Genomic DNA, 72089 nt, shown 5'->3' on the forward strand with positions numbered 1-72089 from the left:
AGTCAGAAATCACTGAAACTGGCACCCCGTGTCGCGCCACTACCTCCCTGATATAAATGTCGGCCAACTTTTCAGCCGAAATTCTCTCCTGAATCGGAACAAAATGGGCGCTCTTGGTCAACCGATCAACGATGACCCAAATCGAATCCACTCCTCGCGCGGTCCTGGGAAGCTTCGTAATGAAATCCATAGTGATATCCTCCCATTTCCACAGCGGGATATCCAACGGCTGGACCTTGCCGTGAGGTATCTGGTGCTCAGCCTTGACCTTCCTGCAGGTCAGGCACCTTTCCACAAACCAAGTTATGTCTCTCTTCATACAAGGCCACCAATAATCAAGACGAAGATCTATGTACATCTTTGTCGCCCCGGGATGGATAGAGAACCTGGATTTGTGTGCCTCCTCCATCAATACCTGGCGCACCCCTCCAAGATATGGGACCCACACCCTACGGTGAAGAGTCAACAACCCACGACTGTCATAATCGAAGGAGGGAACTTGACCCACGATACGCTCGCTCTTCCGATGTTCCTCCTTCATGGCCTCCTGCTGGGCCTCCCGAATCTGCTCCAACAACGGAGTCACAACTGTCATCCTCATACAGATATCCCTGATCGGCGCTGCCTTGCGGCTAAGCGCGTCGGCCACGACATTGGCCTTTCCCGGGTGGTAGAGGATCTCACAATCATAATCCTTTACCGCATCAAGCCACCGACGCTGCCTCATATTTAGATTTGGCTGATCCATAAGATACCTCAGGCTCTTGTGGTCCGTGTATATGGTACAACGAACCCCATAGAGGTAATGACGCCAAATCTTGAGGGCGAAAACAATAGCCCCCAACTCCAAATCATGCGTCGGATAGTTCACCTCGTGAGGCTTCAGCTGCCTCGAAGCATAAAAGATCACATTCCCTCTCTGCATCAATACCGCATCCAAACCCGAGATGGACGCATCATAATATACTACAAAATCCTCCATTCCCTCCGGCAGGGCTAAGATTGGCGCCTCGCACAATCTTTGTCTCAACGTCTCAAATGCGGCCTGCTGCTCAGGCCCCCAACGAAAGACCACGACTTTCCTTGTCAACCGGGTCAGGGGCACGACTATTTTGGAGAAGTCCTGAATGAATCTCCGATAGTAGCCTGCTAGTCCCAAAAAGCTCCGAATCTCAGATGAAGACCTCGGAACCTCCCATCTCATCACGGCCTCCACCTTGGCCGGGCAACCGAAATCCCGTTCTGGTTAACAAGGTGCCCAAGAAACTGCACCTCACGCAACCGGAACTTGCACTTGGAGAAGTTAGCATACAAGCTCTCCCTCCTCAAAGTATCTAGAACCTCTCGCAAGTTATCCTCATGCTGCTCTCGCGTCTTGGAATAAACCAAGATGTCATCGATGAAAACTATCACAGACCGATCCAACATCGGTCTGCACACACGGTTCATGATATCCATGAACGCGGCAGGAGCATTGGTGAGCCCGAAAGGCATCACCAGGAACTCATAGTGGCCATAACACGTCCGAAAAGCAATCTTCTGCACATCCTCCTCTCTGACCCTCATCTGGTGATAACCTGAACGCAAATCAATCTTGGAGAACCAAGATGCTCCCTGTAGCTAGTTGAAGAGGTCATCAATCATCGGGAGTGGGTAACGGTTCTTCACCGTTACCTTATTCAGCTCCCAATAATCTATACACATCCGATGCGACGCGTCCTTCTTTTTCACAAACAGAATCGGGACTCCCCAAGGCGAACTGCTCGGTCTAATGAATCCCTTGTCTAACAGCTCCTGCAGCTGTGTAGACAACTCCTGCATCTCAGGAGGAGCCAACCGATACGGTGCCTTCTCTATCGGAGCCTCACCAGGGACTAGGTCGATCCTAAACTCTACTTGCCTCTCCGGAGGTATCCCGGGCAACTCCTCGGGGAATACATCTCCGAACTCTCGTACCACTGGCACATCGCCCACTGTCGCCTTACCCGCCTCCCGGGTATCCATAACATAGGCGACAAATCCTGTGCAACCCTGCTGAAGATAGCGCCTAGCTCTCGCTGCTGAACATAAGGCTGGTCCTCGCCGTGACATCTCGCCCTGAATCACCAGCTCTGAAGGGTTTTGAGCAATTCTAACAATCCTAAGTGTACATGCAACCCTAGAAAACCTTGGATCTATGTTTGTCTAAAATACATGCAAAATACTTTTTCCAAGGTTCATAAACCTATCTAGCATACATGGGGAACTTTATAATATAAAATATAGCTAGAATTACATACCTTGTAGTTGTTATGATTCCTTGAAACCTTGAGAGCCTAGCACCCCAAGTGTGATGCCTCAAATGTTTCACACAACACCAAATGCTTTGGAATAACTTTGAGAGATATGTAGAACACTTGAAAATCGGTCTAGCCCTCTTGCAACTTCTTGTGTAACCGATTTTGGTGTATGACATGTTCTTTATATAGTGTGTCACATCTAGGGTTACACCATGTAAACCCTAATGTGACATGACTCTTCATTTCCATGACCCATGGGTTTGTAACTCCCATGGAGCCTCCATCGAGCATCCAATAGGTTTAACCCAACTTGATAATCCATGGAGCCTTTTACCCCACTATACAAGTTATGGATGATTTACATAATCAACCCATATATTTAATTAGTTATCATTTGATCACTTAATTAATTCCAAATTCATTCTTGATCAATACTAATTAAATAATACTATTAATATATTAGAACTTATAATATATTAATAACCACAAGTGTTATTTCTCTCATTTAGTCTATCCAAATGCATGATGCCATGCAACTCAAATGGACCATGCCGGGTCGGGTCAAGTACATACCAGAAATAGTTATGGACTTAGACACCTTATCCAACAAGCTCTCCCCCACTCGGGGTCCTGATCCGCACCAACTGCTGCGCACAGTCAATCACCGCCCCATTGGGGTTTAGCCAATCCATACCTATAATAACCTTGTTCCCCCACAAAGGTATAGGAACCAAGTCTACCAGGTAACGCTCCTCGAACAATCTCAAAACACAATCCCTGAAAACTTCTTGCTAAGCGCAAGAGAGACACATGATCGGGTAGCACCCGAATCAAACAACACCTGAACTGGGATATCGTTCACATGGAACGATCCTAAACAGAGCATACATATAACATATCAAAATCACAGCGACATAAAGTAAAAGCATAAGGAAGAAATCATACCCGTCACCACATCGGGTGCGGCGCGTGCCCCCTCGGCTGTCAACTGAAACGCTCGGCTCCTCACCACTGGAGCCTCTGACTTGACCTTCCGGCCATCCATAACCCGTGCAGTCGCCGGAGTTGGCGCCACTGCCGGCGTCGCTGCTGCTGTCGTCAATCTGGGGCAGTTGGCCTTTTTATGGCCCCTCTGATTGCAATGAAAGCAAATCAGGTCTGACGTCTGAACCGTGGGAGCAGGGGCAGTACAATCCCTGCCAAAATGCCCAGTTTTGCCGCACTTATAGCAGCCTGATCCCGACCCAGTGCGGCAAACTCCCTCATGTGCCCGACCGCATTTCCCACAGCAGTCCCGGCCCTGCTGGCCCTTCGAACTAGCGTCAAATCCCTTGGGTTTCTTCCCTGAAACCCCTGCAACCTGCCCTGTCTCTGCTTTCCTCTTCCTGAGGTGATGCAGATCAATCTCCCTCTCCCTCGCCCTGGCAATCATGGAATCCAAGGTCGGGCAAGCGGAGTAGCTGACGTGCTCCCGAATGTCAGCTCTCAACATATCATGATAGCGGGTATTCCGCATCTCCTCATCCCCCGCATACTGAGGTACCCACAAGGCCCTCTCCCGGAACTTGGCGGTGATCTCCGCCACAATCTCTGTAGTCTGTCTCATATCGAGAAACTCCCTGGCCAGTTGCTGAAGCTCCACAGCTAGCGCTAACTCAGCCATGAATCTGGTCACGAAATCTAACCAAGTCATAGCCTCAATGGCTGGGGCCCCCAACGAATCAGCAACTAACTCCCACCAATCTCTGGCTCGATCCCTCAGACAACCTGCAGCAAAGCGAACCTTCAACCCCTCCTGGCAGAAGCTCGTCAGCTGTGCAGACTCAATGTCTAAAATCCATCTCCTGGCCACAATGGGGTCCTTCACCGCGTGGAAATCCGGCGCACCACTTCCCCTGAAGTCCTTGAAGGATAGTGTACGTGTACCCGACTGGATGGACGCCGAGTCCCTCCTGAATGCTTGGAGGCGATCCTCCATCAGCTCAATAATCCCTTCCTTGATCGACCCAAAAATTATAGGGGTCGACTCAAGGATACCTCTAGTGATCTCTGACGCGATGAACCCGCGTAACCCGTTATCAACCTGCTCGGATCCCGCACCTGAGCCTGATCCTGATCCTAACCTAGATTCTGAACCTCCTGCTCCATGTCGCGTGGTCACCATACTGAAAATAAACACGTAAACGTCAGGATCATACATACTCTCGAGAGGTCTCGCACACTCTCCAAGTTCCCTGGTTCTATCTTGGCCCTCCTTGACTCGAGTACGAATCCTCTGCTTTCAGTAGTACGGGCCCATACTACCTTCCACATCTATCCGTACTTTCCTCAAGGATTGTTTCAACTTCACCAAGTCCCTTTACCAATATCCCTTTCCACTAATCTCATCCTAGGCTTTCCTAGGGCACCCTCCGACCTACTCTCCGCCATCAGCTGCACTAGGAGTCCCTACCTCCTTCCCCGAAATAGCTTGCGAATACTGTTACATATCCGCTCACTATTTAGTTAAAGTTAGCCAGGACCCCTATAGCATAAAGCAAGCAGCATTCGTGCATTGAGTAACCGCATCAAGCATAACCTAATCAGGCTATCCTACTGCTGACTAAACTTTTCTAGCATACAGCTCATACAACAGGCATTCAAGGCATCCTCCTAGATCCTTAGCCCTAATCTAACATTCAGTTCTCAGAATCATGAATCAGGCATACAAGGCATCCTCCTAGATCCTTAGCCCTAATCTAGCATGCAGTTCTCAGAATCGTAAATCATATAACATAACATAACAAGTATGGGTATCTTGGGGAAATCTTACTTGAGCTCGGCCAGTCGCACTCATCACACACCTTGTTCTTTCTCAAAATTCTTTAACTTAGATTTTTGAAAACTGTTTTCTTTGCGAAAAATCTTTTAATCCCTCGGTTTGAGTCCAGACACCCCCGAGGGTGTGTCCGAATCCCTCAAACCAAGGCTCTGATACCAACTTGTAACATCCAAAATTTCGAGACCAAAATTTTTGTTTTTAATTAAGTAATTCATAAGACAATTTACCAAAACATTGTAATATTACATCAAGTCATAAAAACCATAATGTCGTGTCCCAAACCATAACATCAGAAGTATTGAAAATCAGAGTACAATCCCAGAAACTCAATGCGGAAACCATGTGTGTGTGATGCGCTGCTACACTGCCGACTCCTTCCCCTTAGACGAAGAGGTACCTGAAACCAAAACTAAAACTGTAAGCACAAAGCTTAGTGAGTTTCCCCATCATACTCATACCAAATAATACATAATCCTCGGTATCTTTCAACCGGTAACTGTCAGGCATAACCGGGAGTTGGACTCCCCCTCGGTATCTTTCAACCGGTAACTGGGAACTACCCTCCCCTTCAGTATCTTTCAACCGGTAACTGGGAACTAACCTCCCCTTCGGTATCTTTCAACCGGTAACAGGGGACTATTTCACCCCTCCTACTGCTAACACATAATGAGCATAGTAAGCATATCAATCATAATCATATCAATCACAGTAAGCATATCACATATCAATCCCAGATAATTATCACAAAGACAATCATCTAACCAATACTCTTACTTGTGGGCCGGCATTGTGGCCGTAGACCCACCCCTACTAGGAGAAGACTCACCTCGAAGTCGTGTAGTGTTCAAACTGTCCTCGGCATGAAAATCGTCTCTCCGCGACTCCTCAATCCCTACACAACAACCCATCCAAGTTATCAACTTGTACTTGCAACCCTAACTAGGGTTAACTCAAATCCGGTCAAAGTCAACTTTGGTCAAAGTCAACATCCAGTTGACTTGACTCGCCGAGTTGTTCTACCAACTCGTTGAGTCCATACTTCCCTAACCCAAACCAATCCCCGTCTGTACTCGTTGAGTCTAGCAAGAACTCGACGAGTTCTTCTTCAATCATACCATTGGGACCATCTTCATCCGACTTGCCGAGTTTGACTTTAACCTCGTCGACTTCATCACCCTCATAAGAATGTGTCCAGTCTATGACTTGCCGAGTTGTATGAACAACTCGTCAAGTATATCTTCAAAGATTGGAAGATTGCGTTAGACTCGTCGAGTCTATTCAAACACTCGTCGAGTCCCATGATTCCCAGGTCTATAATCTCGTCCATCTTTGTTGAGTCCTTCTCTAGACTCAACCAGACCCCCAAAACAGCAAAGGTTGGAGAACCACTACTCGACTCGTCGACTCCCAAGAACAACTCACCGAGTCCACTAAAGTCTATGTCCATAAACTCGATTTCTGTCAAGCTCATCTCATCCAAAAGGTAGATCTGGCCTCCTAGGGCCGATATAGCACGTAAAGCTACGAACTTTACGTCCATGCATGGGTCTTTTAGCCCTAAACGGCTACAAATGATGTCTAAAAGATGCATGGGGCTCTCATGGCCATAAAGTTGGCACCTTTATGCCATGAGACCCCTCCAATGACCCATATCTGAAGTCAATACCCCCCATAACACTTCACAACCCGAAAATGGCTTAGAAAGCCCTAAATATACCCAAAATTCAAGCCCTAAAGATACATAAACACATGGAAGATCAAGGCAGGAGCTTTTTACCTTAAATGAGCTGGAAATGGAACACAATGTCTAAATCTCCAATCTCCAACTTGAACTCCCAAGCTCCTTTCCTCTACTCAAGCTTCACAATCCACCAAAATGCACCAAAATAGCCTTAGAATACTCAAACAAGGCTAGGGTTTCAATATGATGTCTTCAGGGAGTAAATGGGACGATGGAGGCTGAGATAAGTTGTTTAAATAGGGTGCAAACCCTCAAATTTAGGATTTCACTCAAACAGCACAAACTCCCCGAGTCGGTCTCCCGACTCGTCGAGTAGGTCACTTAAATTCCCCGCGGATCACGACTCTACTCGACGAGTTGGGCCACCAACTCGTCGAGTCCTAGAGAAAATACATGCAATTCTTGAATTAAATATGTACCAGGAATCAGGTGTTATAGATAGTGATGTGTTAGCAGACACTGAAGTGTCTGAGGGCGAGAATGGTTAAAAAATCTTTACATTTGATTAGTAAAATAAGGTTTGTATTTGTTGTAATCATATCATATTATATGTATATATATTAATATTGTGTTATAATTTTTCAGGATGTCATTTTTATGGATTGCATTGCTCCATCCCATGGTTGTTGTGATGGGCCATAGAGGTGACGGTGGTGACGAGCCACCACATCCGTTCGGTGGAGGTTTTGGTGATCACCAGATCGATGGTAATAAGATTTATTCTAATTCATTGTATTTCATATTGTATGTATATAAAACATTATTTTGACAAATATTTTTTTATCCTACGGTGCCTCCAAAACGAAGAGGCATGGCAATAAACAAAAAATGTACAAGTTATTTGTAGCTAACGGCAGACGGCCTCTGAAGATAGTATTTGACATAAATACTTACATGTCGATTGGGGAAGTATACGAATGTTTCATTCGGGAGGTTGGGAGCTATATGTGGCGTGACATCGGTTTCGATAAGGACACATGGACAGACGTTTCTGAAGCCGAAAGGGTTGGCATGTTCCAATATCTTTCGGTAAATTATTTATAAAGTTATATATTTAATATGTTTAATTTTGATTTATTTTTAATTCTCTATTTTTTTGTAGACATGGTTTGATTTTTCAGCGATTACAAATAATCCCATGGCACTAGTTTATTGGGCGTCACTGAACAATCGGGTATGTGCACGGTATAGAGGCCGCAAAAATGTTGCAAAAACTCGTTTGACTGGTTTTGAGGGGGGCTTGGAGGCAGCAAGGGCTCAAGTCCCTGCGGGTATGGATCCACAGCATTGGAATGTTGCTATAGACCACTTCTTAACAAAAAAGCATAAAAAACGATCCGCTAGAAACAAAGAATGCCGGAAGAAGCAAGTAATTAAGAATCGTGGAGAGACGTGCAGCTACGGTATTGCTTGTTTTCAGAACGTAAGTTACAATAATTCTTATTTAGTTATAACATATTTTTTAATGTTTATTCAAGTATAAGATATTTTGTAATGTTAAATAGAATTTGAATAGACTTGAAGCATTTGGTCGTGGGAAAGTGAATAAAAAAGGGGAATTTGTTGATCCTTTTGTTGAAGACCAATATGTAAGTTATTTTTACTTAAAAATGAAGTAGATTGTTTTTTTTTTTTGTGTTAGTTTTAACATATATTGACAATATTTGTGAAATACAGAATGCCATAGTTGCTGAGGTTGCTCCACATACTCATCACATAGCCGACTCTGGTGGTGATCCAGACACCATTCATTGGATCACAATATTTGAGAATGTGTTGTGTACTCGAAGGGGCATGTGAGAAGCATTGGGCCTAAATCTTCTTCAACAACAGGTACAAGTTCTCAATCCCAATGGCAGTCACAGTCATAAGAACCACAACCAACACAGGTACTTGTTAATTTCTTAAAGAATTTGGTAGCTTTGCTATATTGTTAAGAAGTTGATGCATTTATAGTAATTTTTGGTAGTTTGGTTGTTTGTTAAATTGTTAGAAACTTAATTGATTTGGCGGTTTAATAGTTTTTCTTTAAATTGTTACCGACTTAATTCATTTGGTGGTTTGATGGTTTGATAGTTTGTTAAATTGTTAATGACTTAATGTGCTTGTGACTTAATTGCACGATGTTGATGTGAATGCTTTTCTTCAAAACCCGCAATTTGTGACGGCCATTGGAGACATTATCCGTTTGTTTAAAAACCAAGTCAACAACGATGGTGAAGACGCAGACACATAATATTTCTTGTTTTATGTTATGGATGATGTTATTTGAGATTTATTAGATACTTTATGTATGATATATTAGATGTTTATTTGGGATTTATTAGATAATTTATGGATGATATATTAGATGTTTATTTGGGATTTATTAGATAGTTTATGTAATGTGGTATATTTGATGTTTTTTGTAATGTGGTATGTATTCTTATTAAAGTTGCATTTTATAATATATACAAACTAATATCATAAATAAATTGTTTTTAAAAAAAATAAAAAATAAAACAACAATAGCAATGACACCTTTAGGGAGGCCATTGACTAATTGCGACGACAATTGATTCCGGGAAGTGTAGCCGGAAAAACTCCGACCGGTGACCGGAAAGGTAATAGAGTCGACGACAATAGGGACAACATTGACCATTTAGCGACGACGAGCATTACAGACCAGGGGCGGAACATGAGTCTTAGAAGGAGAGGGGCCGAAATCAAAACTTCATAACATAACCATACAAACAAGTATAATTGGTTCATTATTATATGATATATCAAAATTGTATATTAAAAATGGGTATGTTTTCATCCAAAACAATCTCTAATAACTTTTATCATCCAAAACAATTATAGTGATTTTTTAGGATCAATAGCTTGGTATAAGCTTTCTTTAACAAACCAATCAAGATTGGATCGTTTTTCATGTTGATATATACTACATAACTAGTTAATTGAAATTAACAAACAACAAAGTAAAATAATAATTAATAAATACTAACAAATACTACTTTTTTTTTACAAAATATATAGTTTATACTAATAAATTTAAATAATTAATTAATTGATAAATATAATTTTCACTATATAATTTTTTATATTGATTACCTATTTTACACTTTTACATGTACTTGTTTTTTATTTTAATAATTAATTGACATTCTAAAATGGATATTATAAATACATCATGATTGTGATAATTTTCATTTGTACTCATTCGTTATAAATTACATATAATACATTTTAAGGGAAAATGACTTATCAAGGTAATTAACTTTTCGGTATGTTCACATCTGGGTAACTATCTTTTTTTTTGTACACATCTAGGTAACAAACTTGTTGGAAGTGTTCACATATGACCATTATGACCTGTTGTAGCAGGTTACATCCTAGATGTGAACACTTTGACAAGTTCCTTACCTAGATGTGTACAAAAAAAATAATTACCCAAATATGAACAAAATGAAAAGTAAGAGTAAATTACACGAATGGTCTCTGTGGTTTGGAGGAATTTGTGTTTTTGGTCCATAACTTATTTTTTTAACGCGGATGGTCCCTACTATTTATTTTTGTTGCGCGTTTGGTCCCTGTCTTACCTAAAAAGACTATTGTGCCCTTATTAATTTATTTTTTAATTAATTTTCTTATTTATGTATTTATTTTTTGTATATTTAAAAAAAATTAATAGACCCCACATATATGTATCTCCTCGGATGATCCCTACTGTTTATTTTTTAATTAATTTATTTTTTTTAACTCGGATGATCCCTACTGTTTATTTTTGTTATGCGTTTGGTCTCTGTCTTACCTAAATAGACTAATGTGCCCTTATTAATTAATTTTTTTAATTAATTTTCTTATTTATGTATTTATTCTTTATATATTTAAAAAAATTAATAGACCCTACATATTTGCATCTCCTCACCATCACATCTCTCATCCTCCTCAACTTCTATTTATTTTCCATCTTTAGTGATATCGACGTCTTCACCATCCCTTCTTTTTTCGGTCCTTCAACTCCGTCGAATTAACACCACAGGCCAGTAAACCCACTAAAGATGAAGAGACAATGGGTTATGGTGTTGGTTCGCCAGAGTTGAAGGACCAAAAAAAGAAGCATGGTGAAGACGTCAATGTCACTAAAGATGGAAAAGAAATAGAAGTTGATGAGGATGAGAGATAGGATGGTGACCGGTGAGACCCAAATTAAATTTCTCAAATGTGGTTTCAGGTTTACGGTGAGGAGATACAGATATGTAGGGTCTATTAATTTTTTTAAATATACAAAAAATAAATACATAAATAAGAAAATTAATTAAAAAATAAAATTAATAAGGGCACAATAGTCTTTTTAGGTAAGACAGGGACCAAACGTGCAACAAAAATATACAGTAGGGACCATCCGAGTTAAAAAAAAATAAGTTAGGGACCAAAAACACAAATTCCCCCAAACCATAGGGACCATTCGTGTAATTTACTCTTACTTTTCGTTTTGTTCATATTTGGGTAACTACTTTTTTTGTACACATCTAGGTAACGAACTTGTTGAAAGTGTTCACATCTAGGATGTAACCTGCTACACCAGGTCATAATGGTCATATGTGAACACTTCCAACAAGTTCGTTACCCAGATGTGTACAAAAAAAAAGATAGTTACCCAGATGTGAACATACCGAAAAGTTAATTACCTTGATAAGTCATTTTCCCTACATTTTAATGTTTCTAAGTTTCTTTGGCATTTTACTAGTAACTAAATTAAGAAGATAAAAAATACCAATAAGTAAAATAACTATTTTATTCAGTAAAATATCATTATAGCTGGCACAATTTTTAGAGTGCAGCCGCTGTCAATTTATCTTCACAAAGCCGATCGACTATTTGTTATTAATAGTGACAAAAATAAAGGGAAATAAATAAAAAAACGATAAAGAGTACCTACAATATACTCCATCCGGCAGAGAGGAGACCGGAGATGGAGATCGGCAACCGGAAAGTGTGTACGGCGGAGTAATCCGACGAGGTCACGACGGGAGGAGAGGAGAGGGGAGGCTAACACTCCGGCAGCGGCGTTATTTGTCTGGTTAGTTTTGAGATTTTTTAGACAGCGGTTTTTAGACAATCGGCTTCGAGATTTGAAGGGTATAAGTTTTAGAGGGTTACGGTTTTTTCAACTCGAAGCTAAATTGTAAATAGTAAAGTGTAAATTGGAATAGATTTTTAGTTTCTTTATTGAGTTAAGGGTTTCCTGGTTTATTTGTGCCTAATAAAACAAGATTTGTTTTGATTTTTTTTCCAGTGATTTCCGGAAGTTTAGTTGATTCTTTATCTAATTACTAAATTTTAAAAGTTATATTGTATAGAAACAGGAAGCGGAAAAACGAGGGGGGTGGGGGGCAAATTAGTCGTTTCTTAATTATTTCATAACTAAAATATACATACATATCCAAACATTAAGAACCTGAAAACCAGGGGGCCATGGGTAACCATGGCCCCTAAGAGCATCCGCCACTGTTAGAGACGACGCTATTTATGTCGTCGCTAAAGGGTATTAGATGTTTATTTGGGATTTATCAGATAGTTTATGGATGATATATTAGATGTTTATTTGAGATTTATTAGATAGTTTATGTAATATGGTATATTTGATGTTTTATGTAATTTGGTATGTATTCTTATTAAAGCTGCATTTTTTAATATATACAAACTAATATCATAAATAAATTGTTTTTTCCAAAAAAAAAAACAAAAAAAAAAAACAACAATAGCAACGACACCTTTAGGGACGAAATTGACTAATTGCGACGACAACTGATTCCGGAAATAGCAGCCGGAAAAACTCCAACCGGTGACCGGAAAAGTAATAGAGACGACGGCAATAGGGACGACAGTGACCATTTAGCAACGACGAGCATTAGAGACGATGCTATTTTTGTCGTCGCTAAAGGGTACGTTTTTTGTTGCGTTTATACTACAGCTCACAAATATGTATCGGATCCGGTTATGACTTGACCCAAAAAATGAATCTGCGTGCTTCACCTGCAAACTTTCTTTCACAACCCAATACAATTCAAACTTAACACAATTTCCCCTTTTTTCACAATATATCACTGGTAACTCCTAAAAGAAAAAATAATAAATATTAGATTGTATTTAAAAATATTTATTATTTTCAACTGATCGCATAACTTTAAACGAGAATCTAACTTCCAAGGTCCTCTTATCCAAAACTAACTCCCCCTGTTTACTTACCCCGACCATTTTCCAGTTCATCTGCACTTTCAGCTTTCCACTCCTAACAAATACAACCAATATGTTCATAAGTAGAATCAAATTGATATAAAGAGTAACAAATTGAACTAATGAAGCAGCGATAACTAATTAGGTGTCACCTCGAATTTTATTGTGTCGATTGAATGCATAATTGATACCTTCAACTTCTGTCAAAAATGGGGGAAGGTCCAAGATTTCCGTCCAAGATTGGAGGGATTAGGGAGGAAATTGAGGGACGTTAAAAAAAATGCTTTTCTAGTTGTAAGTTATGTTTATAAATTTGTCCAAGATGGTATAACGAAGGAAACCAGATAAATTGATGGAATAATAAAATTTGAAAAGATTTGAAAAGATATGCATTTATTAATTCCAAATTGGCCTTATATAGTGCATTGTTTCTCGTACTCTTGTAGCCAAAGTCAGAGGCTTATTTCCACCGGCGATAAGAAATGGCTTCATTGTCCTTCACAAAAATCTTTATCTTGTTCTTGATTACTTTGCTGTTCTCGATATCAAATGCCGACTTTTCTCCACCATACAAACTCGTTGACAAAGTTTGTAACAAACTAGAAGACACCGATGTCTGCTTTCAGATCCTTGAATCTGATGACAGGAGCAAGTTTGCAGAAAATATAACTATCCTTACAACTATCGCAGTCAATCAGACAATCAGACATGCAAACGCATTACGAAATGAACTCCGTGAATTGAAAACCGGTTCTCCTGGTGAGTTGAAATCTCTCAAATCTTGCAGCCATGCGTATACTCATGTGATCTCGAATATGAAGATTCGTATGTCAGAAGAAAATTGTTCTTTGATTGGTTATCATATTCAAGCTGCAGTGGACAATGTTAAACGTTGTCAAAGGATTGTGGATTCAAATGGGGCACATGGATCCTTTATGACAACAGGCAATAGTGTCACTGTTGATCTTTGTAAGCTTTGTGAATCATTAGCCAACCTTATGTGTAACTGTAAGAGTTAACTAAAATTATAGATGTTTATATTTATGAATAATTATTCAAAATGGTCCTGTAGTCCCCTTGGCAAGTTTTGGGAGTTAATTTTGTTTTCTTTAGCGGAAGCATTAACAAATAATTAGGAAAGAAATTGGCAAGAAAAGAATCACCAAGAATGAATTTCTTATTGTATTGTAATATGCGATACAAACCGAAGTGATAAACACACAAAAAGAAAAAATTACAAAACTCTTACTGTACTTCCCCTAAATTGAAGATAAAAGTCAAGACTATAAACCTATATAAACTTCTGGTCAAATCATTAAAGTATGAGAGGTACAAGTTAACAGGCACCATGTACAGCTGTCTTATGCGGGAAAGATTTATTGAAAAGAGCATGCAATGAGCTTAATATCCTTCAAATCTTTGCATCAATTATGTAACGCATAGAATCAAAATGAGTTTCACATATAAATGTAATTATATTTACAGCTGTTATACCGAAGAGAACTAAATGAAAAGGAAAGAATATTAAGCTCGAAAAGGCACAACTAAAAAATAATTGTAACAAGTAGAGTTGGAATTTGATAGGGATATTGCAATGATCCTTTAGGAAAACCTAAAGAGTTGTTTGCTGGTGAGATTAGTAAGAAAATGTGGAGGTTAGTCCCGAAGTTGGAATAAAGTCTCGTGTGACTGGATGCCGTAAAAACAACATATCAGGCTAAAACTATTTTCATATTCAATATAATAATAATATTTTTTTAAGGCATTCAAGTATGTAAGCATAAAATACAACTAATTGTGAATAAAATAATATTAAATTTTGAATGAGATCTTTTACTCGGTCCCACGTTGTAATCAAAGCCTCATATCTCGATACTCTCCGTCTCCTGTATAATTGACTTCCTCCTACCCTGCTTTCACCATTGTTCGGCACTGGCTCCGTTTCTATGAAATCGCCTCTGGCTCCCTCAATAATTCAATCTCTCCCTTCCTTCTCTCTACAAACCCTAAGCTGCTGCCACCACCACCAAAATCGATCACCACATACCCCACCACCATCACGGCTTACCGCAGTCGCCCACCTCACTACCACTGTCAATATGCTTCATTAATCAATTTTGTTACACATACCCCACCATGTCGATTCTTTTGCTGATTTTGACTGATCGAACCCAACGATAGCTGCTTAAGAGCCAAGACCTAATCGAAAGAGTAATCAAATGTAAATTGAGTGACGATTCAGTTAGGGTTTCACTTGGGCGATTGTTCTTGAAAAAAAATATGAAAAGTCGAGTTTTTCAAAACAAGAGTCATCGATTTCTTGATTAGCAGCCACCATTCAGAGAGGCTTCTGCGTTCAGTTGTGTAAATTTGTCTGGGAAAAGCTTTACGGCTGGGCAAGAAAAGGGCACAATCACCATGACCGAAAGTAACCACTTTTCAAGTGGTGATATGACAATTCCGTGAATTCTTTTCCAGTGGGCAGTTGGGAGGGACACAAAAATACAGTAACTAAAGATTACTTTCGGATATTAGAGAATTTACAATGTAAGGTAGTAATGAATTGATAAACAACACAAATGTCCATTTTCTACTTGCCTTTACGACGACCATGCTCTGATTTACTTCTTTGTATCTTTACTTTTGTAAGATTTTGTTTACTAATTCCTTCCTCCATGAACATTGTTCGCAGATCTTGATTTTTTCCGTTTTCTGCATTCCAACAACATGAACATATCTGGGACGGGTATGTAAAGAAAAACATGTTCCTGTTTTTTATTTTGGGGTTTTCCAGTAAGAACATGAAGCATCAACTGCTCCTTTCCCCCATATCTCCATCCTCTCATCTGCAAGAAACAAATGATTCTGATTTTTTTTTTTTTTTTTGCAGATCTTGATTCTTAAGTTATCGACCCAGAAATGACGAATATCTGATTTGGAAACTTTGATTCTTTCTAACTAGGTATGTTTCTTCTTCTTTTTATGTAATTAAGAGGCATTGAATTTCTTTTGGGTTTTGTTTTTGCTCACAGTCGATGCTCCCTTTCTCCTCCTACATTTTGGTGGTATTAGATTTACCAATATTCACAAAGGTTCGTTGTATCTCTGATTTTCGTTTTCCCTTTCATTATCGAGTTTCAGTTTTGGATTCCATTGCTCGGTCACACAAAGATATGTATTTGTACAATTTTTATGGCAGAAAAAGCTAATAAGCTTTGTTCCTGATCTGCATCAGGGATTTGGTCTCTTTAGATTTATAGTGTGGATTTGTTGGAACATTCAAATAAAGGCTAATAGTGCATTTTCAAATGGCAACTATTTCTTCTTGCTTGCTAATTTCAGCTAATTAACTGTGGAATTGGATCTCATCTCATTGACATTCCGCCTTGATAAGATTTTACTCATTATATAAAATCTTAGTTCGATTTAATCAATGTTTTACCTGATATTTCTTGAATTCTAAAGATTTCTTGAATTCTGAAGATTTAAATGGCTATGTTTGTTTTTTTGACTATGATTATTACATTATTGTTTATGTTGATTTGAAGAATCGTATTTTTGCAAGTGGGTGGGTCTACCATTCCCCTTCCAGTGTATCACTCTCGATGCCAACCTTCTCTTATGTTTTTCCAGATGTAGTGGTTAATTTTCCAGGTACATTCATTTGTAACGTCTAATTTTGTTTTTGTTTTGATTTTTTGATTTTGTGTTTTCCCCATTCTTGATTTTTTGACTTTAACTTCAAACTTTTTGGAAAAGAAAATGTTGCAATTTTATCGGATATTGATGGTACAATTCTTGATTTTATGTAGAGTTTTCTTGAGAACAATCAATAGAAACGACCAGCAGACAGAGTTAAGTTTTTCTTGATTTTGTTTACCTTTTTCCTTGATTTTATGATTATGGTTTGGTTTTTGATTACATGTAAATGTGGATGTGGATGTATGTGCATTTAACTATATCTGTATGTGGTTGTGGCAGGGGAGTGTGGACATAGCAGGGAATGAGGGAGGGGTATATTGGTCATTTTGAAGAAAACAATGAATTGGTGTGCATATGACTGTATATGTGTGTTGATGTAGCAGAGTAGTATGACAAAGTCTTCAAGTTTTCTATCTCACATTCTTCTGTAAGTTCTAACCTAAACTTTTGAGTATGTTGTTATTTCTAAATTTATGCATTTTCTTTCCATTCATGTTTCTATTTATGCATTTTTTTTTTAAATTAATATATGGATCTTTTATGACCAAACATGATTTTGGTTGCTAATATACGATTTAAAGTTTAACAAAACCAATGGAAGTTTTAAAAGTGGTATAATATCGGTATGTGTATGTTGTTCTTTCTATTTTTAAGTTATAACCTCAAAGAAACAACCAGTTTATGACCAGATGGATTTGCTAAAAGGAATTGCATTTCTCTAAACACGAATGATGTTATTTGGTTTTTGTAGCATGTTGCTTGGTCCATATATCTTTGAAATGACATATTGCTACTTTAAAGTTATACAACTGGTAATTACTTCGCAAATGCAGCCTTGTTTAGCCTTGTTTTTGACTCAAATACAACTTGTGTTTTTTTATTTATTCTGAAGGTAAAATGAGGTTTTTCTTTGTTTATTCAAATGGGTTTTGTTTGTCTTTCATTCTCAAAGTAGCGTTGAGTATTAATGTTTTACAACTAAATTCAAACTAATCATCAACATTAGTGTTTGATAGCCAAGTTCAAAGTAATTTAAATTACTTTTGGTTGAGCTCTTTTTTTGGGTTTAAAATGATATCATTCTATTTGGTGGGGTTATGTGTTTTTGATGGGATTTAATTACTTTTTTTTGTTGGGTTTAAATTAGGAGGTATGAAAACTGTATGCATTATGTATTGCCATTGTATTAAAACTAAATTTCTCCTTTTTGCATATAGGTTTGATCCATATAATTTGTGATTACGGACTTGTAAAGTTTATCATTTAAGTTTAATAGTTTCATGTTACAGGAAGGAGACAATTTCATTCTTAATGTATCTCTGTGTGTATCTATAGGTGAAGAAGGGAGACAATTTCTTAGGCGTCTGAAACAAAAAATATGTATAACTAGGATTTTTACTTTTATGTTCAAGTTATTTGTTTAAATATATCATTTGTTCATATTCAATGAATCTTCCATGACGTACTTATGTTATGAATATATTGTATTTGATATTATGTTTTTTATTTAATATATAAATTCGAAATCTTTTACAAATGTTGATTTTACCAATAATGGATTTCAATTATTCTACAAATTCTACCAACCTATTTTAAAAACATTTGAAAGTTCAAACTTTTACCAAAATAATCCAACACATGTTTCAAATATTACATACGGAAAATAATATAATTATATTTATTATTTTCACAAATTGGGTTGACTTGAAATTATTCTTATATAATTTTCTTTTTAATTTTAACAAAATAACATGTATATTAAATAGAAAGTAAAATATTATTATAAAAAAAAAAGTTTAGTAATTACATAATAATTTGCTACAATTTATAAATTTATATATTTTCGTAGAAACTATACCATTGTGACTTTTACGGTAATATAAAAAAAAAGTAACTCAAACATAATTTCATAATTCTAAGCGAGGATGATAATTCATATATATATATATATATATATATATATATATATATATATATATATATATATATATATATATATATATATATATATATAGAGGTTCAGGTTCATTTGAGACCATTCTAATTTTGTGAGACCGTGAGACCAAATTTAAAAATAATTTTAAAATACAAAATAAATAGAAAAATCTAAAAATTCTTTTTTTAAATATTATTTTCGGAACTTGAATTAACTAAAAAAAATAAAAATAAATAAAAATAAAAATAAAATAAAATAAAATAAAATCCCGTTTTTTTTTTTAAAATACGTGAAATATTCTAATAGAATATTACACTGACATATTCTATAAAATAATTTTAAAATGCAAAATAAATGGAAAAATCTAAAAATTCTTTTTTTAAATATTATTTTCGGAACTTGAATTAACTAAAAAAAAAATTAAAAAAAAAATCCCATTTTTTTTGAAAAATACGTGAAATATTCTAATAGAATATTACACTGTACATATTCTAAAAAATAATTTTAAAATGCAAAATAAATGGAAAAATCCAAAAATTCTTTTTTTAAATATTATTTTTGGAACTTGAATTAACTAAAAAAAAATAAAAAAAAATAAAAAAATGCATCTCACGGTCTCACAAAATTAGGCCGTCTCACATGAACCTAACCCTATATATATATATATATATATATATATATATATATATATATATATATATATATATATATATATATATATATATATATATATATATATATATATATATATATATATATATATAGGGAAATGATCAAATGAGAACACCTAAAAGGTTGAGAACGCGAGAACAGTTGTGGACCAATTATTTTATAAGGGCATTAGAGGCATTTTACAATTTAATTAAATATGGATAAATGGAAAGTAATTAATCAATTCCGAAAATCATGGGAATTTTTTCCCCAGTTATTAAGAATACTTAAAATCTTCCTTTTAATTAATAAATTAATAAAAATATCATTTAACATGAATTAAAAAAAAACGTTTATTTGTTTTATATTTTTATTTTTACTAACAACATTTGATAATGAATAATTTATCGGTTTACCTCATTTATTTTAAAAAAAAAATATCTTCATAAATAATGATTTATACATTACATTTAAAAATGAATAAAATTGTAAATTATAAATGAATTAACTCAGTTGTATTTATGAATACACTTGTAAAATCATAAATGAATAAAACCCGAAAAAAAGATTATAAAATCAACTAAAATGGTACTCATATATAAATAAATAAAACACATTTCTATTCATATAAGAATATAATTATAATAGTAAATGAATAAGTTACAATATATATTTTTTTGACACGGAAACTAGTGCTACAATTACAATCATAAATGAATAAAACACATTTTTTCTCCTTCCAAAAGAGGTATTGGTGTCGGTGTTTAATTTGGTAAATCTCCCACCTCCCACTACATGCATGTTTATTCATTGTATCTGCAAAAATGTTAATGAAACAATTATGTATAATTATATAGTCATTCACACATAAATACAATAATATTCACAAATGAATACCCTGTTATTCATAAATAAATATAGTCATTCAAACATAAATTCACACATAAATATACTGGTTGTGGTTGCTTGCCTTGCTCCTCTCGGACCAGCCTCATGGAGTATTCATTGATGATTACCTGCAAAATGAGACATCTAACATTATATTCATATAAGATTACAACTGCAAGCATTCAAGTTCCATTTTTCTGAATTCGGGCATTTCATCGAGCACCTTATGTGCATAACTTAACTCCATCACCGCCAACTGAGCTTACCAAATCCATTAAATCTCATCAAATCCATTTTACACTTCCATTAAATCTCATCAAATCCATTTTTAACGATTAACTAAGCTCACCATAGAACTCTCCTCTAGCAATGGAATCCCTGTTAGCATCTCCGAGCGCCGCCGAGTCCAAATAAGTCTCCGCCAACTGCACTCTCTTCACATTATCCTGTTCTTGAACCAACATGTTCCCATACTCCAACAGCTTCTCAACTGTTATCTGCGGTTGTTCAAATGTCGGAGGCCCTTCCCTTGAGTTCACAAGCCTCTTCCCTATGCCTTCCACTCCGATACCTCCAATCCACTCCCTCACTGCATCATCGTACACTCTTGCCCTCAATGCCCCGAAGAAATCTGAACAAGAAATCATTCATAAGTTATATATATACATATATTTTAACATTTTCCGAGGTTAATTTACAGAAGAAAGAATATCGATGGATTGTCCTAGAAAAGTGTCGACAAGCTTCGTAACACCTTTAGGAGAGAGACCATCGGTTTTGAAGATTCCGATGCAGACACCGATTCTGTCTTCTCTCATCGGAGCCCAATAGAATTTCTCCATACGTCCGTCACGGATGAGGGGAGCGTAAATGGTGGAGAAGTCGTTACCGGTGACGATGATCGAAACTCTGCATCGAGACGATGAAGAACGAAAGTCATCGATGGGGTCTGCCACTGTTCGCCGCCAACATAACTCCATCACCGCTTCTTCCCCCTCCTACTTCTCGATCTCACTCTGAATCCTCGTGTCCTCTCTCATCTGTTTCACATTTTTAGATGCTCTGGTGGTGTATAGATGAGGGAGGCAACGAAGCGTGCCCTAGGTATAGAGAGAGAGAGAGAGAGACGGCAAATTAAAAGGAAAGATATCAGTGTGTGAGAAGTTATAGAAATTAAATAAACATTCAATTACTATTATACCCTTTTCACCATTTAAAGTTACACTTTAATACCAATAATTTTCAGAATTTACATAAATGGTCCGTCTGATAATAGCCTTACATTTGAATATTTAGATGGTCTAGATCTGTTCTCGCGTTCTCAACCTTTTAGGTGTTCTCATTTGATCCTACTCCTATATATATATATATATATATATATATATATATATATATATATATATATATATATATATATATATATATATATATATCACTAGAAAAGTATTATGTAAATCACAAGTATATATTAGAGAACAGTGATGTTTTCTAACAAAAATAGATATTTTGGACTGACATTCTAGAATTCCAAACTAAAATTTATAAAATAAAAACTTCGAAATTTCAAGAACAGGCTCGAAATCCGATTAACAATTTCAGAATTTTGAGACAAAAAATTGTTTTTTACTCAATTTAACAAAATTTTAAAAGAACATAGTACATATAAATTATATACGATATTAATGCATAAAATCATACATTTTCTTGACAAACGATGACATGTTTTTGAAAGAAAACCATTATCTGTTGTTTTTTATACAACAATATGTGTTTTCATTGAAATAAAGATCATTGATTGTTCTTCATCTCTAGAATATGATTTTATCCATTGTGTGATAAAACCCTCCAAGACAGCCATTACCATTCTGTAAAATCCACTCGCGTTTCAAACTTCCTCTAACTCCAGATAATAACTCATTCTGTAAAATCCAAAAACAAAGTGGCACCGCTCAACTACTTCGGCTTGCAAAAATAATCATATGGTATGAAGCATCGATGGCAAAGCGACAGGTGGTGGAGGCGTTTGATCGGACAATGCAAGATATCACTGGGGTGACACTCCCTTTTGGTGGAAAGATAATGGTTTTGGGAGGCGATTTCAGGCAAGTATTGCCAGTCGTAAGACGTGGGACACGGGCACAAATTGTAGACTCTAGCCTAAGAATGTCGCCTCTTTGGTCTTCGATTATAAAGTTGCGGTTAACTATAAATATGAGAGCACTTACTGATCCATGGTTCTCAAACTTTCTATTACGTATCGGTGATGGAGTTGAAGAAACAGTGGACAAAAGTTTTATTCGCATCCCTGATGATATGGTCATTCCATACACTGATAAAGAAAAATCATTGGATTCTTTGATTGATGCAGTGTTTCCCTCCTTGGAATTTAATAGGTCTGAATCAGATTATATCATATCGCAGACAATATTATCCACAAAAAATGATAGTGTCGATGCGATTAACGATTACATGATCGATCGATTTCACGGAGAAGAGAGAATTTACTATAGTGTCGATGAAGCCATAGATGATAAAAATGGCTTCTATCCGTTGGAATTCTTAAACTCGATCAGTGTTAGTGGTTTACCTCCGCATTACCTTCGATTAAAAGTTGGATGCCCGATAATACTGTTACGGAATATTGACCCAGCAAATGGGTTGTGTAATGGCACCCGATTGATATGCAAAAGCTTTCAGCAAAATGTTATTGATGTAGAAATAGCTGTTGGTTAACATGCTGGAAAAAAGGATATTTTTGCCTAAGATTCCTTTATGTCCATCTGATGATGATATGTTCCCATTCAAGCTGAAGAGTAAACAGTTTCCTATTCGATTATGCTTTGCAATGACAATCAATAAAGCTCAGGGACAAACAATTCCAAATGCAGGTATCTATCTTCCAGGCCCAATATTCTCACATGGACAACTTTATGTTGCATTGTCCAGAGGGGTTTCACGTTGCAATACAAAAGTATTAGTGAAGCCTAACGAAAATTCAAAAGGTGATGGGGTTTATACAGCAAATGTGGTGTATAAAGAAGTATTGCATGATTAATATTTTGTGCCGTTTTGACTGGTTTCTTTTTATTGGTTATTTGATGTATCATGTAACAAATAACACCATATTTTGATTATATTGTCTTCAACATGTAATTTCTTTTGGAACATAATATTTTTGTAAAGGAAACATATCACCGAAAGAACCTACGTGCCCCGCAGCTTTGCGCGGGTACACTGCTAGTATATATATATATATATATATATATATATATATATATATATATATATATATATATATATAGGGTGAGGTTCAATAGAGAACCATAATTAACCAAGAAACCAAGGAACCAATTTTTTTTTTCAACTTTTAGAACTTATTTTTTATAAAAAAAACTAAAAATACAGAAATTCATAACTTTTTATCCTTTTTCCAATGATATCAAATTCAATTTTTTTTTTTTTTTTTTTTTTTTTACGTCAAATTCACAATGTGAATTTTTGAAAATTCACTACGTGAATCCGGATTCACACGGTAAATCCGAAAAATATTTTTCACATTCACAATGTTAATATATGAATTTAGATATTTTTAGATTTTTTTTTCGATAAAGAATAAGCTTTAGAAAATTGAAAAAAAGATTTGGTTCCTTGAAGAACCAATAATTATGGTTCTCTATCGAACTTTTCCATATATATATATATATATATATATATATATATATATATATATATATATATATATATATATATATATATATATATATAAACTGATTTCAATAATTATATCTATATTAAATAATATCCATAATTATAATTTTTTTTATAGAAATTAATTAAATTCGTCGTTAATATCAGCAGTAATATTTTTTCAGAATAAATTCGTTTTTAGAAAAATGAGAGTTCGTATTTCACGCAACTTTATTGTATTTTACGTGAGTGGGTTATGAAAGAAAACACGAACCCATAAAGAAAACTATATTCGAATTCATTCTGAAAAAATATTATTGCTAACATTAATGATTAATTTAATTAATTTCCATAAAAACATAATTATAATTATGGATATCATTTAATATACATATAATTATGGAAATTATTTAATTTATTTAATAAATAATTATTTAATTTTACTAAATTCCTATTGGTGCATTCTAGCACACAATAAATATAAGAAACACATTAATCTATCCCTATATATATATATATATATATATATATATATATATATATATATATATATATATATATATATATATATATATATTATGTTTATTTATGTTTACCATCCCAAAATCAAGGCAAAATTTTTATTTTTCAAATCCATAAGTTTTACAAAAACAAAGTTTCCAAAAGTCATAATTATATATCAAAATATCTTAAAATCATAATTCATATAAAAGTCCAGGATGATGTGCACGATCAAGCCTTCACCCTACCCCTCTCATCTGAAGTACCTGAAACCATAAAATCAAGTTGTAAGTCAAATCTTAGTGAGTTCCCACAAAATACCACATGCATTAATACATATAACACATGTAATGTGTCACACCCACGAACCGAAGACATAGCGGAAACGTCGGGGGGTTGGGCGACTTCATCTTGTAATATCATCACAGTGTAAATAATTGAATCAAGACAACATCATCATCACACATACAATAATACAACCGTTATTGTTTACATCAATATGTTGAATTACAAATTACAATCCCAAAATATAAGTCTACGATGATAGCAAAATACACAAAATCCATGAGTTCTTGAAGGCCAACATGTTTAACGATTTCCTGAGAATACAAGTTATTTTGAAAATGGTCAACATATATAATGTTGGTGAGTTCATAAGCATATTTGTATGAAAAGTTTCTATCATTTTGTAAACACCAGAAAATCCGATATTTTTTGTAAAATAAATAAATGGTTTGAACGCTTTGTATCAAATCTTGTATTAGAGCATGTGTGTTTCTGTTTTGAAAATGTGTAAATAGTGTATTCCAGAATTCCCATGTTTTCTGTTGTAAGTAGAAGGTAAGGTATAATTGTAAGTTTTCACAGAAAATCCGATATTTATAGTCTGTAAAAGTATTGTGGCCCAAATGTATAGAAATTTAATCTTTTCGGCCCGCTTTTGCTAGAATTAACTTTTTCGGCCCAATTTTGACGAAAATTGACATTTGCGGCCCAAATGTATAGAAATTTAACCTTTTCGGCCCAAGTTTAGTAAAATTTACATTTTTAGCCCATTTAATCGAAAATTTACATTTTTGGCTCAAATTTGTTTAAAATGAAAATTTAACCCACAAAAGTAAAAAATTTACAAATTTAGCCCATGAAACCGTGAAGGTCCAACTTTAAGCCCATTTTGTGAAAATTAACACTTTTGGCCCTTTTAAAACCATAAATACCTTTAGGACCCATTTTTATATAAAAATGACTCTTTTAGTCCTTGAAAAACCGTGAATGTCCTAAAGGCTTCACCTTTTTTTTGTTTATTTGTCAAAAAAGGCCCCTTAAACGGTTTTGTTTAGTTTTCTAGTGTTCCACAACATGTTTACTCCTTTCACTTCATAGTAAGTTGTATAATATGTGTTAGTTTACAAACATCACCAAGTTTTGGTAGAGTTTTCGAGATTTATGAAGTTTCATCACATAATCACCACATATAACATAGAAAACACACATAAACATACATAAACACAGAGATCTAACACAAAGCAACTTGTATCCTCCCCCAAAACATAGTAAAAACTAAAAATAGGGGGTATGAACTCACTTTGGGGTGATGGATCGGTTTTGGTGGAGTGAAGGAGAAGTTTTCGGCCTAACTTAGTTCTTTGATGAGATCTTCGAATTCTAGGAGATTCTAAGAGCATGAATGACTATTTGGACTGTTAATGAGTGAAAGATTTGTCTTATGATGAAGTTAAACACTTGAATAGAGAGTATCTTACCAAAAAGATGAACCTTGATGAAGTATCCTTTAACTCTCACACAAGCACACAATAATTTGGAGAGGGAAAATGAGATTTTTTTGAGAGTTCTAGAGAGAATTTTTGATGTTTGAATTGTGGATGAAGTGAGGATGGTGGTGGGGAGGTGGCTTTGGCCGTGAATAAGAAGAGAGAAGAGAAGAGAAAGAGACAAGATGTTGTATGAAGATATGAGAATTGTTAGGGTGCGAAGTCACTCTTGGATGTAGTGTTTTAGGCTTACCCTATTGTATGTGTAAATGGGTTGAGTCTTTCCTATAAATAGGAAGTGAGTGACTCCCATTATGTAAGGAACCATTTGGAGTGTTATACTAGATAGAGAAATTGTGTACAAACCCATTTGTATATCCTTTCTGATGAACCAAAGAATCGAGTAATGAATTAATCAGAGTATGAATTCAAGTAAGAGTGTGAGATTTGAACACGGAATGTAAATATGATATGTTATGCTCTATTACGCTTTCGAATTCTTTTACAGAGTGCAAGAGACAAGTCTGTAAAAGTTCTTATCTAACTCTAGTAAATAACCCTATTTCTAGGGAACTGAAAGTGTACAAAAAATATACTAAGGCATAGACACTAAAGCTTCGAACAAAAGCGCCCTAGTAAAATACATTACAAAATATTCGAAGAGTACAAAACATACTTCGACTAATTACAACAATTCGACCCTTACACTTTCTAGATCTAATATGAGCTTACACAGATTTATTTACTCATTGTGTTCTTGATTTTACATGATGATTCACTAGATCTTTCTAATTCCGCACATGCCATCATAATCAACACCACTACAATTGGTATCAGAGCGGGTGTTCTTGATTAGATCAAGAATTGATCCTTGATGGCTATCTAGATTTGGTGATTCTTCATGCTCTTATTGATCTTCGTGTTTAGAGAGTGTTTTGTGTTCTAAAAATCGAATTTTTCCTTGATTTGATCCATAATTCGATTTTCTCTCTCTAGAATACTTGTTTGTACCACTTTCTCTCACTAGAATTTGGTTCATATTCACTTTCTCTCTCTAGAAAAACCCAATATCTTATCGATTGATCAAAAATGGAAGAAACAATTCGTGAAAATTGGTTTGTAGAGGATCTTCCATGGTCATTCACTTTTGAAGGAGTTCTCAATTGTTTTGTAACCAGGTATTTTAAGCGAAAAGCACGCATTTCTAAGGAGAAATGTGAATGTGGAAAGTTCAATGGCTATCCTATAGATCATGATAATCATAAGGTGTTGCTTGATCGTTTGGTAACAACTTATCATGAAAGAAGGAAGAAGAAGAAAGATGGTGAAGTAATTGAAGGAATTAGTCTTGATGAATGCAAATATGGTGATAATGTTCTTGCTTCTTACCCGGATGTTCATGATGTTCAAGAAAAAGGAGTTCAAGTTGATTCTTATGATGAAAATGTTTTTTGCTCGATTGGAGTTCAAACCGATGATATTCTGTGTTCTTGTGATTCGTTTGAAGGAATGATTCCTTATCGGAAGCCGGTGATCCAAGAAATTCACAAGTATCAAACTCCAAAAGATTTGATTCAAACTCATAAAGTTGAAGTTGTGGAATGTGGGTTTGTTCATGAGATCAAGTCTTCAAGATGCAAAAAGATGAGAAAGAAAAAGAAGAAGAAGATTAATCGGAAAAACAAGCGGGTTTACTCACAAAAATCGTCAAATGTTGTGAAGTCGAAATTCGTGAAGCAAATTTGGGTTCCAAAGCAACAATCTACAAAGGTTGCATTGAATTTGAAGTCAAAACCCAAGAGTGTTGGAGGTTCTTTTGAAGATATTCTTGGATCGACGAAGAACACGAAGAACGAGTTATACATCTCGCATAGTGGGTGGTACAATGTTCAAATTGGAGATTTTCTCATTCCAACAAAAGAACCAAGATCTTCTAAATTTGATTCGTTCGTTGCAAATGGATCTCAATTCGTCAAAAAAGGTATCTCAAATTCTCAAATGGATTCCAAAACATCCATGATTTTGATTCGTGATTTTACGTTTTTCATTTTTGATCGATTTGCTTCATTGGATCTAATCCGTTTCAACCCCATAGTTGATCAAATTATTTTTCTTTCTAAATCTGAAATCAAATTGTTTTTTGATTGGAAATGATATTATGTTTCTAAGCCCAACCCAAACAAGATTTGATATTCACTGTTCATCATTCACACTTTCGAAGCCCATATGTTCATTTAAGTCCGATAATATGGAGTCCACATATTTTTTTTTTTCTGATTTCCTTAAGAGAGGAGCCCAATGACTGATTAAATCAATTTGATTCATTGACTGTGTTCTTTTTCATCATGTGCATAAACGACTTGTACACTCTCATTTGTATTCATCGTCCTTGAGTTCATTGACGAAACCTGTGATATTGATGATTTTTGTTCTTAATTTTTTATTGCGATTTGGATAACTAAAGGAAAGAAGAGTTGATTTTGACAGTCTGTTGATCGATGTGTTTGACATCGAGTGGATGGAAATCGATTTTTGATTGTTGTTTGTTCAAAATCGATAAGGATTTTTGGAGATGATAGATTCGAAAATGGAATCTGTTTTGGTTTGCTAGTGATCGGAAGGTTTGATTGTTGGAAATCGAACGCTTAGATGATTCGATTTTGATGTTTTTGGGTCAAATGGTAAAAGTCAATAATAGCTCAAGAACAGTTAGATTTCGACTGGATATGGGTCAAGAATTTCGTTTTGGGTTGAATAAAAATCGAGGCTTCCTGTAATGGAAAACAAAGGACGAGAGTATCTGTGAAAACGAAGTGCTGGAGATGATGAGTTTGCTTTTTGAATTGATGGTTTGAGTTACTGGATAGTCGACATCATAGATTTGTGGTTGATTTGGTTTTGATAGTCGATTTAGGGAAGGATATTGATCATTAAAAAGCGAAGGCTGGTTTTGGACATCGTTTGGGTGATAGAAACGAAGAGTATTTGATTTGGGTTTGATGAACTGGAAAACGAAGTGTGATGTACAAAGGGATCGATTTAGACTGGACTTGGGATTGTTCAAATGTCTTGGCAAAGTAATAGATCTGGGGATGTGATTCAAAAGTAATAGTTTAGGAAGAACTGTAGGAACGAAATGTTGATTCAGAGGTTGGATGAATGGCTAAGAAGTTACTGTTCATTACTGTTCATTGGATAGGCTTCGTATGCTTCGTATGATAGAGGATTTTTCGTATGAATTGGAAAGAAGAAAGAAATGTTTCGAAAATGGTTCTTGAAGATTCGCATGTTTGTCACATGACAATTTCGTACGAATGGCAAAATTTTCGAATGTGTGGACGCAAAGTTTCGTATGTTTTGATCAAAAAGCAAAATTTTCGAATTCAGCCCCTGTACCTTCGAATATTTGGCAACCTCAACAATTAATTGAAGTTTCGAATGTTTGACACTTTTCACCCAAATTCGAAAATTTTCTGAAGCTTCGAATGTTTGGGACAACTCTTCGTATGTTTGGTGCAAAAAGACAGAATTTTCGACAATAGTCCCTGAGGCTTCGAATGTTTGGCGGTTCATACCCAAATTCGAAAAAGGATTGTTTTTGCTAAATATTGAAGAAAATACATTTCAGGCCCCTGCAGTTTGTGCAAATTGACGCTTTCTACCAGTTTTGGAAAAGGGGGAGAGTTTTGCATATTTGGCTGTTTTGGCGCAATGGGTCCCTGCAAGTTTCAGAAAGTGACAATTTCTACCAGGTTTTTGAAACATCTTGCAACTTTCACTCAAAATGTCAAAATTTTTCATAAATTGGAAAATTTTTGTGGCTTTTTCGTGATTGTTTTTCCGTGCAAGATTTTTGGTGATTCATTTTTGGTACACATCAAGGGGGAGTATCGTGAAGACTATTCCTTGGGCGCTTCTCACCCTTAGTGGGTTTTATAATCATTTTTTGATTATAAAAGGGGGAGAATGATGGATATTCGAAGCTTCTCAGGTTTGTCGAATATTCATTTGCGGATTTGAAGACGGGTGTTACTTCGAGGGGGAGTTTGGTCTTGATCGCGCTAGCTCGTTGGAGACTGAAGCCGGGACATCCAATCCTAACTTTGAGGGGGAGAATGTTAGGGTGCAAAGTCACTCTTGGATGTAGTGTTTTAGGCTTACCCTCTTGTATGTGTAAATGGATTGAGTCTTTCCTATAAATAGGAAGTGAGTGACTCCCATTATGTAAGGAACCATTTGGAGTGTTAGACTAGAGAGAGAAATTGTGTACAAACCCATTTGTATATCCTTTCTAGATCTAATATGAGCTTACACAGATTTATTTACTCCTTGTGTTATTGATTTTACATGATGATTCACTAGATCTTTCTAATTCCGCACATGCCATCATAATCAACACCACTACAATTGGTATCAGTCATGGATATCCAACATGTAATATTGAGGTGTCAAGATATTAATTCCCACAATAGTTTCCCTTTCTTTTTTTATATATATTTTCGAGAATGATAGGAGGAAAAGAGAAGAGAATGTTTGGGCTTGAATAAAAATCGAGATCTTATAGCCCAATGAGAAAGCTTTCGGCCCATTGGGCCCATACACGAGTTTTCGGCCCAAAAGTGGTATAAACAATGGGTTTTCGGCCCAATGATGTCCACAATAGTGTTTACGGCCCATTAAGGCCCATGAAGATTTTTGTGGCCCAAAATCAATTACTTGGTGAATGTGGGTCCAATTAGGGCCCAAATGCGGATTCGTAGCCCAAAAGAATCAAGTTGTGAGTTTATTGGTCCATTAGGCCCAATAACTGATTCCTAGCCCAATAAAGTTTTGAACCGGGAAATTAGGGTTACAAACCCAAGTTAAGTGATTGTAGTGTATGGAATTAAGTTTTGGGTTTCACGAGTGAGTTTTGATTCGAATAGTTGTTTTTGAATGAGTAATATGTATAACCTTAAACTTGAAGCTACAAGATACATCAAGAGTTGATTACATATAGACAGAATTTCCTAGCGCAAAAATGTTAGTTGTGACATCATCCCCCGTTAGAGGGAATTTCGTCCCGAAATTCTTTTGAAGGTTGTTCTTAGGAACTAGAGAAAAGGTGAGGGTACTTTTGCATCATTTGGTCTTCGCGTTCCCATGTGAATTCCGGTCCGCGCTTGGCGTTCCATCGAACCTTCACAATCGGAATGCGGCTTTGTTTTGTACGCTTCACTTCCCTGTCCATTATCTCTACCGGCTCTTCGACGAACAGGATATTCTCGTTCACTTCAATTTCCTCCAAGGGAACAACGATGGTTTCATCTGATAAGTACTTCTTCAGATTCGATACGTGGAACACGGGATGTACGTTGCTAAGCTCCATAGGTAGCTGCACCTTATAAGCCAACGGACCAATCCGGGAAAGAATCCCGAACGGTCCGATGTATCCCGAGTTTAGTTTTCCTCGCCTCCCAAAACGGATCATCCCTTTCCATGGAGAGACCTTCAAGAGCACCCGGTCTCCGACTTGAAATTCTAGAGGCTTTCGTCGTTTATCAACATAGCTCTTTTGTCAGTCTCGCGATGCTTGGAGTCGTGCCTTGATTTGAACTACATTCTCCGTCGTTTCCCGAATGATCGCGGGTCCTGTAAGAGTGTTGTTCGGTGTTTGCCCTCTTGCCAGCTGGGTGTCTCCTACATCGGCCCAACAGAGAGGTGATCTGCATTTGCGGCCATACAAAGCCTCAAAAGGAGCCACCTTAATGCTCGTGTGATAGCTGTTATTGTACGAGAACTCAATTAAGGGCAAGTGGGTATCCCATGATTTGCCAAAATCGATCACATAGGCTCAGAGCATATCTTCAAGCATTGAAATGGTTCGCGCACTTTGGCCGTCGGTTTGAGGGTGGTAAGCAGTGCTCATGTCTAGTTGTGTTCCCATTGCTTTCTTGAGCGACTGCCAAAATCGTGAAGTAAATCTACTATCTCGATCCGAGATAATAGATATCGGCACTCCATGGAGTCTCACAATTTCTTTTATATAGATTCGTGTTAACCTCTCCATTTTGTACGTCTCTTTTATCGGTAAGAAATGGGCGGATTTAGTTAGCCTATCAACAATTACCCAGATAGCATCCAATTCGTCCGCTGTCTTAGGTAATTTGGTTATGAAATCCATGGTAATCCTTTCCCATTTCCACTCAGGTATTACTGGCTGTTGTAAAAATCCCGAGGGCTTCTGATATTCCACTTTAACCTTGGCACAAGTGAGACACTTGCCCACGTAAGTGGCAATTTCTGCTTTCATGTTTGGCCACCAATAATGCTATTTAATGTCCAGGTACATCTTGTCGGAACCTGGATGGACGGAGTATCGTGTTTTGTGCGCTCCGTTCATGACTACATCCCTGAATCCTCTAAATTTTGGGATCCAGATACGTTCCATGAAGTAGTAAGCTCCGTCTCCTTTAACTTCCAGATTCTTATCCATTCCACGTAGTGCTTTATTAGCGACATTCTCCGGCTTCAATGCTTCCAATTGAGCTTCCTTGACTTGTGAAGTTAGAGGAGAGTGGATAGTTATCGATAATGGTTTCACCCGGTGACCCGAGTATTCTTTTCTACTCAGAGCATCGGCTACCACGTTAGCGTTGCCTGGGTGGTACTTGATCTTGCATTCATAATCATTTAGTAGCTCAACCTACCTTCGCTGCCTCATGTTAAGCTCCTTTTGATTTAGAATGTGCTGGAGGCTTTTGTGGTCCGTGAAGATGGTGCACTTTGTTTAATAGAGGTAGTGCCTCCAAATCTTTAGGGCAAAGACCACGACTCCCAGCTCGAGATCATGGGTGGTGTAATTTACTTCATGTGTCTTCAATTGCCTGGACGCATAAGCTATCACTTTTCCACGCTGCATAAGAACACAACCTAACCCTTGATTCGAAGCGTCGGAGTATACTACGAAGTCTTCGGTTCCCTCTGGTAAAGACAACACTGGAGCACTACAGAGGGATCACTTCAAGGTTTGGAAAGCACCTTCTTGTTTGTCCGTCCAGTTGAAGGATATGCCTTTTTATGTTAGAGTGGTGAGGGGATTGGCAATCTTGGAGAAGTTCTGAATAAACCTTAAGTAGCATCCTGCAAGGCCCAAGAATTGCCTGATTTCTGTTGGTGTTTTCGGAATCGCCCAGCCTTCAATAGCCTTGATCTTGGAAGGATCCAGATGAATTCCCTCCTTACTAACTACATGTCCCAAGAAGTTCACACTGCGAATCCAGAACTCGCATTTGGAGAGTTTTGCATATAGCTTTTTAGCTCTCAGAGTTTCCAAGATCTGGCGTAGGTGCTGACCATGCTCCTCGTTACTTCGAGAGTATATGAGTATGTCATCAATGAAAACGATTACAAAATTATCGAGGAATGGACGGAAGACTTGATTCATGAGGTCCATAAATGTTGCGGGGGCATTTGTCAGACCTAAAGGCATAACAACGAATTCGTAATAGCCATATCGAGTTCGGAAAGCAGTTTTTGGAATATCCTCTTCCCGGACTCGGAGCTGATGATAACCGTATCTTAGATCTATTTTAGAGAAATAACTAGCTCCTTGAAGCTGGTCAAATAGATCATCAATACGAGGGAGTGGGTATCGGTTTTTGATGGTGAGTTTGTTCAACTCCTGATAGTCGATGCACATTCTGAAGGATCCGTCCTTCTTCTTGACAAACAAAACCGGAGCTCCCCAGGGTGAGAAGCTTGGCATGATGAATCCTTTATTCAGAAGCTCGCTTAATTGACTGGATAACTCCTGCATTTCGGCGGGAGCTAACCTGTAGGGTGATTTGGCAATTGATGTGGCTCCCGGTATTAGGTTGATTCGAAATTCAACCTGTCTTTCTGGGGGTATTCTCGGAAGGTCTTCAGAAAATACGTCCGGAAAGTCACATGCCACCGGGATATCTCTGATGTTTATTTCCTCTTTTTCTTTATCCACAACATGAGCGAGGAAGGCATAATTTTTCTTATGCAGGCATTTTTGTACCTTGATGCACGAGATAAGACGGAGATTGGCGCAAAGTTTATCACTGTAGATTATTAGGGTTTCGTGATTAGGGAGGTGAAGGCAAATGGCCTTCTCGTGGCACATAATGTCGGCATGGTGGGGGCTTAACCAGTCCATGCCTATAATCACATCAAAGCTCCTAATATCTACTGGCATCAAGTTGATTGGGAATGAATGATTATTTAACGTGAGAGTGCACCCTATGTATATATCTTTTGTTGTTTCGGTTTTTCCATTAGCCATCTCCACCGTGAAGGCTTCGCTTAGCTTCTAGGGTTGTTGGTTTAGTAAGTGTTTGAATTTATTACTCACGAAACTCCGCTCAGCCCCACTATCAAATAGAATGCATGCGTAAGTGTTGTTGAGGGGAAATATACCAGTAACAACCGTCGGGTCTTGAACTTCCTCTCCTTGACCCAAAGTCAGGACCCTGCCTGATCCTCCTGCTCATTGGTTGTTGATCTTAGGGCAATTTCGCATAAAATGGCCAGTTCCTCCACATCCATAACAAGTATGACTGGCCCCGACGTTATTGTTGTTGTTGTTGTTGTTTGGGTGTTCGTTCTGTTGGGGTTGAGATCTGCAGTACCGAGCGGTGTGCCCCTTGCGGTTGCAGTTCGTACACTACATTTCTCTGCATTCTCCATGGTGGTGGTAGTTGCATCTGTTACACTTTGGCAAGGTTCCTGAGTAAGGCTTGGTAGTTGTTTGTGCAAATCGGGTTGAAGCGGCTGGTGCTGGCGCAACTTGAGGGGTAGCAGCATGGACTGCTACGATTTGTTGCTTTTTAGAGGATCCCTAGTTCTGTCGTCCCTTTCGTTTGTTGTCCCTATTTTTCTTGTCGTTCCCCTCCTTCTTGGTCTCATTTTCAGCTGTTTTGACTCCTTTCTTGTTGCCATGGTCGTAAAGCTTCTTAGCTAGCCTTTTTGCACTGTCAAAAGTCTCAGGGTTTGCTGCTATTTCATTTCCTTGGATTGGAGAAGTTAGTCCCCAAATGAACCGCTCAATCTTCTTTCCTTCTGAGGTTATCATACCCGGGCATAGAAGTGCCAACTCACTGAATCTTGAGATGTAAGCATCGATGTCTGAGTTTTGTACTGTAAGGTTCCATAGCTCCTGCTCCAGTTTCTGTACTTCCCCACCGGGACAGTACTTTGCCATCAACATTTCCTTGAGCTCCCCCCATGGCATAGCACTTGCCACTGGGAGTGTCATAGCCTCCACATAACCATTCGACCACGAGAACGCTTGGTCGACAAACGTGCAAGCTGCAAATTTCACCTTGCATTCTTCAGAACATCCGCAGATCTCAAAAACTGACTCGGTCTTTTCTATCCATCGCTTTAAAGATATTACGCCTCCAGTCCCATTGAACGTTAGAGGTTTGGCACTTGAGAAGTCCTTGTAGGTACAAACTTTTGTAGGACCTTGGTTCATTCCTTGGTTCGAGCTTCCAGTTCCTTGACCGTTACCGCCACCATTGTTCCCAGTTTGAAAGCAGCAGAGTTCACCTCTGGCGGATGCGGTGGTAGTGGTGGTGCCGTGTTGTTGTTCCTACGAATGTATCTTCGAGGCAACTTCTGTCATGGAACAGAAAGATGGTGAGTACATAGTGGTTTGTGGTTTCGTGTTCCTTTGGTATATAATGTTTTCAATGGTTCGGTCGTGCATATGAGTGAATTCATAAAAATATTATGAAACAAGGGAAATAGAACACATAACAGATAACAACATCACAATAAACACATAACTGCTTCATTAATGATATAATATCCGTAGTACAGAGCATGAAAATTTTCCTTTTAAAAGGCATACAGTATATATAGAGAAAATATATGATCCGACAGCATAACGGCTTTATGAGTAGTGTACTCACTTAATCATAAAGTCGGTCCTACATACAATAGTACATGAAAAAGAACCATAGCAGTAGTGGTAGTGGGTGGCGCTGATCCTAGTCGTGACAGGAAGTGTCTGGTGGTGTTGATGATGAGGTGGATGCACCCTGAAGTCTGGCCAGATGATGCTCGGTGGCTCGTAGCCGGGCCTCCAACGCTGCCTGTCTCGCCTGATAGTCCCTAACCACCTCCTGAGTTAGTCTCTCTGCACGCTCAACTGCAGCTCTCATTGCAACCATCTGACCGGCGGTTGCCTGTGCCTGCTCACCTATATCACACGTCCTCCTAACCATCACTGGTAGGGCTCGATCTGCAGGTCCGCCGTGACTCAGGTCGTAATAGTCCATGTTCATGCCGAATGGGGGACGCACCCCCTACTGTCGACTCCACCTCCACATCCCATGTGCCCATGGGGGTGTAGGGCCGTTTGGACCCTTCCTATGCGGGGGCGCCCTAGCCATGTATGGTGGATTAATGACTTTGGACTCCGTGTCCGAGTCATTTGCATCGTCACTGTCAGACTCCTCCTCCTCTGAGTCCACCACCGGTTCAGCTGGTCCTTCTTCGGGTTCTTCTTCTGATTCCTCTTCTGGTTTGTCCTCTGGCTCTTCCTCTGGTTCCAGCTCCAGCCATCCTCCGTTCCCTTGGTTGGGGAAGTAAGGATCTCCGGGGTGATGAAATCCAGCCATGGAGTCTGCACAGAACTATATGAATGCGGGAAAATTGGATAGCATGCAAGAATACTCCTATAGTATTTTAATTATTTATGTTTGAGTTCCTTAAAACTTTTTGGATACGAGGTAAGTTTCGAGATTCACTGCCCACCATGTTCACTCCCAAACACATGTTGGTTGTATTTTGAATAAACGTAGTTGATCAGACTATATTTATCCCTAATACGACTACATAATTGTCCGAGTTTAGCCACGATGTTCAATTCCTCTTTAACTTTTATTGTTATCGTAATAATGCACACATAGGTATGTATTTTGTTTTTGTTCAGAGTATTTTAGTCCCAATGTATTTATAGTTGCATATATTGTATGATTAGATATGCTAATTCACTATAAACATTGCTCTGATACCAATCCGTCACACCCCCGAACCGAAGAAACGGCGGAAACGTCCGGGGGTTGGGTGACTTCATCTTGTAATATCATCACAGTGTAAATAATTGAATCAAGACAACATCATCACCACACATACAATAATACAACCGTTATTGTTTACATCAGTATGTTAAATTACAAATTACATTCCCAAAATATAAGTGTATGATGATAGCAAAATACACAAAATCCATGAGTTCTTGAAGGCCAACATGCTTAACGATTTCCTGAGAATACAAGTTATTTTGAAAATGGTCAACATATATAATGTCTGTGAGTTCATAAAAATATTTGTATGAAAAGTTTGTATCATTTTGTAAACACCAGATAATCCGATATTTTGTTTAAAAGAAATAAATAGTTTGAACGCTTTGTATCAAATCTTGTATTAAAGCATGTGTGTTTCTGTTTTGAAATGTATAAAGAGTGTATTCCAGAATTCCAATGTTTTCTGTTGTAAGTATAAGGGTAATGTATAATTGTAAGTTTTCCCAGAAAATCCGATATTTTCTGCCTGTAAAAGTATTGTGGTCTTAAAACCCAAAGACCGTAGAATGGTGTTTGTATAGTATCGCAAATGTATAATTGTTTATGTATTCCGTAAATTTTACAGTGGAGCTAATTTCTATGTGAGTCGTTATAATCATGCTTGATATGACGGAATTGCCTGTCATGATGTTTTTCAGGCGTTGACTTGTTTAAGGTAAGACATTTTTCACCCTAGACTGGCCTAGTCTAGCTGTAGCGAACAGCTCAGGTGCGGGGTTGTCAACCCCGTATAGATCTATACACAAACTCTCGCTCTCCCTCCAGGAGACTCTGGTTATAACTACAAGACTAAAGGTTGTACACTAGGTAGGTACGAATGAAAGAACGTGTCTCACAAGAACCTTAACTATGTTTACGCGAATATTGTATCAAACTATGTAACGCAGTAAATAATGTTTCCGTGTATGTTTTATGTTTACAAGGCCCAATAAGCATGTAAATGGACCACAAATGCCCAATAAACATGTAATGTATATTCCAGGCCCAATAAGCATGTAAATGGACCACAAAGACCCAATAAACATGTAATGTATATTCCAGGCCAAATAAACATGTAAATGGACCACTAAGGCCCATTAAACATGTACAATATATTCCAGGCCCAATAAAAGTGAAAGTGACATATTTAGTCCATTTGTTATTACGTTGTTTGTTTTAGCTCAATTGTTTACCAAAATGACATAAAAGGCCCACTTTTTGTAATGTTGACATTTTTAGCCCATTAAGCCGAAAATTTAAAATTAAGTCACATTTTTTGTAAAAATGACTTTAGGTCCATTAAGACCAAAAGTTTACATTTAAGGGCTTATTTTAAATAAAATAACATTTTTAGCCCACTTTTGTTAGAATTAAGATTTTCGGCCCAATTTTGATGAAAATTCACATTTGCGCCCAAATGTATAGAAATTTAACCTTTTCGGCCCAAGTTTAGTAAAATTTACATTTTCAGCCCATTTAATCGAAAATTTACATTTTTGGCTCAAATTTGTTTAAAATGAAAATTGAACCCACAAAAGGCAAAAGTTTACAAATTTAGCCCATGAAACCGTGAAGGCCCAACTTTAAACCCATTTTGTGAAAATTAACACTTTTGGCCCTTTTAAAACCATAAATACCTTTAGGACCCATTTTTATATAAAAATGACTCTTTTAGTCCTTGAAAAACTGTGAATGTCCAAAAGGCTTCACCTTTTTTCTTGTTTATTTGATAAAAAAGGCCCCTTAAACGGTTTTGTTTAGTTTTCTAGTGTTCCAAAACATGTTTACTCCTTTCACTTCATAGTAAGTTGTATAATATGTGTTAGTTTACAAACATCACCAAGTTTTGGTAGAGTTTTCGAGATTTATGAAGTTTCATCACATAATCACCACATATAACATAGAAAACACACATAAACATACATAAACACAGAGATCTAACACAAAGCAACTTGTATCCTCCCCCAAAACATAGTAAAAAATGAAAATAGGGGGTATGAACTCACTTTGGGGTGATGGATCGGTTTTGGTGGAGTGAAGGAGATGTTTTTGGCCTAGCTTACTTCTTTGATGAGATCTTCGAATTCTAGGAGATTCTAAGAGCATGAATGACGATTTGGACTGTTAATGAGTGAAAGATTTGTCTTATGATGAAGTTAAACACTTGAATAGAGAGTATCTTACCAAAAAGATGAACCTTGATGAAGTATCCTTTGACTCTCACACAAGCACACAAGAATTTGGAGAGGGAAAATGAGATTTTTTTGAGAGTTCTAGAGAGAATTTTTGATGTTTGAATTATGGATGAAGTGAGGATGGTGGTGGGGAGGTGGCTTTGGCCGTGAATAAGAAGAGAGAAGAGAAGAGAGAGAGACAAGATGTTTCATGGAGATATGAGAATGCCATGGATATCCAACATGTAATATTGAGGTGTCGAGATATTAATTCCCACAAACGTTTCCCTTTCTTTTTTTATATATATTTTCGAGAATGAGAGGAGGAAAAGAGAAGAGAATGTTTGGGCTTGAATAAAAATCGAGATCTTATAGCCCAATGAGAAAGCTTTGCGGGCCATTAGACCCATACACGAGTTTTCGGCCCAAAAGTGGTATAAACAATGGGTTTTCGGCCCAATGATGTCCACAATAGTGTTTACGTCCCATTAAGGACCATGAAGAGTTTTGTGGCCCAAAATCAATTACTTGGTGAATGCGGGTCAAATTAGGGCCCAAATGAGGATTCGTAGCCCAAAAGAATCAATTTGTGAGTTTATTCGTCCATTAGGCCCAATAACCGATTCATGGCCCAATAAAGGTTTAAAACGGGAAATTAGGGTTACAAACCCAAGTTAAGTGATTGTAGTGCATGGAATTAGGTTTTGGGTTTCACGAGTGAGTTTTGATTCGAATAGTTGTTTTTGAATGAGTAATATGTATAACCTTAAACTTGAAGCTACAAGATACATCAAGAGTTGATTACATATAGACATAATTTCCTAGCCCAAAAATGCTAGTTATGACATAATGGGTCCAATCAGTCATCACACTGGAATACCCTGGCCTACTCAGTCATCAGACAAGAATGCATCGGCCCAATCAGTCATCTGACTAGAATGCCAACATGGAACGGGTACAATCAATCACCAGACTGGAATAACCCGGCCTAATTAGTCATTGGACTGAAATTTCCTGGTCTGTTAGCTTACGCACAAAACAGTAAAGCCTCAACCCAACTATACTATTTCAACATATGAAACAGATAAAACATATAACAACAAACAAATAATCATGCATATCTCACAGTTCACTACAACATAAGAACATCCTTTATACTAGGATATGATATAGAATGGGTTGGTATTGGTGTCTTCAAACCACAAGTACAGTGAGGAAAACTCACCTCACAGTCTAAAAAATAGTTGAACATATCAATACTCCAAATACTGTCTCTACAGGTCACCTATACAATAAAAAGGGAACTTGTAACACTCATAAAAATTGCACCAATTTAAAACATTTTAATTCATTCAAAAGCCATTAAGTTTGTTGGAGCAAAGTTCTAATAGGATCGATAGATTCTAAGCAGATAAACAATTAGAGACGCAATTAAGAACACATGAATGGCTTTAAAGATGTCGTATGATTAAACTTTAACACCTCAGAAGAGCTCGATTAAGAACTTCAAATGTAGAGGTGTTTAGGGTTACAAAACAATAATAATGATAATCAAGAACGTATCTAATGCATACATGCATGCACTATTTATATTTTAACCCTACTAGATAATCACGGATGGACATGCCCAATCCGGATATACATAATAAGCCCATGACGCAACATACAATACCCAAAAATCTCCCCTTTTGCGTCAATGGAGCCGAAAGCTCACTTCGGTTGAGCTGCAGAAGACTTCTTGACTGTCTTGAACACCTTCGGTATGATGGCCAAAAGAGTATGACGAAACGTGATATACCACCGAAGCATGTCCGTGAAGTTCTTCTTATCTGCCTCAGAGTTCTGCTTGCACCAATGAATGATACTGATAATGTGCTCTAAGCAGTCTGTTGAAAACAAACGTTTGTCAACAAGAGAGAACAGAAAATGATTGGCTTCGCCTCTTGTGAACATTACAGTAAGATGTGTAGAATCAATCTGACCCATCCTCATTTTATTCACATCTCCTGGTTTCGCTGTTGGCTTTAGATTCGGTTTCTTATTCATCACTTTTGCTATCTCCTGATCCATTGCAACGACTTCATGGATATAGGGGGCCAACATTCTCTTCAAATGATCCAGGATCGGCTCATATTCTTTCGGATTGGTGAGTAGAATGTTAAACAACATGATCCAATCATGAGGATTCAAATTTGGAAGATCTACCAGGGAAATAACCGAAACCGAGTTTGCTGATCCTCGGGTGATTTTGAAACTAACATTTATGAATTTCCCGACAGGCGAAGGTTTCAGTACCTTGATAGTAACAATCTTCTGTGCACTCCACGTCATTGAGGCTGACCGAACTTCAAATAAAAATCAATAAGTTCGCGATCAACTTTAGGATGAGGAAAAGGAACTTCAACAGTCGAATCAAAACAATGAAATGTAAATTCCTTTCGTGTTATAGGCATATCGAACTGTGAATCCTTTGAATTTTCACAATCAAACGAAGTGACAGGTTCCAGCCAGTAGACGCTTGGAAACTCTATTGCCTCCTTGATGAGTGTTTCTCTTGTCCAGAGAGGAAACAAGGCCTTTTTACACTTTATAGCATCTTGTTATTCCTTGTTCCTTCTTTCCCTTTCTTCAGCCTCCTTCGCAACCCGAAGGGTTTCATCCAATTCTCTGTCCCTTTTCTTTCTTTTTAGGGCCTCATCAATAGTCTCTTCTGCTTCATCACTGTCATCATCAATTCCCTTCTTCTTATCTTGGTTCCCGGAACCCGAAGCTTCATTAACCTTCGGTTCGGTTTTGACTGTGACCTTAGGTTTCGCTGTTGCACCTTCTCCCTCTTGTGTTGGAGGTACGAACCTCTCCGAAACACCTTTCATTTCATGCAAGAGAGAAAGGGCAGGAATAAGCTTTGAAGTTAAATGATTCCTGATGGTCAGAGTTAGGATAGGATCATGAGCACCAAGAAGATTGGAAGCATATCCTTGACATCCCCAGCACAACTCCTGAATACTGCTCGCTCAGTCTTCAACAGATTTCAGCTTGAGCCAACTGCACGTTCTGAACTTCAATAGTCGAAGCTTGGCGTGCAAGATCTTCCTTCAAGGCACTCTCCTTTGCTAAATCAGCTTAGAGTGTTGAAAGATGAGAAGTCACAGAACTAAGTAGAGAAGTATTCTCAGCTTGAATAGACGAACGAACAGCCTCAAACTTAGTTTGCTCCTCTTGAAGTGATTTGGATAAGGAATCCACTGAAGCGTTCACTTTGGCTGCATTTGCATCAGCATGGCCTTTGAGTGATTCAAGAAATATCTGAGTACTGTGAACAAGTTCTGTAACCTCAGTAGTGGCCTTCTTGCAAGAAGAAGTGGAATCCTCAACAGCCTTCGTGGATTTGTCAATAGCCCCAGTATATTGCTCAAAAGCGGTATCCATAAAAGCTTTGAGCACAACATCATTATATGACTTGTTGACAGCAAGCAATTTATCGAGCTTATCATCAATACTCTGCAGTTGTTGGCGAGTGACAGGAGCCTCTTCGTCATCGTCGGTAGGAAGCCGATAGGGGCTGTAGTAAGTCGAGTCAAACTCAACATTATCACCACCGACAGTGGCACCGGAATCGGTTGAAGGTGAGGGTGAAAGAGGTTTAGAAGTAACAGGAGGTTCGGTTTCAGTATTCGCCCCCGTATCAGATACGTTGATGTTTACTGTCGGTTGGGTTGTAGTGGTGGTAGTTGCTTGGGGTAGGAGGTGGTAAAGGAGTTGTAGAAATTGGGATTGTACTAACAGTTGGTGGTGGTGGAATAAAAGTTGTTGTTTGAGATGTGGTAGGTGGTGGAATATGAGCAACCAAAATTGGAACAGTTGTTTTCGGTGGAGATGGAGGAGGTGTTGGAATCTTATCATTAAGAGGTTCGGTTGGAGTTGGTGATTGAGGAGGTGTGTTACCTCTCGGTGATTCGTGATGCTGAATTTCCTCTTCTTCATCCTCCTCATCGTTGTCTGAGCTCGAAGGGGAAGGACTCTTGGGTTTCTTCGCCATCTTCTTAATCTTCTTTGGCTTAGAAGAATCACCCTTTGCAGACTTTCGCTTCCTAGACTTGGTAGGCTTAGACGAATCATCTTCGGTTGTTTCTTTCTTGGTAGTAGCCCTTTTGCCTCGGTTTGCAGGTTTCTCCACAACATCCAAAGCGGCTTGCTGTTCAGGAGTCAACACCCTTGGTTCCTTGGGAGGAAGCTTGCGGTAATCAGCCATCAACTTACTTTCGGCTGAAACACACCTGTACATCGTCTCAGGTATGGAACCGTTGTGGGAGAACTTCGTGGCATCAGAGAAGATGATCTTCTTCGTGTGAAAAGTAGCCACAGAAGAGACTAGGGCATCCTTCATAACTGGAATTTAAAAAGAGTCAATAGCCCGTCGCGTGTTGATGGTCCAGAAGCGACCACAAGAAATTTCAGAGTTCCGCGTCGAGGTGTTGAGGCTTTGCACCACTTGTGACCAGATAATCGACCCATAGTCGAGATTTATCCCATTGTAGAGACCGTATAGAATGGTCAGAAAACCCTTGCTAGTTCCATCAGACCCTGCACTCCTCTCCACCAAACTCTTGATGAGAAGAGTAAGCAATCCATTCCATTGGGGCGGCAAACACGATTTCTTAACCTTCATGATGGTGGTAAGAACATCAGTGTAGCCCATCTCGTAGAGCATTGTGAACAGTTAAGTTGTAGTTATGAAATCTGGAGAGATAATGGATGCATCAACAGCAAGCTTGAGCAGGGAATAAAAACGGCCTTTTGAAATTAAAGCCTTGTGCGAGAAAATCTGGAAGTAAATCCTCTCCTTGTTCTTATCATAAGAGGCAGTAGTGTAGACTTGCGAGAGTAAAGACATCGGTACTGATTCCACCTGTGTAAGAGCGATAACCAGAGGAGAATACTTGAGGCATTCAACCACCTGGAGCATGTACGAATCATACAGGAAGGGATTCAGTTGAATGATCATGCTCTGGTTGGGTTTGATCATGAGCAATGAAGACGATGCAGTTTGATCTTGAACAGATGAGGAAGTCGCCATTGTTGAGTTTAAGAAAGAAGATGAACAGTTGCATATGGAGAGAGAAATAATCTTCATGATATGGAGAGAATTTGTTGCTGGTAAAAGACAAATAAGATTAGAAACTCTTTATATACCGTTGCCAGGAGAGAGAAATAATCTTCATGATAATGACGCGGTCACTGAAACGTCGCCTGAAAAAGCGCGATGTGACAGGTTGGTTTCTCCTAGGTATACGTCAGCACGCGTGGGTTTAGGAACCATTCAAATTCACGCGCCCAAAAACTTATCCACAATTCGTCGTTTGAAATTCATCTGCGCTCCAAATATTAGGATAACCAATGTTGCTCAGTCAGAATGTTGGAAAATCACATAGAATTTTCGTGCAATAGTGTGACAAAAGATAAAGAAATAAAGCAAAATGTGTATAGGATGGGAGTGATGTCTATTTGAAGACATAAAGCAGATGATTCCGGGCAAGAATCGCTTCCTTCAAAGTCAAGAGAGACTTGAAGTGCTTGCGTGGTTTCCTGAGAAAATACGATCGAGTGCTTGTAAAGAAACACCGAAAGGCTTCTTTTAATTAATAGGCTAAGGGTGGCTTATCTTCAACCGAACGTCGATTCTTAACATAAGACCGATCGTTAGATGAAGTACTTGTGAGACCGATGTGGTCTGTTGAACAAGTAGGTTAGATATATTTTTCCGTAACTAAAGATGTTATTGAAATCTCAAAAACACAAACAAATTGGATCTTTGTGGGAAGAAATGCCTTGGTGTTAGACAATTTCATAAAAGACCACTCAAAAAATAAAATGAGATTTCATTAGGTAACCAGTAAGATCTTGAATATAATGATTCACCGTCAATTCATTGTTGGTGTTGGATTATGGGTTTCACTCAGCACGTGGTGTACGTATCTAAGATCACAAACACATATTTTATGCAACCATAAACCTCAGTGGTAAAGACCGAGAGTCTCAAGGGTTACAGTGGTGAACCGAAAGTTGATGGAGAATGTAAGGAGGGTGGTTAAGGAACCGAAAGTACCTCTGCTATATAAACATGACAAAGCAGAAAACTCTTAACTTATTTGAGAAGAGTAAGGTAACTCTGGACTTGAGTTGATTTTAACAGCCTGATTGGGAAGAAACGATAGGTATAGATCGAATCATTAAGGCCTTGCTGTTAGTCGTAGAGGCTTCGGTCGACATGCAGCAGCATGCTTCTAGGGACTCTTAACTAGTTCAGATGAAAAGAATCATACCTGCCTTAGCTCCAAATTTTGTTGCACTGATATACGTGGAACCTAATTAAAAGAACAAGCAAACAAACACACCACACAAACAAAACAGACAAACAAACCAAACAAAACAAAAAAAACGTTTAGAAAAATATTTTTGGAGTTTTGAGATTTTCTGAAAAATAACAAAAACAGAAAAAGAAAATATTTTTGGATTCAGCGTTCGGTTCATTTTGGTTCCCGAAAATTATTGAGCCGAAATAGACCGAGCGTTCGGTTCATTTCGGTTCCCGAAAATTATGGAGCCGAAATAGACCGAGCGTTCGGTTCATTTCGGTTCCCGAAAAATCCGGAACCGAAATAGACCGAGCGTTCGCTCTATTTCGCTTGTCTAATTTTTAGAGAGAGATTTGAGGATTTGGTACCGACTCTGCTTCCATCATTCCCAAACCTTGTAAAATTTTATTGAAGCTTGCTTCTGGTAAGGCTTTAGTGAATATGTCAGCTAATTGAGCGGAGGACCGAACAAAATGTACTTCCACGTTTCCATCTTCTACATGTTCCTTGATGAAATGATATCTAAGTGCAATATGCTTAGTCTTTGAGTGTTGCACTGGATTGTGGCATATTCTTATCGCACTTTCTGAGTCATAGTAAAGAGGTATTTTCTTCATACTTAGCCCATAGTCTCTTAGTTGGCTTTGTATCCATATTAATTGAGAGGTATAGGATGCTGCAGCTATGTACTCAGCTTCGGCTGTTGAAAGAGACACACATGTTTGCTTCTTGGACTGCCAGCTAACAAGTTTACCGTCAAGGAATTGGCATCCACCAGTTGTGCTCTTTCGGTCCAGACCACATCCTCCAAGATCGGTGTCAGAAAAGGCTTGAACAAAAAATCCAGATCTTGTAGGGTACCAATGACCGAGAGAAGAGGTTCGCTTTAGATAACGAAAAATGTTTTTCACAGCCACCATGTGAGGTTCTCTTAGATTAGCTTGAAACCTAGCACAATAACAAAAAGAAAACATAATGTCTGGTCTACTAGCTGTTAGATACATAAGAGACCCTATCATTTGACGATAGAGTGTTACGTCAACAGCAGGTTTTTCCAAAGACGGTGTTAACTTTGTGCCAAACGCCATAGGAACCTTCACTTTCGAATCTCCCGTCATACCGAACTTTGCCAGCAAGTTCTTCGTGTAGGCCTCATGGTTGATAAAAATACCTTCTGGTCCCTGTCTTATATTCAAACCAAGGAAAAAATTAATAGGACCCATTGCACTCATTTCAAATTTAGTCTCCATCAACTTCCAGAATTCAGCCGTTAAGCTAGGATTCGGGGAGCCGAAGATGATGTCATCGACATAAATCTGAACTATCATTAGATGTTTGCCTTCTTTCTTTCGGAAGAAGGTTGGGTCAACCGAACCTTGCTTGAATTTTGACATTTTAAGAAAGCGAGTTAAAGTTTCATACCAGGCCCTCGGTGCTTGCTTTAGACCATATACAGCTTTATCTAACACATAGCAATGATCATGGTATTTCTCGTTCACAAACCCAGGTGGTTGCTCAACATACACCATTTCTTCTAGTTCTCCATTCAAGAAAGCACACTTCACATCCATTTGGAAAACTTCGAAGTTTTTATGAGCAACATATGCCAGAAAAATTCTAATTGATTCCAACCTTGCTACTGGAGCGAAGGTCTCCTCATAATCTATTCCTTCCTCTTGGCAATATCCTTTCACCACCAACCGAGCCTTATTGCGTATGACGTTCCCCTCTTTGTCCAACTTATTTCTGAAGACCCATTTTAAGCCGACCACCGAAGCATCCTTTGGAGTGGGAATCAACCTCCAAACTCGATTACGTTCAAAATCATGGAGTTTATCTTGCATAGCTTGTACCCAATCAGCGTGATCAAGTGCAGCATTAACCGTCTTCGGTTCGACTTTGGATATAAACGAATTAAACATACAGAATTCAACCTTAGAGAATAATGCAGTTTGTTTCGCTTTCAATTGAGAACGTGTTAGAACTTTCTCAGATGATTCACCAATTATTTGTGCTTTTGGATGGTCCTTAGTCCATTTCGTTAGAGGAGGGTAATTAGGGTCATAAGCTGGATCCAACTCTGCGTTTACTTCTTCTTCAAGTTCTGATTGATCACCTTCATCAGTTGTGTTCTCTTTCTCCCCCTCAAATGGCAAAGTGTAACCCTTGTCAGGTTCAGAGTTTTCATCCTCTGTGGGAATTGGATTCTCCCCCTCGATTGGACTATCATTGGGTGGGGTTGGAGTTGGATTCTCCCCCTCGACTGGACCTTTATGGGTTGGGGATGGAGTGTTGGGTTTTGAGCATTCTAACACTCCTATGGTGTACATGCAACCCTATAAACCTTGGATCTATGTTTTCTCTATTATACATGCAAATATTAAATATTCCAAGGTTTCATCCTAACTAGCATATTATGAAGCACCTATACTACAAAGTTCTAGTTAGATGACACACCTTTTGATGTAGCTTGATGTCTTGAAGCTTTAAGAGCTTAGCCCCAATAGTGTGGAAGCCTCAAGTGGAATCACAAATCACCAAAACACCTTGGAAAACCTTTAGAGAATATGGATACTTGGCTCACACTATGAAATCGGTTATTGCCCTCTTTAGTGTATCCACACTAGCCACTAGCATAATGTCATGAACCATAAGACCCTTTATATAGTGTGGAGGATTAGGGTTAAACCCTAATACCCATGACCTTTCATTTCCTAGGATCCATGGGTTAAAGCTCCATGGACTATCCATGAAGACTTAGCCCAACCTAAATGAACTTGGCCCACTACACATATATATATATCTAAGAGTCCATATTTAATTAGTTCCTTTTGATCACTTAATTAATTATAAATTAATTCTTGATCAATACTAATTAAATAATATGATTATATATTAATATATTAGAACTTATAATATATTAATATAAATCATAAATATACTATTCTCAAAAGACTATCCATATAAATTGTGTCGGTGAAGTGCAACCCAAATGGACCATGCCGGGTCGGGTCAAGTACATACCAAATATAGTTATGGACTTAGACATTATTCCAACAGTCTCCCACTTGGATAAGTCTAAAACTATTATTGAATATGACTTCAAAAACCAACTGGCAATCGTAGCTCTTAAAGCCGCTGTCGAACTCTGATCTTGTCAATGAACTCTGACCTTTGTCAATGACTTGTCCATTAGATAAGGGATCATATATTCCTCCATTCTAGATATCAGATGGACTGAGACATGGATTATCAATCATTCTCTCTGTCCATTTGTTGTTTCCCGATTTCCGATTTATGATGACTGACTGATTGAACAAATCAAATCAGTCCTGGCTTGGCCAAGCACTCACATGTGTCATCACTAAATCATCGAGGGGCCCACAGATATCGCTTTTATCCCGAAGGTCAAAGGAATGGATAAACTTCGACTCATATGGCTTGTTCTACTACTTGTTGAATCATACACAAAGGCACGTTTTATAACATCGAGTTACCAAATGCGTTTTCGTGCAATCAATGTACAACCAACTCATAGTAACAACTCATATCTCTAGGTTTGAAGAATATAAGATATTATCGTCTCATGATCACTCGTGATAAAATCCATGAAGTGATTCAAATGAGCGCGGGTTGAATCCAGTACTCAGAACTTATGAGCACTCATGAGTGTTGTAGAACAACTTTGTACACCAACTTGGACCTCTACAAGCCAACCCTTGACAGTCTTGATTCATATCTACTTCCAACATATGACCGACTGTGGATGGTTTGAATAACTTAGTCATTCCGGAAGAATAACCTAGTTATTATGGAAGTCAAAACATGCAAAGTGAAACACAAGAATAAATTAATCAAATATGGTATCAAACCTTATGAATATAAATAGACCACTTTTATTTATCACCATACTGATTACTCATTATTCATTGTTTCGGTTTTATCAACTTTATACCTGAATTAAAAACACTAGTTGTCCCATGCTCCAAGCATGTACACTATGTTTTTCTAAACAATAGCTTTTCCATACACCAAGTATGCACTCTATGTTTATCTATGATCCTTACTTTGTTAACTAGATCGATTGAACATAATTTCAATGATTCTCTTTTCACACTTCCAAATCCTTGTCGTAAATGTAAGAATTCCTAACATTTATCGAAATCTGTTTAGATTTTAAACTTATATGCACTGTTCCTCTTGTAATGATTATGCACAAAGCCACAAAGACTTGGCAACAATCATTACAGAGTATTCCAATGGAGAGAAATTCCATGGAAACGATGTCTCAAATTCAAAGCGCATTGCTTTGAACATGCTTCTTGCATTAAGTTTCTTTAACCTTACACAGATTGAATAATTTCCACCTGTGGAAATATTTCCATATTCCCATTTTGACTATCACTTCTGAACAAGAGTTGCCTCTTTTTAGAGTATATCAATATGGTCCTTCCAAAATGTAACAGTATACTTCCAACTGTCCTTGAGCAACCAATCTTTGGTAAACCTTAGATTGTCCTCAATAATTGCTTAATCACTTTAGTCATATCCAATTCTAGACATTTTCCTCCTTAATGCCGCAAGGCATTTGGAAAATTCAGAAAGGATAAATATTATAGCACATGTAATCGATCTTGTACCCAAAGCACATGGGACACGATTCATGATGTCTCACATAAAGACATGATTCTAGACCAGTCTTTTGCTACAATATTTTTATTTGCCATGTTTCCAAAATTTGACTACGAAGAGGGATGCCGTAATCATAATCGAATTTTGAGAACACAATATATAGAGTTTTTCCTTATGTTGAACCAATTCAACATGAAATTCATATATATATTCTTGACTAAAGATGATTAAAATCTCAATCTAAGCTTAAAATCCCACTCTAAGCCTTTTAGAATTGACATGAAGTATACTTTTCTCTCCCTTAATTATAGCAAAACAACTTTTTCAACCCCTGCAACCTCACGAATTGAAACTTTTGTTTTCTATAATTAACATTGCTAATATGCAATACTTATCATAATTATCATGCTCCCACTAACATGATGATTATTAGCATAACACTTATGCTCCCACTAGCTTTGACATGTATCCAGAAAATAGCTGGACCTCTAGAAGTCAATACTTTATTGACATTCTTACTATAGTTCAGATTTCTGATACTAGATTGCTTTGATAAGGCTTTATCAAAATTATACACCTTATCTTAGATAGCTCACAGGTGTGTCTAAACAATTTCAGAACTATGAAAAGGGATGCCGTAATCATAGTCTCAATTGTTTAGACCTTTGCCATTTCTCATAAGTCCATGTTAGTGTGTCGGTTAACCACACACGCTCCACTAACGACTTTGAGAACTGCAAATATCACAATTGCTATCTACTTAAAATCTACTTAGTGAAAGAATTTCCTCACCATCAATTTCATGAATCGGAGAGAAACCTTATGACACTTAGATTTTATGGTGTATGTGTTCTTATCCATGTGAATTTGTCAAACCATAATCACAAGACTAGGTTAGTGAAAAATCCTAACTCATATGGATTGAACTTATGCAATCTTAACCTCTTGCCACCTAGCAGCACAAGGGCCTACCATTGCTTCCAATTAGTTATGCAAACAATTAAGAACATGTAGAACTCAAATATATATATAGCCAACTTAACTGGAATGGGCACATAAATGTCAACACGATAGGTTATAAACCTCTAGTTGTGTGCTAGTGATGAAATACATGTTTTATTCTTGATTACTTCTTGAAACCCTTTCCGGATCTTTTAGACTCCCACTGTCTCCTTGACCTATAATACTTTCTTTCCAAATATTCAAGAGATAGTGTGGATTCTAATCAAGACAAACACTTAACACAATTGGCCTAAGTTGGTCTCTGTTTTATCCAAAACATCACAACTTACCAAATTCAAATGTACAAGAGTAGAAAACCTTTTACTCTTACATTTCACTAGTGTTAATAAACCTTCTTTAAGATGTATCACTCAAGTTACATTTGTGGTGGGCTTGATCAGTGCACAAGAATGTGTACTCGATCCCTTAGTCATTTACTTGACTCACACATCCATGTGAACAAGTAATTAGTCTTAATTTTCCAATGCTTGAAAGTTCTCATTCATCATACTATACAACTTGCATGATTCGAAGTTTCTATCCAACTAAAACTTAGGTGATGAGAATCTTTCCTTATTTGGAAAATTTAGACACTACCACAAATGAAAGAATCAAATTTATATTTCCACTCTTGCTATTAATGGAATCATATAAGCAACAAATTTTTTTTTTCCTTTTCACAAATGCCATTGTAAGGATATTTTAAAATAAATAAAAACAAATTTTTTTCTTTTATTTTAAAAACTTTGCGGAAAAACTATCCTTACAGTGCAAAAGCACATGAAAAACTTTGTTGTTATCTATTCCTAAGCAATATATCATAACTCCTAAGCAACAGCTCAAAATTCTAATGACGGAACCATGCGATCGAGATCCATCTTCGCGATCAGAATCAACATATACTTTCTTTAAGTTTCTTCACTTTTCTTTGATTCTTAAAACATCAACATGTGACCCAGTCACATCATGTAACAAGAATCTCAGAATAGAAACTTAACAGAGTTAGATAGTGGACTTTACCTGAAATAGAGTCAATCTTCTTGACTTGATCAACCTTATGATCTTTCAGGTAAATAGGCTGCTTCGCAATCAATGCCCCTTCCTTTGGCAAGAGAAACATAGGGACTCTTTGGGAGTGGTACATGGGACTATCACAGACTTAGCATTTCTCTTTACCATTTGGTCAATCTAGTTGACTATGGTCAATCCCTTTCCTTGGGAAGAGAAGGCTTTTCTAGATATCCAATGTTACCATTGTCAATGTCCATGGTAGTTTGGGAAGTTGATCTACTAATCAAATTTGCTCTCCCAGTGCTCCAAATTATTGCTGATTAAGCAGCACCAAGCAAATTGATAAGATCATTAAGGGTCATGTTATAGTCTGTTTCATAGTAGTCCCAAAGGAATTCACTATGTGACTTAGAAAGTGACTGAACCACGAACTTTCTCAAGAGTTTGACACCCAACTCTCCCGGCTTGTCAATATGTGACTTCATCTCCAAGATGCGATCACACATAGACCTTGCTTGCCAATAGGGCTTGAGTGACCTTGAACTTGTGGGTTAGGGAGAATAATTGGAGGAGGTGGAGGAAGTGAAGTTCCAAGAGATTTTAGGAGGATCATAGATGTTTGAAACAGACATATTTTTGGGAGATATTCAAGATAGTTGATCTAAAGTCCTTAATATAACACCCAATATGAAATATTAAGGCTAGGAACCAACAAACTATTTTATAACTTGGAAGAGGGATGCCGTAATCCAAGCTATAAAATATTTGAAGGTAGGTGAATGACGATTCACCAATTTCCACCATGAAAAACGAAATATAATTAAGTTTTAATTGGATTTGAAACTCCTAGATCTTTTGAGATACATTGAACTTTCAATGGCATGTTTGAATCTCGAGTGTGCCCTTCAGGTTTTGTGACTGGGATGCCGAGGATCACAAAACAAGGTGTGAATAACCATGCAAATATACTTGGTACCCTTAATATTTACCCCTCAATCGATGTGCCGGTTAACCACACACGCTCCACCGATACTATGATAAACATTAAGTTACCCTTTGCCTACCTTGTTAAATCAAGCTAGTGTGCCGATTAACCACACACGCTCCACTAACTGACTTAAGCAAAGTGCAAAGTGTAATTTCATGGGTTAGCACCAAATTCACATTTTCCTAAGTAACTAAGATTGGGTATTATTAAGAGTTTAGTTACTTAGTATTTATCATTAATACTTTTAATGAAGGGAGAATTATAGTCCTTGTCCTACCCGTTCGGCTAACGACCCTCCACCGGTCAAGGAAGCGGTGGGTGAGAGTGGACACCCATTAAAGTGCCATTTTATAGGGAGTAACCTTATACCCCCCTTATAGACCGACTTCGTGAATGAGGCCTACTAATGGTAAGACGACTTGCTCTTATACATATATATAAATATTATTAACTTATAATATTATAAAGTATAAGGGTTGAATTTTAACTTTTAAAATTCTAAGGGCTTAACTTGGAATTAAAGTATTCATAAGTGAAAACTTTACAAATTCCAAAACTTGAGGGCAAGTTTTTGAAACTATTCAAAACTTTTCATTTCATAACTTATGAGTTTAATGGTTCATTAAAATGAAGACTCTTCATTTTTTATGTAACCTCTTATTCTTTAATAACACTTTTAAAGAAGTGACCCTTAAACATCCATAACTTGAGGACAAGTTATGGAGTCATAATACTATTTAATGAAAAAGACTATTCATTTTTCTTTATGTAACTTATGACACTTTTATGAGTTTTAAGATTCATAAATGTGACCTTTTATGTAACTTGAGGACAAGTTACAAAAACACATTTTATGAACTACCTCTAGATTAATTAGGATTGAAAACAACTAAAACACAATTTTTTTTTCATTAATCTAAACTAACTCATAAATCAAGGAAACACAAAAAAAATAACTTTTGGATTCCATAACTTATGGAGTTTAATGTTTTGTTTTATGATGAAACTTTTCATGTTCCATAACTTAAGAACAAGTTATGGAATTCTTTAAAACATTAAGACCAAGTTTTGTAACTCCATAAAAAATTTTGAATCAATTTTTTTTAAACCTTTTCATATCCATAACTTATGGAGGTTTCAAAAAACTCTTTAGATCAAACTTTTAAAACTAATAAAATAATCATATCATTTTATCTTTTACTAAATTTGACCTAATTCAACTCATATAGCAAATGATTCAAATTTTACAAATAATTAGTTTTTCACAAAAACAAGTAATTATCTTAAAATTTGACAAACGTCATGTTTTTTTTTCTTTTTTTCAACTTTGAAAATCAAACATTTGCATGAATATAACATAAAACAACCCATGGCTCTGATACCACTGTTGGGTTTTGAGCATTCTAACACTCCTATGGTGTACATGCAACCCTATAAACCTTGGATCTATGTTTTCTCTATTATACATGCAAATATTAAATATTCCAAGGTTTCATCCTAACTAGCATATTATGAAGCACCTATACTACAAAGTTCTAGTTAGATGACATACCTTTTGATGTAGCTTGATGTCTTCAAGCTTTAAGAGCTTAGCCCCAATAGTGTAGAAGCCTCAAGTGGAATCACAAATCACCAAAACACCTTGGAAAACCTTTAGAGAACATGGATACTTGGCTCACACTATGAAATCGGTTATTGCCCTCTTTAGTGTATCCACACTAGCCACTAGCATAATTTCATGAACCATAAGACCCTTTATATAGTGTGGAGGATTAGGGTTAAACCCTAATACCCATGACCTTTCATTTCCTAGGATCCATGGGTTAAAGCTCCATGGACTATCCATAAAGACTTAGCCCAACCTAAATGAACTTGGCCCATTACACACACACACTCATATATATATATATATATATATATATATATATATATATATATATATATATATAAGAGTTCATATTTAATTAGTTCCTTTTGATCACTTAATTAATTATAAATTAATTCTTGATCAATACTAATTAAATAATATGATTATATATTAATATATTAGAACTTATAATATATTAATATAAATCATAAATATACTATTCTCAAAAGACTATCCATATAAATTGTGTCGGCGAAGTGCAACCCAAATGGACCATGCCGGGTCGGGTCAAGTACATACCAAATATAGTTATGGACTTAGACATTAATCCAACATGGAGTTGGATTCTCCCCCTCGAAAGACATTTCGATTGTCTTTGGTGCAGATGAACTCTCCCCCTTGAACGTTGAGCTGTTGTTTGGAGGGTCAGTAGAGGGTTTACCACCAGTCGGTTTATGAGGTTCATTTTCCATTTCTTTTGCAGCTTCATCTATGACCTTTTTGAGATTGTCGATTTTGTTGTCTGCTGCTTTCGCCTCCGAGTGTGCAGCCTTCTCAGGTTCATCAAATAGCCTTATGTACTCTTCAAACAGGTTGGAAATTGGAACCGAGACTTGTCCTGATTCAGGAAATATTTCCCCCAAGGCACTTTCGCTTCTTTGAACTTTCTTCATGTAGTTATCATCAAAGGTTACATAGTATGTTTCTTCAATTCGTTTAGAGCGTTTGTTCAAAACTTTGTATGCCTTTGAAGTGAGTGAATAACCAAGAAAAATTCCCTCATCAGCTTTGACGTCAAACTTGTTTCGGTTTTCTTTGGAATTAAAGATAAAACACCTTGAACCGAACACGTGGAAGAATTTGACGTTGGGCTTTCGATTGTTCAGAATCTCATATGGAGTGATTGAGAATCTTTTGTTGAGCAAGGATCGGTTCTGAGTGTAGCATGCGGTTGCAACAGCATCAGCCCAAAAGTATAGCGGAAGAGAAGCGAAGCTTAGCATGGTTCGGGCTGCCTCACATAAAGAACGGTTTCGTCTTTCAACAATTCCGTTCTGCTGTGGTGTATAGGGGGCCGAAAAGTTGTGAGATATCCCCTTGTCAGCCAGAAAATCCTCGAAATCTTTATTTTTGAATTCAAGCCCATTATCGCTTCTGATATTCCTCACCAGCTTTCGCAGCTGCACTTCCACTTGCTTGATGAACGTCTTCAACTTGGGAGTTGCGTCTGATTTCTGTTTAAGAAAGAAAACCCAGGTGAAGCGTGAAAAATCATCTACTATGACAAGAATGAACTTACTACCACCGAAACTTTCGATAGCCGAAGGTCCACATAAGTCAATGTGCAGAAGTTCAAGAGCTTAAACAATCTTTGTATTGATTCGTGTAGGATGGCTCTTTCTGCTTTGTTTACCCATCTCACACGCTACACACAGATGTTCCTTATCAAACTTGAGAAGAGGAAGGCCTCGAACATGATCACCAAGCACCAACTTATCAATGTCTTTGAAGTTCAGGTGCGATAGGTGTCGATGCCACAACCAGCTTTCATCAGTGTTCGCCTTTGATAGCAGGCATATTGCTAGTTTTCCTCGAATTGGATTGAGCTTTAAAGGATACATCTCTCCCTTGCGTTCAGACTTCAACAGAACCTTTTTAGATTGCTTCTCAATTATTTCTGAGCCCTCATCATCGAATGAAACCTTCAAACCTGTTCCCACAACTAATTGTGATACGCTGATGAGGTTATGCTGCAACCCTTCCACATAAGCTACTTTTCGAATCGAGAAGTCTCTGTTGGTTATCATTCCATATCCTTTGATTGTGCCATAAGAGTTATTGCCATACTTCACACATCCACCATCTTTTAGGGACCGAAACTCCCTCAGCTCTTCCTTCCTTCCTGTCATGTGACGCGAGCAGCCACTGTCTATATACCATTCGTCATCGAACTGCTCATCACTAATCACCTGTAAATTCAAGCAGATTTAGGAACCCAAAGTTTCTTGGGCCCTGGTGAGTATTTCAAAGAAAAAGGAATTACAGTAGAAATATCAACCAAATAAGTTCTTTTTATTAGAGTAGATTGATCTTTTCTTTTGATGGTATACACCTTGATTTTGGTTTTATCTTGTTTAAATTTTGGTGTAATAGATGGTGTGTTGTTAGATGGTTTTGGAATTTTCTTTTGAATCCTAGGGTTAGCTGACGTTTTCTTGTTATTGAAATCAAAATCTGAATCAAGCTTTCCCTTTCCTTTGATGTCCTTCACTGATTGCGGTTTTCTATGGGAGTAGGAAGGACCAGAATTTGACTTGGGACCGAAACTAGACGTTCGGTTGTTAGCCTTGACGTTGGGACCGAAGCTAGACGTTCGGTTCAGTGCTCTAGTTTTGGAACCGAAAGTAGACGTTCGGTTCTGAGCTTTGGAATAGTAGGAGCTTGGACTAAAATTTTCTTTTTGTTTTAGATTTTCCTTTCTTTTGGCAATTGATTCTTTATTAGGAGGTACGTAGTTGGGATTTTGAGATTGCCAATAACGTTTTCGCTCATTCAGATTTTTCATGTATCTTTGATTTCTTTGGCGTTTCTGTTCAGCTAACTCCTTCTGAGATTTGTGGATATTGAAGCTAGCCTTTGGCTTTTCCTTTTGAGTTTCGGTTGTCTTAGTAGGAACATTCGGTGTTCTCTTTGGTTCTTCAGGGATCTCTTTTGTTCTACTTGTGCTTGGTTTGTCGAAACTCGAGGGTTTGTTGATCGGTTCAGCAACATATCTTCTTTTTACCCTCCATGAGGTTTGCTCAGATAAGCCGATGGTTTCATCTGCGTTATCAATAGGGGCTGACCAGAAATAATCGTCGCACCCTTCAGCATTGTCTTTGTCAACCAAGATTTTCAATTATGCTGTTTGTTTTGCAGTGACCACTGTAACAACATATACCTGATTCGGCACAGTTTGAACCTTATGATAAACCATTGCTTTCTCTTTGAGTTTTTGTGGCTTGTCCTTTGACAGGCGAGCATATTCAACCGAATTTTCAGAAATGAAGGGTTTCTCATTCTCGGTTTCGCTCTTCATAAACTCAGAGCAATCAACCACGTCTTCAACTGAGATTTCGATCATCTCACTTTCCTCATCAAATTCAAACGAATTTTCTATGTTCATTTTATGTTCTGAAATTAATTTGGCTTTCGACGAATCAAATGATTGAATGGTCTCGGTCTTAATTTTTAACCTATCATTTTCATCTAAAAGATTTTTGAGCATACATTTGTGTTCCTTAGAGTCAATGAAGGTCTCTATTTTGTCCAGTCCGATTTTGTAAGCGATGGATGTCTCTTCTGAGGACACTATTGATTCACATTCAACAATGACCTCATCCTCCTTAAATTGAAGGAAGGGTAAGATCATCTTGTGAATCTTTTTCCCTATTTCACAATTTAAGTGCAATTGAGCAATATTAGTATATAAGCGCTTAGCAATTAAACAAAAAACATTCCTTTGTTTTAAAAACTTTAAATTGTCTCGTTGCAAATAAATAGTTTCATCCCTAGCCCTATTTAACTCCGTCTCCTTAAGCTCAATCCACATCCTTCTCTCCTCACTCTTTGAAGACACCCTGCTGAGTTGGTCAGTTAGGTTAGAGTTCGCTAAGCGAGTTTGCATGAGACTACCACTTAAGTTAGAAAATTTAAACTTTAATTCATTTAATTCTTCTTCATAATTTGTTATCGGAACTTTAAGTGATTCAAGGATGGATTGTACCTTTTTGATCAGCCGATCACAGTCGTTGATCTTCTCACTCACAGGCTTGGCTGTAAAGCACTTGTCCTCAGTCACGTTCGGCTCCTTACTCTCACTTTCGGTTGATCTACCAACTGTAACCACCAAACATCTTCCAGCCGAACTTGCATCCCTCGCCACATAAGCTCTTCCATGCATGGGCTTTCTCACTTCTTCATCCTCAGAATCGGTTGACCAGACTTCAACGCCACCGAACTCATCGTCATCCCCATTTTCCTGTACAATTAAGGCATTCATTGAACTGTTAGTTGCCTTCTTTTTCTTGATCTCTTCCAACTTTCGCATGTAGTACGCCTCATCATCTTCACCATCTCTTTTCTCAGCCATCTTCCTCAGCATGCAATCTTTGGCAAAGTGGTTCTTGCCGTGACAGTAATTGCAGTCGAATGCAGAGTCTCCTGCAAGCTTGCTCTCCTTCTTGTCGTCATCCTTTTGAGAAATATTCTTCGCTTCATCTTTCACCTTCTCAGAACTGTAACTTCCCTGCCAGTTTCGGTTCTTATTGACAGGAAATTTCCTTCGTGCAAACTTCTTTGGATTGGCGACCATCATAGCATATTCTTTGCTTGTAAGGTCACACTCAGACATATCCGACTCCTCCTCTTCTTCTACAATGCTTTTTCCTTTTGAAACAAGGGCCAATGATCACACACCCGAAACTACCTTTGCCTCCTTGGTTACCACACTCTCATGGGACTTAAGTATTCCCACAAGTTTCGCTATTGAGTAAGATTTAAACTGTTCATGTGCTTTCACTGTTGAAACCACAACCATCCATTTTGGTCTCAAACCATTCATGAAGGTTACCTTTTGCTTGATCAGCTTCCTTTCTATACCATGCTTGATCATCTTGCTTAGGAGATGATTGAAGCGATCGAAGGTTTGTATCAGTTTCTCTTCTGGTTTCTGTTCGAAAACTCCAATTCTGAGAGCAGCAAGGTTTGAATAGAGTGTTCTAGATCTTCATCGGTTGAGTAGAGTTCCTTTAACCTATCCCAGATTTCTTTAGCCGTCGTGTATGAACCAACTAACCGAAAAGTGTCAGATTGCAAAGCGAATCTGATCATTCTCATGGCCTTCACATTACATAACAACTTGTCCTTCTCATCCTGCGGCATTTTATCTACGTCCACTACCAGCTTATTATATTCTTTTTGACTCTTCACAGTTGTGTTCGTTCCAGAGTGAACAAACGGCCCAAGCGTGATAGCTTCCCAGATGAGATAACCATTATCTTCAGATCCAACCACGTAATCTTCAAAGTGATGCGCCCATACTTCATAGTCTTGTGTGTAAAGAATGGGAACCCTTGTAGTGGATCCAATGTTGTTAAAGATGTTGATGGGATTTGTTTGAGAATCTTCGTGAGACATGGTGAGCCTTTCCTTAGAACCGCTAGAATCAGACCTGTAAACTTGAGATTAGGGTGTTATCAAACACAGGAGTTACCGTCGACAGGAAGAAGACGGCTTCTATATATTCGATAAAAGCGGAAACCCTAAATAATTCTTAACACAGAAGGAATGTGTATTGATCACACAGTCTCCTGCTCTGATACCAATTGTTGGATCAAAGTTCTAATAGGATCGATAGATTCTAAGCAGATAAACAATTAGAGACGCAATTAAGAACACATGAATGGCTTTAAAGATGTCGTATGATTAAACTTTAACACCTCAGAAGAGCTCGATTAAGAACTTCGACTGTAGAGGTGTTTAGGGTTACAAAACAATAATAATGATAATCAAGAACGTATCTAATGCATACATGCATGCACTATTTATAGTTTAACCCTACTAGATAATCACGGATGGACAGGCCCAATCCGGATATACATAATAAGCCCATGATGCAACATACAATACCCAACAAAGTTATTACAACTTGTTTTCAAAATAGATTAAACATCAGAGTATCCCCAGAACCAGATCACAAAATCATGAAGTATGAGGAGCGGTACGATCATGCCTTCGCCTTACCACGATCTCCTGAAGTACCTGAAACCAAAACACTACAACTGTAAGCCCGAAAGCTTAGTGAGTTACCCCCAAAATACCAACAACATATATCCATACTCATGTCATATCACAATACAGAACAGCCATGCATATCGAGTCTACAGCGTGACTGGTCCGCCCGCACCGGGCCTTCAGTCTACCTGGTCCACTTTCCGAGTCTAACCATGTATATCGAGTCTACAGTGTGATTGGTCCGCCCGCACTGGGCCTTCAATCCACCTGGTCCACTCTCTGAGTCTACAGTATGACTGGTCCGCCCGCACCGGGCCTTCAGCCGGCCTGGTCCACTCTCCGAGCCTCGGCACGTCTGGACCGCCCTCTTGGGGCCTTCAGCCTATCCGGACCGCTCGCTGGGCCTTCGGTCTATCCGGTCCGCCTTGGGTATGTTGGCCTACAGCACAAAGCAGGACCCACCTCAACCCAACCCCATTCAAACAACCATGTGCACATAAAATAGTTAATCACATAACAATCCTCAGCCAAACAAATGAATCTATCAGATCATGCAGCATAACAACATCCTAACCAGGATACCGACCTAACCAGTCACTAACATAACATTACCCTACATACCAGGATACCGAACCTAACCAGGTCACTAACATAACACCATCCTAAAACCAGGATGTAGATCTAGCAACTCAAAAACATATCAAACAAATACCCGGATTCCCATCCGATAAAGGGTCGGCCTTGGTTCCTTAGACCCTATTGATATAGTAAGGATAACTCACCTTGCAACTGCCGAATCACAAAAGCACAAACCTGAAGCACTGCCTCCAACTTCAACACCTATCATCATCAATGATCCAAAGTAATAAATATCTGAAAATTACCATAATACTCCTGAAGGTCAAACTGGTTCAAGTCCACCTTCCTGATTGACCCTACTCCCCGAGTCAACCCATTGACTTGCCGAGTTCCTAAACTCAGGAAACTCTCGTAACCCGACTCAACTCGCCGAGTCACCCCATGACTCGTCGAGTTCCACAATCTCCGAGTCCTAACCTGACCAACTCACTGAGTCACCACTCAACTCACTACTCTGAATCTAACCAGAAGAGGTTGGGGGGTTCTTCGTCGTGACTCGCCGAGTCCAAGAACAGGCTCGCCGAGTCCACGTCAACCTTTATCAGACTCGCCGAGTTGTTCTTCCAACTCGTCGAGTCCAAGCTCATCATCATATGACTCGCCAAGTCACCCATGCGACTCGCCGAGTCACTACGCGACTCAATGCCTGAAACCCTGGCCCAACTCGCCGAGTCATCTCCCAGACTCGCCGAGTTCATACGTGCATTCCCATATTCGAAAGATACAGAGCTACTCCTTTGCTCCAAACAATAGATCTGGGTCCCTAGAGTGCATTAGCAACATAAAGTTGCTACCTTTATGATGGGTTTTGAGCATAACATCATTCCTATGGTGTTCATGCAACCCTAATTGCTTGGATCTAGTTTTTCTACTTTGAATCATGCAATAAACCACCAAGAATTATAAACCCTAGATCTAGCATACAATTAATCAAATAAACATGTAAACTAGGGTTTGGATATTACCTTGATTGTTATGTAGCAATAACAATCAATTCCTTGGCTTCAGAAAGCTTAGTGCCTCAAGTGTTGCACCTCTAATGGAGTCATAAACACCACTAAGCAACTTGGATGAAGAGGGAGGAGAGAGGAGACACCAAAAACGGCTGGAAACCCTAATCCAAGTGTTAGCCACGTTTTTGGGTCTCAAGGGTTCTTTAAATAGGTAGGCAATTAGGGTTATCTAACAAGGAAACCCTAATTTGACTGCTTAAGCCCTAAGCAGCCCATGGACCCCTTCTGGAACATGCCTTGGACGATTTCTAATGGGCTTCCCCATAGAATTCGTCCAACCTATTATTCCAAGGTGATTCATAACCCAATTGCAATTATCCTATAATTACAATTCCAGTCCCCTAAGTTTAATTAATCTCTTTTAGCCACAAAATTAATTCTTAATTAATTCTTGAATAATATTAATTAAACAATATGATTTCTCCTTTAATATATTATTCTCATAATACATTAACAAATCATAATTAAACCTTTCTCTCCTTAATTCATCCTACATATTGCTATGGTGAAGGCAACCCAAAAGGACCATGCTCATAATCGGGTCAAGTACATACCAAAATAGTTATGGACTTAGACACTAATCCAACAGTCTCCCACTTGTATAAGTCTAATAACTATTCTGTATAACTTCAGAACCTGATCAGCAATCATAACTTTCAAAAGCCGCTGTCAACTCTGATCTTATCAGATACGCGTGTCCTTTAGATAAGGGATTATATATTCCTCCATTCTCAAGATATCGTATAGACATAAGACATGAATTTGATCATTCTCTCTATACAGTTTCCCGACTTCCGATTTATGACGACTGACAACAGACTACAATTGAACACATCAAATTAGTCCCGGCTTGGCCAAGCGCTTAGGGTGTCATCACTAAATCATCGAGAGGCCCACAGATATCGCTTTTATCCCACCTTGGGTAAAAGGAATGGATAAACTTCGACTCAAATGCTTGCTTGCACCTACTAATCGAATCACACACAACAATAAGTTTTATAACACCAAGTTACTGGTGCGTTTACTTATCATCAATGTGCAACCGACCAGCAAATAACAACTCACACATCTCGGTTTCAAGAATATACAATGTTATCGTCTCACAATTACTCATGACAAAAAAAACCATGAAGTGATTCAAGTGAGCGTGGGTTTGATCCAATACTCTAATCTTATTAAGGCACTCATGAACTCTGCAACAAACTTGTGCTATGTCTAAACACTTAGGCAATCTACAGACAGATTCACGACAGTCTTCCTTCATACCTACTTCCAACGTATGACCGACTGTGGAGGTTCGAATAACCCAATTATCCTAGAAGTCAAAACATGCAAAATGAAACACAACGATAATATTTAATCCTATATGGCCCCAAAACTTTTGAGTGTAAATAAAACACTTTTATTTAAACACCATATTGTTTACTCATTATTCATTGCTTACTGTTTCAGAAAATCAACTTATTACTTTTAATTACAACAATAATTGTCCCATGCTCCAAGCATGCACACTTTGTTTCTTATGGTCCATACTTTGTGAAATATATCAATTGAAAAACATTTCCAATGAAACTTATTTCACAATTCCCAATCCTTATCATTAGCGTAAGAATACAAAATTCTTGCCACTTTTAGAATATGTCAGATTCTAACATTTTATGCAACGATCCTTTCGTGAAGTCACAACATAAAAGTCACAAAGACTCGGCCAATGAAATCACAAGGTACTCTATCAGAAATTGTTACAAAACAATTATATGGATGTGAAGTCTCACATTCAAAGTACATTCCTTTGAACATCCTTCTCGCATAAAAGTTTCTAATCTAGACATATTTCTTAATATCCAACTCCCATAAATGGAAACATTTCCATATTTACCATATGACAAATCATTCTTAATAGAATCTTATCTATTCATAATAATGTCAATATAGTCCATCCAGTACTATACTTCCAACTACTCACAAGCGACAAATCCTCAGTGAACCTCAGATCGTCCTTTGATACTTGTTTAATTATTTTAGTCAAAACCAATTCTAGTCCCTTTTTCCCTCTTAATACCCTAGGCATTTGGAAAATTTTAGAATGGTCAAATATTATAGCATTTGCAATTGATCCTATTCCTAAGCGTATGGGACACGATGCATAATGTCTTATATAAAGATATGATACTTTATCGATCTTCTGCCATAATATTTTATGTGTCACGTTCTCACAATTCGAACTATGAAGAGGGATACCGTAATCATAATCGAAATTTGAGAACACACTATGTATCCTTTGACTAAATTTATTAAAATTTCTCAATCTAAGCTTTAGATATTGAAACAAAGTATAATATTCTCTCCCTTAATTATAGCAAAACAACTTTTTAACCCCTACAACTTTGCAAAGTTAATCTTTGTTTTCTATAAATAATATTGCTAACTCGCAATACTTGAAATAATAATCATGCTCCCACTAACATGATGATTATTACAATACAAGCATAACACTTATACTCCCACTAGCTTTGACATATATCTAGAAAACATCTGAACTTCCAGAAAACAATGCTTATTGAATTCCTTAAGTTCATATTTCTAAATACTTGATGCTTTGATAAGCCTTTATCTAAGCTTCTTAAAATCATACACCTTTGCCTTAGAAAGCTCATATGTGTGTCTAGACAAATTCAGAACTAAGTCCCAAATTTTCAGACTAATTGCCAAATCTCACAATTCGAACTATGAAGAGGGATGCCGTAATCATAATCGAATTTCAGAATACAATTTTCACAATTGCTATCTTCTTAAAATCTCTCTTAGTGAAAGCATTTCCTCACAATCATTTTCATGAAGGAGGGAAACCTTATGTCACTTAGATTTTATGGTGTATGTGTTCCTATCCATGTGAATTTGCCAAAACGAAGGTTTGCGACAAATCCAAAAACATATGGACTGAACTTTCTCAATCTTGATTTCTTGTCTCATGGTAACACGAGTGCCCACCATGTCTTCCAAGTAGTTTAGCAACTCACCCTTACATATCAATGTACCTTCCATTGATCAAGGTGCTTGCCTTTATGCATACAGATGAGAACTCATAGAACTCAGAAGCATAACTAACTTAACTGGAATAGCGCAGAAAACAAAATTGTCATCCACGATAGGTTACAAACCTCAAGTCGTGCGCTAGTGATGATCAATTAGGTTTATTCTTGAACCTTTTGAAGACCATTAAGACTCCCACTGACTCCTTGACATATAAGGTTCTCTTGTCAAGAAACATTTCTTGACAAACAAATATTCAAGAGTTAGTGTAGCTTCTTATCAATCTTAACACTTCAAACAATTGGTCTTAGTTGGTCTTTGACTTATCCAAGACATCACAACTTACCAATTTCAAATGTGCAAGAATATGAAAACTTTTCCAAATTCCACATTTGATGAGTGCCATAAACCTTCTTAAGACTTGTCACTCAAGTCACAATCTTAGACTTTAAGACTTGATATTGGAACGAAGTATGATTGACTTATTGATTTAACCATTTCTACAATTCTCGATTCCTCTTCTTAGACATGCAATTACACTAAGACTCACTTAGAGGATCAATTGAGACATGGTTCTTAATCATTAAGACCTATAATAAAACACAATAAAAGTTACTCTCCCTTCTTCTTAGAATAGAGAAACTCTTATCTTTCTGCGTACTAGATTCTTCTTATTCGTTCTGCTATTGATTGAAACTCTTTCAATCAACTTAGAATTATACTCAATCTTATAAGTATAACCATATTTGCTAAACTTTAGTAAATCATAACGAATATCTTTATTACTCTTGTGGTGGACTTGATCGACGCACAACCTAGTGTACTCGATCTCTTAGTCCTTCACTTGACACTTTGTCAAGGAATTAGTCTAATTTTTCAAATATGAAGTTTCTCATTCATCACACAATGCAGTTTGCATGATTCCAAGTTTCTGTCCAATTGAAACTTGGGTGATGAGAAACTCTCCCCATTTGGTAAATTCTCGACATTTCCACAAATAACACAATTAAGAATCAAATCCATTATTGCTAATTCAAACATCAATTTTTCATACATGCCATTGCAAGGATAAATAAATAAGACAAAAACAAATTTTATTTTATTGCGGAAAAACTTTGTCCTTACAATGAAATTCAACTGAAAAACTATGCTATTACATATTTCTTAGAAATCTACCCTAACTGTAAAGTAGCAGCTCAAAAATCCGATCTTTGAATCCATGCGATCGAAATCCATTTCTTCGTGATCAGATTCAGCACGCTTCTTCCTTAAGTTTCCTTTCTTTTCTTCGATCCTGCAAAACATCAAAATGTAATCTTATCACATCATGTATTAAGAATCAAAAATAGGAACTTATAGAGTTAGTTAATGGATTTTACCTGAAGTAGAGCCATACGTCTTGACTCTCCCATCTCTTAGATCTCTCAGGTAAACAGGGCAGCTTCGTCTCCAATGCCCATTCTCTTGGCAGTAGAAGCAGATGGACTCTTTTGGAATGGCACAAGGAACTATCTCAGAATTTACCTTTTCTGGATTTCCAATGTCACCATTTTCAATGTCCATTGAAGTTTGGGAGTTTGATTTGCCAGACAAATTTGCTTGATCAGCACGCCGAATCATTTCTGATTCAGTAGCTATAAGCAAATAGGTCAAATCAATGAGGGTCACGTCATGGTCCATCATATAGTACTATCTAACGAACTCACTATATGATTCAGGAAGTGACTGAAGAACCCAGTCAACAGCCAACATTTCTGAGATATCGACACCCATCATCCTTAATCTATCAATGTGTGACTTCATCTCTAAGATGTGTGCACACACAGGTTTTCCATCTTCGTGTTTACTTGCCAAAAGGGCTTGAGTGAGCTTGAACTTTTCAAGCCTTTGAACTTGTGGGTTAGGGAGATTAATTGGAGGAGGTGGAGGAAGTGAAGCATGACTCTCATTTCCTTGATCGTATCGTGGAACGTCATCTTCATTTGGAAAGCTTGTTCCAAGGGACTTGGGAAGACCATTGTAAGATTTAGACATCTACAAAACGGGAGAAAAATCAAGTTAGTTGATAAAAGAATCCTTGATGTAACACCCAAATGAAACATCAAGGCTAGGATCCAACACAATACTCTACAACCTAGAAGAGGGATGCCGTAATCTAGTTGTAGAATATTTGAAGGTAGGTAAATGACGATTTACCAATTTCCACCATGAAAAACGAAAAAGAAATTTAAGTTTTTAATGAATTGAAACTCCTAGATCTTTTGAGATTCATTGAACTTTTCAATGGCATGTTTAATCTCGATTATGCCCTTCTATTTGTGACTGGGATGCCGAGGATCACAAATAAGGTGTGAATAACCATACGAATCACGTGATGCACTCAATGATACTATCACCTAATCAATGTGCCGGTTAGCCACACACGCTCCATTAATCTACGATAAACACCGAGCCACCCTTCGCTACCAATGTCAATCCCAAATTAGTGTGCCGGTTAACCACACACGCTCCACTAACGTTTAACAAGGGTACGAAGTGTAATTCCATGGATTAGCATACAATTTCACATTTTGCCTAAAGTAACTAGAATTTTGGGAATTTGTAAAAGCATTTAGTTACTTTGTACTTCATTATACTTATAATGGAAGGTTTCTTCCTATCCTACCCGTTCGGCTAACGACCCTCCACTAGTCAAGAGTGCGGTGGGTAAGAGTGGATACCCATTCAATCGTCATTTTACAGGCAATTTCCTTAAACACCCCTTATAGACCAGCTTCGTGAATGAGGCCTACTAACGGTAAGACTGACTGTTTACTCATACATATATATATATATATATATATATATATATATATATATATATATATATATATATATATATATATATATATATATATATATATATTAGACTTTTAATGTTATATATAGTATAGGGTGTATTTTACACTTTTAAAATACTAGGTGGTGGTTTAATCTAATAAATTTTACTTTTAATTTAATTAAATGTAAACCAAAACTTTATGGATTTATTAAATCTCTTTTAATTATACACTTTAATTAATTAATAAAACCATAAGGGTGTAATTTGAACTTTTCAAAGTACTTGAGTTTTAGATTTTAAAAACTTCAAATTAAGACTTTTAATTAAATTTTAAAATCCAAAACTTGAGGGCAAGTTTTGAAACTTTTTCAAACTTAGGGTTTAGAATTTAAATATTTCAACATTAAACTTTTAATCAAAATTTTAAATTCCAAAACTTGAGGGCAAGTTTTGAAACTTTTCAAAACATTAGGGTTTAACTATTTAAATTTCAAAAACAAAACTTTTAAGTTCAAATTTAAACTATAAAACCTAAAGGGAGTAATTTGAAACTATTCAAACTTACTAGGTCAAATATATATCTAATAATAATCCTATATTATCCATATTTAACCAAATCCATTAATTTTGACAAGGATAAACATTTCAAACATAAAAAATCGATTTTAGGCAATAAAAACGAGTTATGGCAATTATCCTTAGCAAAATCTGCTCAAAAATTCAAAAAATCCGGCAACAGACTCGAAAACTCGTCGAGTTGAGTATAGAACTCGTCGAGTTCATTACCAGCTCGTCGAGTTCATATATAACTCGTCGAGTTCCTGCTCCAGACAGCAAAAACTTTCGAATTTTTGATTTTTGGCAGTTCAATTATGCTTCTATTCAATAGAAAAACGACCTAGGCTTTGATACCACTGATGAGTTTTGAGCATAACAACATTCATTTGGTGTTCATGCAACCCTAATTGCTTGGATCTAGTTTTTCTACTTTGAATCATGCAATAAACCTCCAAGACTTATAAACCCTAGATCTAGCATACAATTAATCAAATAAACATGTAAACTAGGGTTTGGATCTTACCTTGATTGTTATGTAGCAATAACAATCAATTCCTTGGCTTCAGAAAGCTTAGTGCCTCAAGTGTTGCACCTCTAATGGAGTCATAAACACCACTAAGCAACTTGGATGAAGAGGGAGGAGAGATGAGACACCAAAAACGGCTGGAAACCCTAATCCAAGTGTTAGCCACGTTTTTGGGTCTCAAGGGTTCTTTAAATAGGTAGGCAATTAGGGTTATCTAACAAGGAAACCCTAATTTGACTGCTTAAGCCCTAAGCAGCCCATGAACCCCTTCTGGAACATGCCTTGGACGATTTCTAATGGGCTTCCCCATAGAATTCGTCCAACCTATTATTCCAAGGTGATTCATAACCCAATTGCAATTATCCTATAATTACAATTCCAGTCCCCTAAGTTTAATTAATCTATTTTAGCCACAAAATTAATTCTTAATTAATTCTTGACTAATATTAATTAAACAATATGATTTCTCCTTTAATATATTATTCTCATAATACATTAACAAATCATAATTAAACCTTTCTCTCCTTAATTCATCCTACATATTGCTATGGTGAAGGCAACCCAAAAGGACCATGCTCATAATCGGGTCAAGTACATACCAAAATAGTTATGGACTTAGACACTAATCCAACAGTCTCCCACTTGTATAAGTCTAATAACTATTCTGTATAACTTCAGAACATGATCAGCAATCGCAGCTTTCAAAAGCCGCTGTCAACTCTGATCTTATCAGATACGCGTGTCCTTTAGATAAGGGATTATATATTCCTCCATTCTCAAGATATCGTATAGACATAAGACATGAACTTGATCATTCTCTCTATACAGTTTCCCGACTTCCGATTTATGACGACTGACAACAGACTACAATTGAACACATCAAATTAGTCCCGACTTGGCCAAGCGCTTAGGGTGTCATCACTAAATCATCGAGAGGCCCACATATATCGCTTTTATCCCACCTTGGGTAAAAGGAATGGATAAACTTCGACTCAAATTCTTGATTGCACCTACTAATCGAATCACACACAACAATAAGTTTTATAACACCAAGTTACTGGTGCGTTTACTTATCATCAATGTGCAACCGACCAGCAAATAACAACTCACACATCTCGGTTTCAAGAATATACAATGTTATCGTCTCACAATTACTCATGATAAAAACCATGAAGTGATTCAAGCGAGCGTGGGTTTGATCCAATACTCTAATCTTATTAAGGCACTCATGAACTCTGCAACAAACTTGTGCTATGTCTAAACACTTAGGCAATCTACAGACAGATTCACGACAGTCTTCCTTCATACCTACTTCCAACGTATGACCGACTGTGGAGGTTCGAATAACCCAGTTATCCTGGAAGTCAAAACATGCAAAATGAAACACAACGATAATATTTAATCCTATATGGCCCCAAAACTTTTGAGCGTAAATAAAACACTTTTATTTAAACACCATATTGATTACTCATTATTCATTGCTTACTGTTTCAGAAAATCAACTTATTACTTTTAATTACAACAATAATTGTCCCATGCTCCAAGCATGCACACTTTGTTTCTTATGGTCCATACTTTGTGAAATATATCAATTGAAAAACATTTCCAATGAAACTTATTTCACAATTCCCAATCCTTATCATTAGCGTAAGAATACAAAATTCTTGCCACTTTTAGAATATGTCAGATTCTAACATTTTATGCAACGATCCTTTCGTGAAGTCACAACATAAAAGTCACAAAGACTCGGCCAATGAAATCACCAGGTACTCTATCAGAAATTGTTACAAAACAATTATATAGATGTGAAGTCTCACATTCAAAGTACATTCCTTTGAACATCCTTCTCGCATAAAAGTTTCTAATCTAGACATATTTCTTAATATCCAACTCCCATAAATGGAAACATTTCCATATTTACCATATGACAAATCATTCTTAATAGAATCTTATCTATTCATAATAATGTCAATATAGTCCATCCAGTACTATACTTCCAACTACTCACAAGCGACAAATCCTCAGTGAACCTCAGATCGTCCTTTGATACTTGTTTAATTATTTTAGTCAAAACCGATTCTAGTCCCTTTTTCCCTCTTAATACCCTAGGCATTTGGAAAATTTTAGAATGGTCAAATATTATAGCATTTGCAATTGATCCTATTCCTAAGCGTATGGGACACGATGCATAATGTCTTATATAAAGATATGATACTTTATCGATCTTCTGCCATAATATTTTATGTGTCACGTTCTCACAATTCGAACTATGAAGAGGGATACCGTAATCATAATCGAAATTTGAGAACACACTATGTATCCTTTGACTAAATTTATTAAAATTTCTCAATCTAAGCTTTAGATATTGAAACAAAGTATAATATTCTCTCCCTTAATTATAGCAAAACAA

At 37.2% G+C, this 72089-nt stretch overlaps 4 protein-coding genes and 1 long non-coding RNA gene across 10 annotated transcripts; 4 read left to right on the forward strand and 1 right to left on the reverse strand.

The window, feature by feature from the left end:
* Positions 1–13548: 13548 nt before the first annotated feature.
* APPB1 (Plant invertase/pectin methylesterase inhibitor superfamily protein) lies at positions 13549–14085 on the forward strand. The gene has a single exon (XM_079083557.1). It carries the CDS (start codon positions 13549–13551, stop codon positions 14083–14085), a length of 537 nt encoding a protein of 178 aa, XP_078939683.1.
* An 866-nt stretch (positions 14086–14951) lies between these two features.
* LOC145167596 (uncharacterized) lies at positions 14952–18215 on the forward strand. 6 transcript variants are annotated; one of them, XR_013741287.1, is made up of 8 exons: positions 14952–15618; positions 15759–15812; positions 15957–16028; positions 16099–16158; positions 16615–16720; positions 16879–16920; positions 17048–17195; positions 18104–18215. It is a non-coding gene; the product is annotated as an uncharacterized LOC145167596 (long non-coding RNA). The 6 variants fall into 6 exon arrangements; XR_013741283.1 differs by having other exon boundaries at positions 16879–17195; XR_013741284.1 differs by having other exon boundaries at positions 16632–16720; positions 16879–17195.
* A 1947-nt stretch (positions 18216–20162) lies between these two features.
* Positions 20163–21223, reverse strand: LOC145164899 (ribulose bisphosphate carboxylase/oxygenase activase, chloroplastic-like). The gene is made up of 5 exons (XM_079083558.1): positions 21013–21223; positions 20593–20874; positions 20467–20504; positions 20309–20371; positions 20163–20171 (listed from the first exon to the last, which is right to left on the reverse strand). The coding sequence occupies exons 1-5, from the start codon at positions 21221–21223 to the stop codon at positions 20163–20165; spliced, it is 603 nt and encodes a 200-aa protein (XP_078939684.1).
* Positions 21224–22238: 1015 nt separating this feature from the next.
* Positions 22239–22976, forward strand: LOC145164901 (uncharacterized). Its single transcript, XM_079083559.1, has one exon. It carries the CDS (start codon positions 22239–22241, stop codon positions 22974–22976), a length of 738 nt encoding a protein of 245 aa, XP_078939685.1.
* Position 22977: 1 nt separating this feature from the next.
* Positions 22978–23298, forward strand: LOC145164902 (uncharacterized). Its single transcript, XM_079083560.1, has one exon. It carries the CDS (start codon positions 22978–22980, stop codon positions 23296–23298), a length of 321 nt encoding a protein of 106 aa, XP_078939686.1.
* The last annotated feature ends 48791 nt before the right edge of the window (positions 23299–72089 follow it).

Source organism: Lactuca virosa, chromosome 3, assembly GCF_052849685.1.
Source record: "Lactuca virosa cultivar CGN04683 chromosome 3, Lactuca_virosa_CGN04683_v6, whole genome shotgun sequence".
Taxonomy (NCBI): domain Eukaryota; kingdom Viridiplantae; phylum Streptophyta; class Magnoliopsida; order Asterales; family Asteraceae; genus Lactuca; species Lactuca virosa.

What these genes read in the sequence shown, in the direction of transcription:
- APPB1 (XM_079083557.1), top strand. Translation starts at nt 13,549, where the DNA reads ATGGCTTCATTGTCCTTCACAAAAATCTTTATCTTGTTCTTGATTACT.
- LOC145164899 (XM_079083558.1), bottom strand. Translation starts at nt 21,223, where the DNA reads ATGGAGTTATGTTGGCGGCGAACAGTGGCAGACCCCATCGATGACTTT. An exon ending in CGGAATCTTCAAAACCGATG is followed by an intron (nt 20,875 to 21,012) that starts GTCTCTCTCCTA and finishes TTTCTTGTTCAG; the next exon opens with ATTTCTTCGGGGCATTGAGG. An exon ending in AGTTAAGTTATGCACATAAG is followed by an intron (nt 20,372 to 20,466) that starts GTGCTCGATGAA and finishes CTCATTTTGCAG; the next exon opens with GTAATCATCAATGAATACTC.
- LOC145164901 (XM_079083559.1), top strand. Translation starts at nt 22,239, where the DNA reads ATGGCAAAGCGACAGGTGGTGGAGGCGTTTGATCGGACAATGCAAGAT.
- LOC145164902 (XM_079083560.1), top strand. Translation starts at nt 22,978, where the DNA reads ATGCTGGAAAAAAGGATATTTTTGCCTAAGATTCCTTTATGTCCATCT.